General features: G+C 40.1%; 1 protein-coding gene across 2 annotated transcripts; it reads right to left on the bottom strand.

The window, feature by feature from the left end:
* Positions 1-1027: 1027 nt before the first annotated feature.
* On the bottom strand, positions 1028-48949 carry IL15RA (interleukin 15 receptor subunit alpha). Of its 2 annotated transcripts, XM_037001488.2 has the most exons (7): positions 48425-48941; positions 15980-16174; positions 14121-14213; positions 11719-11913; positions 11081-11113; positions 4980-5055; positions 1028-1850 (listed from the first exon to the last, which is right to left on the bottom strand). In XM_037001488.2, the coding sequence occupies exons 1-7, from the start codon at positions 48507-48509 to the stop codon at positions 1778-1780; spliced, it is 750 nt and encodes a 249-aa protein (XP_036857383.1). In that variant the 5' UTR covers positions 48510-48941; the 3' UTR covers positions 1028-1777. The 2 variants fall into 2 exon arrangements, with proteins under 2 accessions (XP_036857383.1, XP_073085524.1); XM_073229423.1 differs by lacking the exons at positions 11081-11113; positions 11719-11913; positions 14121-14213; positions 15980-16174 and having other exon boundaries at positions 1795-1850; positions 48425-48949.
* Between the last annotated feature and the right edge of the window lie 11999 nt (positions 48950-60948).

Genomic DNA, 60948 nt, shown 5'->3' with positions numbered 1-60948 from the left:
AGTGTACTAGGAGAATGTTGGGGGCTCACAGAGTCACCGAAGTTGGAGGATTCGGTTTGGAAAGTGGAGAGGCACCCGAGCACTCTGGAGAGCCAGGAAGCGGGCAGCAGTGCAGCTCTTTCTACGCTTCTGGGCAATACCCTGTACGTTCTGTGTGCCCAGCACTCCATGTTGAACAGCTTCTGAGTGCTAGCTTGGCCAGGGCATCTGATGGGCCCAGGTCAGGGCCCAACCCTGGAGAGAGCAGGCAGAGGGGATCTCAGCCTGTCCGCATTAGTAGTAATGAGATGCTCTGATACAGTGGTGGTCCTCAAAACTGGACAAGAGGCAGTGTTATGTTCCAGATAGCCCAAAAAAACAAAAGTTGCATGGATGGATTTATAGACAAGCCCTTAAAATATGGCGCCATTGTATATTTATAAATTCTGGGAAAATAGTCACACGTTGCATTCTTGATATATTCTAGGCAATGTGAGGTACTGGGGATACTGTGCTTTGAATCAGGCTGGTCCTGCCTTCAAGGGACACTGGCTTGTGGGAAAACAAACAACTCAGGATTCTCAGCTACATTCTTGAAATTCTGAGGCCGGGACGTGGCAGTCCTAGCTAGTAGTGGAGGGTCCTCAATGAAGGAAGTGGATCAGGCAATTACAAATATGGAAAGACACTTACACTTGTTTTTCTGGTCCCTGTTTTCTTACTCCTACTGTCTAGGATTAGGCCCATGATTTTATAAATAAATATTGCAAATAGGAAAAAGACAGAAAGAGAAGAACAATGCTGGGGAAAAGCAGCATGTGTACCAGGCACACCTGGGCCATCACCTGCCACTTACTGTTTCACACATGGAAATCTGTTAGAAATTCTCAAAAAATGATCTGATCCAGCTCTAGCCAAGATTAATTGCTCCCTTTTAGAAAGAAAAGCTGAGCTCAACCATTGGGACTCTGCATTCCTGCTCTTTGTCCTCATTTTTTCTTTGTGGTACATTTCTCTTCAGTGATTGTTTTAGTATATAGTATATATATTTTTTGTACTGAAAATAGACATTTTATTTTGTTTACACAAGGCACCAGTTTCAAAATACAAATCATATATATATAATATATAGATATGATAGACCAGAAAGCATAAATATACAAATACAAATATATAGAAAATGTCACTGAGTTCACCTTTCGTCTTTCTGAATCTTTATGTCAAAAGAATCCATTGTATGTAATATCTGTTTGCTCCCTTTCAGTGCATGCAGAGCCCCTAACTGGAGAGAGTTGTTAGGAGTCCAAATGCTGTTGTCACCCTTGTAGACATCTCCCAAGCCAGGAGTAGCCTCAGAACTCTCTTAGAGCCTCAGGTATATTTCTTTTCTTTGTAAACTGTAAGTCTGTATGAGGGACAGAGGAGAGAGTCAAGCTGAAAAGCTATTTTGAATGACTGTCATCATGAAATGAAAGTCCTGATAGGAAGATCTGAGTTCTTCGCCATCTTCTGGGAAGGCCTCAATTGCTGGAAGTTTAGGAACTCAGCCCTACGCCTAGGCAGGGCAGGGCAGACAGCCCTAAGCCAGAGAATCTGCTCATACAGGAGGCACGAGGCTGGCACTGTTGATAAAATGAGGCCAGCATGTTTTCTCATTCTGGCAGGATTTTTTCCCTGGCACCTGGAATCTTTTCTGGGTCCTTTTTGGCTAGAGTAGAGTTGGTGCTTTTGCTCCATCCTTCACTGGCCTCGGGTTTCCCCTGGAGGTTCCTAGGTCGTGTGGGTAGTTTTCCGTGTCCTATTCCTTGCCGTGGTTTCCACCAGTCATTGGCATATCTTCCATTTCAGTGTTGGGTGTCTGGGAAGTTTGCCTGTAAGGCAAATAATTCACAAGTTTTAAAAAGAGGAGAGAGTCGTCTTCAAATTGAGTGAACAGTTGCTATTGAACACTCAGATGGCAAAAACTTAGGTTGCCTCCACTCGCAGGTAGTATTTAAATCTTATGTTGGTATTTTAACTCCCCGTTCACCAAAGATTTACCAGCACTGTTGGAGCAACTTACCCTTGCTTTGCCAACCCTCTGCTAAAAAGCAGTAGTTCAGATAGTGGGAACAAGAGTAACTGGGAGCCCAGCAAAGCCGGACATGATAATATTTTTATTATTAAAGTATTATTATATACAATCTTATGATGGTTTCACATAAACAGCACTGTGGTTTCAGCATTCACCCATATTATCAAGTCCTCACCCCCACCCATTGCAGTCACTGTCTATCAGCATAGTAAGATTCTATAGAGTCATTCATTACTTGTCTTCTCCATGCTGTACTGCCTTCCCTGTGACCCACCTATATTGTGATTGCCAATTATAGTGCCCCCTAATCCCTTTCTCCCTCCACACCCACCAACCTCCCCAACCCCTTCCCTTTGGTAACCAATGTCCCTTCTTAGTGTCTGTGAGTCTACTGCTATTTTGTTCCTTCAATTTTGCTTTGTTTTTAAATTCCACAAATGAGTGAAGTCTTTTGGTATTTGCCTTTCTCCACCTGGTTTATTTCACTGACCATAATACCTTCTAGATCCATCCATGTTGTTACAAATGGTAGGATTTCTTTTCTTTTTATGGCTGAATAATAATCTACTGTGTATATGTACTACATTTTCTTTATCCATTCATCTATTGATGGATACTTATTTAGGTTGCTTCCGTATCTTGTTTGTTGTAAATAGGGCAGCAATAAACATAGGAGTGCATACAGACATGATAATACTTATAAAGTTTTTAAAACAGTTCTTGGCAGTTAATAAGTTAAATAAATAAACAAAAAAGTACATTAATCAGTTCCTGTTTAACCAAGAGTAAGGGAGGCAGGACGGTCTTAATTCCATGTTTCCCTGTTGTTGAATAACATCGTTTTTTTTCTCTTTGTTCATTTCTAAGCCTAAGTATCTGAGTCGGCAATTTCTTCCATGAATTATATAATCTACCTCCTAAAGCTAGGCAACTTTTCAGGGCATTTTAAAGTAACCACTTTAAATCCAAAGAAAACAAACACCAATTTGAAAAGATACATGCACCCCTATGTTCACTACAGTATTATTTACAATACACAGGATGTGGAAGCAACCTAAGTGTCCTCCAAAGGATGAATGGATAAAGAAGATGTGGTATATACATACATACATACATACAATGAAACGCTAGCCATAAAAAAGAATGAATTCTTACCATTTGCAACAACATGGATGGACCCATAGGGTATTATGCCAAGTGAAATAAGTCAAAGACAAATACCATATGATTGCACTTATATGTGGCATCTAAAAAACAAAATAAACAAGCAAAACAGAAACAGATTCATAGATGTAGGAGGTAAAGTGTTGGTTACCAGATGTGGGGGGAATAGGTAAAGGGGATAAAGTTATACAGACTTCCAGTTATAAAATAAGTTAAGGGGGCGTAATGTACAGCATAGGGAATATATCATTAATATTGTAATAATTTTGGTGACAGATGGTACCTGAACTTAGGGAGCATTTCATAATTTATAGAAATACCAAGTCACTGTGGTTATACCTGAAACTAATAGGATATTGCATACTAATTATAATTCAGTAAAAAACAAAGCACTTAGACCTCCTTGGACTGAGAGCTTAACTATAAATCAGGACTGTAGACCAATTTACTGAAAATAGTTTTCTCAGAGCCAATTTGATGAATGACAAATCTACCTAATAACCCATTTGCAAAAGATCAGGTTGATGGCAAGAATGAAATCACCAAATGACCAAGTAGACATACTTACCAGGTTTACTAGTTCTTCAAAAAAGTATGTGTATGAATAAATCTTAATACAGTCAGTAAATATTGATATTTTCCTCTTAGAATATTGATTGCCAATATATACCAAATTTACAAATTCTTTTTAAGAATATATTTTTAATGTATTATTTTAAAATATTGCATAATATTCTCCTTTAACATAGCAATGAATGTAGTCAGTCATTATCTCTTAAGAATGTAACTCTAAAATACAATGTTTTATGTGGAAATTAGTTATGATATTTCAAAAATTCTTTTAAAAGTCATTTTCTATTTTGCCAACATTTTAGCATTTTTCAGATTGTTTTCACAAGTTTTTGAGTAATATACCAACCTTTGTTCATTTCTAAGATATCTGTGAGGGTTATGGTATTTCTTTTTGTTTGGGCAGGTATTAGCAGGTTTTGAAGATTTATATGAACTTTTATTTTCATTTTGCCTTTATAGTAGCATATCATGGAATGTTCGTTTTGTCAAAGATAAGTCTCAAAGGGTGGTATAATCTTTATATGATATACATGGCAAGTATGTCAATATACGTACTGATATAAATATTTAGAAAAGAATTATGACTAATAACAAACTATAGTTTCAACAAATATATATCTGCTCATTGTTTAATGCTAGGAAGGATCCAGAAAAACCGTGTCAATGTGGAATGCTGAAATACTTACTACTAATTAATAGAAGTACAAAATTAATGCTCATATGCCATTTGAGGCTTAAAGCCTCAAAAAGAGTTTTAAAAATGCCTAAAGGTTAGAAAAATAATAAAAACTGAAATTTCAGCAAGTGGCAGAAACAATCTTATAAATGCCGAACTATAGATTTTAAATTATTAGAAATGTGAAAGTAAGGCCAATATGAACATATTGATATGTCCATATTTAATGAGTACATTCAAGAAGAACATATTCATGAATATAGCATAAAAACTACACATCCAACACATTGATTAATTGGTACATTTTTTTATTCTGTATTGGATTTTTGTAAATTGGCCATGAGCTTGAACTTTCCTCGTGGCCAACATAGAAGGGCTAAGCGTCAAAGCCTACCTCTCTAGCCAAGAAAAGGACTCTTCCTTTGAGAGTACAGGCCCAAAATCATTATGATGCAGCTCTTTCTCTGAAAGAGGCAAGAATCTTGTCCAGTGTGATTTCCCTGTGTTACTCACCTTGATTTTTTGTAACATACCAGAAGAAATGCAACACATACTCCACAAAGCACACCAGTAGGTATAGAGATTGCCACTGTAAAAGAACAGAACTAAGCTGGTAAATGCAAAAAGTCCTGGTAGCAATTAATTTCTAAGAATCTGAAGATTCTTTACAACTTAGATTCCTACAGAGAGATTCAAATGCCTTCCCAGCCTGCTTACTCTTGTGAACTTTTCTTGAGGTCCATGAAATACAAGTCTATTCTATATTTGGGCAAAAATGTACTCCTTTTCCACTAACACTGAAGTTCAAACATCCCCATTCATGTCATCACACATCTCCTGCTCCTAATCCTCGTCCTTCCTGATCAAAGTGACACAAGTGTTGGGGCAGGAACAGAAGTAGTTAAGAGGGGCAAGTAAGACCTCAGAGATCAGAAGCTGGTGTGGAAGTATGAGGACAAGGAGGGTAGCACTTCAGGAGAAGAAATTCCTGCCATTAAATCCAAAATCAAAGAAATAGACAGGGTAGGGGTCCTCAGTTGTCCCTTGGCACAATGTTCTCATTTCTTAGACTTCACAGAATCCTGATTTAGAAACAATGGCACTGTGTGCCATTTTCCTTCCAATTTCCTTGTCATCATATTTTTGTTTTGCACTTATTATGGCAGAGGAAGAGTGGTAAGGAGGAAGAGGATATGTTAAAAGAGAGGGGTTACAGATAAGAGGAAAATAAGGTAATGGCTTAGGAAAAGGAAAAACAGATGCTTTGACCGAGTTGAAAGGGACAACATGGAGTGGTGGGTAGATTTCTGGGTGTAAGGCCAGCAGCCACAACAGAATTTGAGGTTTGTTAGATAGAATAGGCTGTTCATGTGGAAGCAAGAGGGCTTGCCTTGAGTGCAGGGTGAACACAACAGGTTTTATAACACTTACATTAATAATAGGATCCAAGAAGATTTGGCCAGTTTATCTTAATATTGTGAAATCTCCCTTCAGAAATCACCTGTGCAAGATGACAGCCCTGAATATCTAGGGAGCCAGTAGTCTCACTATGGACCATGGGCCACTAATTTTCCAAGACTGTTGAACCTTCCAGACCTGCACCTATACAAACAGTACACATCTTCCATGGCTTGACCTTTAAAATACAGCTCTATTGAAAAATAGCTAAATATAAGGATATGGGGAAACACCCAGATTCTCTGCTATGTAAGAGTGTAAGTGGTGCAGTTTTTTAAGGGCAGTGTGTTAGAGTAACATAACAAAAGCTCTGGAGAAGACCATACTCTTTGACTCTCTAATTCCACCTCTAGGAATTTATTCTAAGAAAATGAAAAAACATGTACAGTAGTTTTTAATTGAAGTATCGTTTAAAATAATTTAAAACCCAAGTTCATTCTGTGAGGCCAACATCACCTAGACAAGGACACTACAAAAAAAAATTACAGAGCAATATCCCTGATGAACATAGATGTAAAACTCCACAACAAAATTACTAGCAAACTGAATTCAAAATAAAACTAAAAAGATCATTCACCAGGATCAAGGAGGATTTATCCCAAGTATACAAGGATGGTTCTATATTCATAAATTGATCAGTGTGATACACCACATTAACAAAAGGATAAAAACCATATCATCTCAATAGATGCTGAAAAAGCATTTGAAAAAATTCAACAGCCATTCATGATAAAAACAACAAAATAGGTATAGAAGGCACATATCTTAATATAATAAAGGCCGTATCTGATAAACCCACAGCTAACATCATACTCAAAGCTTTTCCTCTAATATTGGAACAAGACAAAGATACCTACTCTTACCATTTTTATTCAACATAATTCTAGAAGTCCTAGCTATAGCAGTCAGACAAGAAAAAGAAATAAAAGGTATCCAGTTGGTAAGAAAGAAGTAAAATTCTCACTATTTGCCAATGACATGATACTATATATAGAAGACTGTGAAGTTTCCACCAAAAAACTATTAGAATTAATAAGTGAACTCAGTAAAATTGAAGGATACACAACATACAGGAATCAGTTACATTTCTGTATACAAATATGAACTAGCAGAAAGAGAAATTAAGAAAGCAATCTCATTTATGATTGTATCAAAAAGAATAAAATACCTAAGAGTAAGTTCAACCAAGGAGGTGAAAGACTTGTACTCTGAAAAACTAAAAAAAACCAAAACTGATGAAACTGAAGACAACATAAATAAATAGAAAGCTATTCCATGCTAATGGATAGGAAGAATTAATATTGTTAAAATTGCTTTACTTCCCAAAGCAATCTATAGATTCAGTGCAATCCCTATCAAAATACCAATGGCATTTTTTACTGAACTAGAGCAAATAATCCTAAAATTTGTATGGAATCACAAAAGACCCCAAATAACCAAAGAGATCTTGAGAAAAAGAACAAAGCTTGAGGTAACATTCTCCCTGATATTAAACTGCTACAAAGCTACAATAATCAAAACAGTGTGGTAATGGCACAAGAACAGATTCATAGGCAAATGGAACAGAATAGCCCAGCAAATAAACCCATGCCTAAATGGTCTATTAATAATATATGGCAAAGGAAGCAAGAATTTACAGTGGGGAAAAGATAGTCTCTTCAATAAATGGTGTTGGGAAAATTGGACAGCTACCTACAAAAGAATGAAACTGGATCATTGCTTTCACTAGTCACACAAATAAATTCAAGTGGATTAAAGACCTAAATATAAGACCTGAAACCATAAAACTACTAAAAGAAAATGCAGGCAATAAACTCTTGAATATCAACATTAGAAAGTTTTTTCTGAGTATGTCTCCCCAGGAAAAAGTAATAAAGGCAAAAATAAACAAGTGGCACTACATCAAAATAAAAAGCTGTAGTGAAGGAAGCCATCAATAAAACAAAAAAGGCAACCTACTGAATAGGAGAATATATTTGCAAATGATATATCCAATAAGGGGTTGATATCCATAGCATATAAAGAACTTATATAATTGAACACCAAAAAAAACCCATAATCCAATTAAAAACAGGTAGGGGAACTGAATAGACATTTTTCCAGAGAAGACATAAAAAAGGCCAATAGGCATATTAAAAGATGCTTAACATCACTAGTCACCACCTCACACCAGTCAAGAATGGCTGGTATCAAAAAGACAAGTGTTGGTGAGGATGTGGAGTAAAGAGTACCCTTGTACACTGCTGATGGGATTGCAAATTGGTACAGCCAGTATGGGAGTATGGAGGTTTCTTAAAAATCTAAAAATAGAAATACCATACGACCCAGCAATTCCACTTTTGTGAATCTACCCCAAAAAAAGCAAAATCGGTAACTTGAAAAGATATATGCACCCCTATGTTTATTGCTGCATTATTCACAATAGCCAAGATAAGGAAGCAGCCAAAGTGTCCATCAATAAATGAATGGATAAACAGATGGTACATATACACAATGGAATATTATTCAGCCATAAAAAAGACCATCTTGCCATTTGTGACAACATAGATGGACCTAGAAAGTATTATGCTAAGTCAGAGAAAGATGAAATATGATACGATTTCACTTATTTGTAGAATGTGAAAAACTAAATGAACAAAAAAGTAGACTCAATTGCAGAAAACCAACAATTAGTTACCATGGGAAGGGCGGACTCATGAAATTGGTAAAGGAAATGAAGAGTTATAAACCTCAAATTATAATTTAGTCACAGGAATGGAAGTTCAGCATAGGGAATATAGCTCATAATACTGTAATATCTTTGGTGACTGATGGTAACTACATTTATGGGGAGCATTTAGTAATATATATCTAATTGATAAATCACTTAAGTTCACCTGCAACCAATATAATGTATTGAACCTTAAAAACATTTTTAATGTTAATCTTTTATAAATAGAAAATTAATTAAATAAAATGTAGTATACCTATACAATGAAATGTTATTCGGCTTTTAAAAGTAATGAAATGAATCTGTATTTATTAACATGGGAAGGTGTCTATAGTAGTATGTTAAGTGAAGAAACCTGGCTGAGATAAAAACGAACCAAAACTAAAAAAAAAAAAAAAAAAAAAAAAGAACCAAAACTAATCTCCAGTCAGCCATGTGTATGTCTATATGCACACAAGTCTCAGAATAATACCAAAGTATTAAGTAATGGTGGGATTGTAGATAATCTTTTTAATCTTCTCTCTTTTTAACTTTTTTCCTGATATTTTATCAATGATACATAATAAGAAACAATAAAGTTATAAAAACAAAACTAACTACCTGCATCTTGGCAAATAAAAATAAGCATAGGAAAGTTCCAAAAGAAATAACAGAAAATCTGGGGAAATGAGTGAAAGATGTTTTAAGTTTTATGACTTCAGATTAATCATCACTATGACTAAAAAGTATTTACTTTAGAGGAGATGTTGTAGCCTGTGGTAAACTGTTTCTTCACACTGACTAATCAGCTTGGCATAGATTTTCCTTTCATGGGGAGATTTATGGGAAAAGGCAAGTTGATGTAAACTATAGTTCTACTTTCACAATTCTTCCTCATGTTTCTTTTTAATGAAGAGTAAAAACCCCAGACTCCAACTCAAGTGAGAAGGGGGCTCCCCAAGCCAGTGATGCAGCAAAATAATTTGAATGCAGTGACTTCAGTGCAGCCCCTTGGCCTCTCCCTCAGTTATATCCAGGCAGAAAAGAAATTGAAAGCACATTCGTTAAAGCAATGGATGAGCTATCACCTGCAAGTCCCCCACCCTTTTTTGTTTCCTAGGGGCTGGATGAATTAGAGGACAAGGAAGAGAAAGACATTTGGTGAGATAGAAGATGAGAGGGGAGGGGAGGAGAGGGGAGGGGAGGGGAGGGGAGGAGAAGAGAATAAGTGGATCATTGCACAGAAGGCCAGGAGCACCCACCTCTACTTGACCCACAGTGCCTGTTGGGTTCTAGGGCGGAGAAGGTGGCTGAGACCACTAGTCAATGGATAAGATGTCTTCTATAAATATACAGGGAATGCCCCTGCTCAGCAGTACCAGCAAGCTGGGCCAGCCAGGGCCTTGTGTTTCTAATGTTACCATGACCAGAGTGCCGTGTGCCTGCTTCTGACGAAGGCAGATTTAAAAATGATCAATTCTTTGTTCCCGGGCACTGGTTTCTTTCTTTTACTGTTCTAAGCACACAGGAAGGGTCATGTTTATAGTAGGCACTCAATCAATTAATTGGATTAAAACCTCAGCATTCCATAAGGTGAAGTACAATTAAAATGCCATTTGCTTTTTAATGAGAAATCTGCATTCTATTACAGCTTAGGACCATACCTGGCCCACAGTAAGGACTCACTTAATATTGAATGGATAGGTGAATGATAAGATACAGAGGCAGCTCCTGTCAAAAGCTGAGTATAGACTGAAGCAAATTATTTCAAGTATGAAAGAGAGTGGTGTAATACAGTCGGAAAAATGAGCTCTTCACTCCTAGTATACTAGTATGGATTTGGCAGTGTAAACACTTGTAGATAACGTTTAGAGCCTTTCATTTGATAATCAGGAGTCTTCAAGAAGAGCCTAGTCAAGGATAAGACCAGATACTGGATTAATTGAATAAAGTTATTGATTAAAAGAACTGCCAAGTGAGCCCATAGATATTTAAGACAATTAAATGATGGATCACACTTCCTAAACAAAAATGTTGAAGCCCTGCAGTCTCTGTGAACAGTGCAGGGCTAACACCCTGTGGAACACAGATGCAACTCGTGGCATAGCAGCAGCATTTTAATGACAATAGCACTCACTGTGGTGTAGTAAGTCCTGGACAAAAGTCCAGCCCTACCTAGTAATTGAAGAGCTGGGCAAGGAGGTCCTTTCTGTGATGCATCAACTCTCTGGTTTTGCCATCAGTAGCCTGACAGTGAGCAACTACCAATATTAAGATAGTTATGTTAGAATTCCCTAAGTAGGGTGGTCATGAACTCATTATCTACACGGAGACAGTTTGAGACTGAAAGGGGTCGCTGTTAATGACCATGCTGGGACAGCAGGCATAAGTCAGAACTGTGTCATATCCTGGGACTTATGAGGGTCCCCTTAGCATAAACACCACTGGGACAAAGAAAAGTACTTACCAGTCACAGCTCTGGAATTGAATGCATATGTACCTGCCAAGAAGAGATTGCAGCTCAGTTATTGCTGTAGTCCTAAAGGCACCTGTTTCTCATTGAGCGGAGAAATTCTGGGCATTTCGGCTCCCATGTTAAAGCCTTGAGATATTCACTGGCAAAACCAAACTCCCTTTAGCAAAGAACCAGGTAATTCATTTCAATGCTGGGCCATGCTTAAGAATCAGATACGCACTTACAGAAGATGCAGAATACTGAGAGCTTCTCTAGATTGCAGAAAGCTTCCTCCATCCTCCCATATTGGGAGGAGACAGATAATCCGATTTATGGCAAAACCTCTGCCATGCAGGTTACTGTGGTGAGCCTTGTCACATCTGGGAGGAGGATTTTCTCTCCCAGTTGGACTGAGCCAAGGCAGAGCACAGAGAATAAGAAACAGAGCAAGGAGGCTGTGGCAGAGAGCAGAAGGCAGAAGGTGGCTGAGTTGCCTTGCCTTTGGATTGGATGGTATAATACTAGGCAGTTGCCTTGCTGGAGATCTCCAGCCACATCTCAGAAACAGCATGTGGAAGCTGACCTCCCCTAAAGTATGCAAAGCTGGTGTTAACCTGACCTCCCCTAATGTATGCAAAGCCAGTGCTAACCTGGCATCTCCTGCGAGGTGGAGGGAGTGTGTTCCAAGATCTTTGCTGTTGTCTGAGGTGGTACTTGGGAGGGCTCATTACTGACTACCTCCATGGTTCCTGCAGAAGGAGGTTTTGATGGCATCAGCCTGGAGCCTGGTACAATAGCTGGCTTTGTGGCCATTGTGGTGTCTGACTTGGAGGTAAAATCTGGCTCTGTAGGGAAGTGCAAGACATAGAGAACATAAATGTTTAGAATCGTGTCTTTGCTCAGCTCCAGGGGAATGGACTGGCTCCCTGCTCTAGTGAGCCCTGCTGGGGCGAGCCCTCCCCAAGGCGAGCCCCTCCCCCAATCACACTGCTCCATGGTTCTTTGGGAAGATCCCTTCAGTGGGCAACATTTATTCATCCATCTGGAATGTCCATGGGACCTTTGGAAAAACTAGAGGATTTATAGTTAGTCATTATGGTGTACATAAGTTAAAGACCCCAAACATTTGAGTAGATCCAGGCTTATTTACTAAAGAAGGCACTTAGGACACTGTGAAGACTCATCTCAAAAAAAAGAAGTGGAACTATATTTGCCAAAGACATCTGGGGTGTGGATTTTAATTTATTTCTTAAATGTTTGCACAAAACTTTTGAAATAGGGGGAAGCCTGAGATTCAGCATGCCTGAACTTTAGAGAACATATTTGAGGAATGTATCCTGGTTTTGCCCTAGCCTCAGCCAGGGTGGCCTGCCTGTGTTTAGGTCAGTATTGTCCCTGTTCTAACTGGCAAATGGCTGCCCTCAAACTGTAAGCTGTGGGGGTGTAACTTCACTATTCTCTCCATGAAAAATAGGTCCCCATTGTGATAAAGTACTTGGGTACTTGGGAGCTGCTGCCCTGGAGCAAAGGGGTAAGCAAAACAGCGCTGTGCTCCCAGCAGCTTTGGCGGCCGGGCCACTGTGTTTGGAGCTGCTTTCCCTCTCTTCCAGCCAGTTGCTGTGAGAAGTCCCTGTGCTCTCTAATCTTTGTCAGTACCTCCCACAAACCTCATACTTCCCAGGCTGCCAGCTCCAGGTGCTCTGCAGATAGAGCATCCATGAGCCCATGGCCACTTCACCCCACATCAGAGATATGCTCTCTCATCTGAGACTTCGACTGCACAGTTTCATCTGGCCACGTGTGTAGCACACGAAGGCAAGGCCAGGAGAGAGGCCATTTGATTATCTCAACCATTGGTGAATGAGGTGTGACTCAGATCAAAAGAGCTATGGAATTACCCCAAACTTAACTAGCCAGCACCTCAACATCTTCCTCAACAAACTGGGGAGAAACTTCTCTCTGGCCTCTCCACCCTCCCTTCAGCAGTGATTCTCAGCCTCAGCTACCTAAGAGTCATCTAGGGAGCTTCTAGAGCCCTAATTCCCAGACTGCTCCCCACACCAAGCAGCGTTCCAAGGTGATCTGTGTGCACCCAAGGTTAAGAACCAGCACTCCCGGGAAGGACCTGGGCAGTGCAGTCAGCAACAGGCCTGCAAGGAAGACCGTGTCTTTTGAGGGTCAGGAAAATCCACAAAAAATCATGAGCTAAGTGTAAAGTAAGGGTATGATAGGGTACAGGGCACACTGACCCTAGATATTTAGCATCTTAGATTTCAAATTTTCTTAACATCAGGACAGTGCTGTGGAAATTGGAATAGATTACCAAAGACTCAGTAGAATACAGAACACTGGCAGCTTTGTGCAGTGCCTCTGTCCTGCAGCAATTGGTTAGGATTGTTGGGAGAAGTTCTGCATGTCTTGCCCGCAGAGGCACTGACAGCCCTTTCTCGGGACTTTCTCTTCAAGGATGTGTACACAGCCCTGGAAGATGGAGATTGTGCCTCCCACTGGAGCTAAGGGCAGAGACACATTCAGCCACTTACAAAAGACTGGAGTGCCATGGTGCAGTCTGCTCCATGTCCAGGCCTCTGTTTAGGCCTACCCATGGGACCTGGGCATGAGGGACTTGATGCCAACATGCCAATGCCCCAGCTGCCTGCTGTGCTATGTAAGACAGTCTTTTGTCTCTGAGCCAGGAGGGTCATGTTTTCTGCAGGCACCTGTGAAACCAAGGTGGCTGACATGGAAGGCAGGCAAGACCTCGCACCGTCCAGAGTTCTTGAGGAGAATGTGTCTACACCTAAATTTGATCTGGCATTTCAAGTGTGGATTTTGGACCATTATTAATTATGCACAAATGAAACGTGGATATCAAGCAACTCTGATTTAAAAGAGAGAATTAAGCTAATACAAATTGCTATTCTTCAACAAAAAGTGCGTTGTTATTAAGTTTGTAGTAACACTCCAGCAATGGCCCACGAATCTGAGGGATTTGGGGGGCCCTGAGAACTAGCAGGAATGGGAGCCCTCACAGAGTTTCCCACATGCCTACCTTTTCCAGGAGGGGAAGGGCTCTCTGGCTCTGGGGTCACCCTTGCCGGCGCTACTGTGGAGGGTGGCCTTTGGTGAGTCAGGGAGGGGTCTCCTAGAGAGAGGATAACCACATGGCATTTATGATCCTGAGGGTGGAACCTGGCTTCAGAACTGGATATAAATAAAGAGTAAATGTTTGAATTTAAGTGGACGTATCTGACTTCCTAGGATAGATCATAAGAAATCCGTAACAGTGTTTCCCACTCTGCTGTTCCATGCAAATGCAAACAGACTGCAAACTACTTCTAACCTTTCAAAAAGACTGCACAGGTTAAGTGTCAAATGTCTTTAGTTTTTGGCTGTAATGATAGCAATGATATCAACTCAGTTTAAAGTGCTGGCTTTGCATGGGAAAATAAACAATGAGTAGATTCAGATTTTTTTGGCAGAGAAATAATCATTCCAAGCACAAAAAGTTGGGAAAAATGAGGAAGGGAGTTGTTAGTGGTAAAAGGTGGGGAGCCTTTGGGTTAGATGCAAACTAAAGATTCCTCCTGGCTTTCACTTCTGAAAGTATGAAGGTGTACTTTCCCTTCTCCCCACACCCCACTACCCTGTTCAGAACCCACACCTCTTCTCCATCCAGGATTCATTCACCCAAAGAAATCAGAACTTTCTCTACTAACCCCCCAGCCCCCAAAAGCCCTTATTTTTGCCCCTGAATCTTGGGTTCCATGGTTCCCTGGACTGGGCAGAGCTGGCATTGTCACCATAATGTTATTGTCATGCTCATTCTCACCCTGCTCATCACTTCAGTGATGCCTGATGCCATGGGGCCTGTTCACCAGCCAAGCAATTCCTGTGCAACAAATAAAAGGCTTCCTTGCCCTGCCTGTGTTGTCTCTGTGGACGGTCCCACAGGGAGAGAGAAGGGCCCAGGGTGATCTGAATACTACATGTTCAATGGGCAGGTCTGGTTCCTCAAGGAATCCTACAGCAGAATGAGTTTACTGTAGAACAATCCCTTTTGTCCGCTTCCCCAAGAGAGAAGTTGAGAATTTTCACAAATTTATGTGAGAAAGTATCTAGTTTACAGTTGGACATGTACCAAATATGCAAGAAATGTTTCTAAAATCAGAATTCTCTTGGAAGACCTTGGATTAATCTTTATTTTTCTGAAGTAAGGGGCTTAAAAGGACACTGTTGGCCTTCACTCCAAGATTGGCTACTTCTGGCATGGTTATACAGTTATGGGTGGTTAACAAAAATTTGATTCTGGCAACCTTCCCTCACACTTGCTCTGGGGCACTGGCTGGACACCAGACATGGGTGACCAAGCTAACAGAATGTCTGCTCCATGGGTCTCCCTGTTCTGGGTGGGACTGATGGAGAAGAACAGCAATTTCCCTGCAGGCTGTCTTCTAGGGGATAAATCAGGAAAGCACTCTGGGAAGCAGCATGCTGTGAGCACATCCCCTCGTCTAGCCAAATTCTTGCTACCATAATCTTAAAGCATTGATGGCAGTAATTGTTAATATCTAACAGGGTTCACATAATCCTCTTACAAACCACAGTGTTGACATCAGGTCCATTCCGTAGATGAGGAATTTAGGGTTTCAAAATATTAAGGCTCTTGCTCAAGGTCTCACAGATGGTAAGTCGTAAAGCCAATTGAACCCAGAATTGTGTGACCCCCCAAGTCCCATGTATTTCTACCTCCCTAAGGTGTTTAGAGGCTCACTGATTTATTTAGCCTCTGACCTCAACACAAATCTCTTGGGCCCTAAGATGGGCCCATTCAGCTTCCCACACTGCAGTTCTGCTCTCTGAATTGGCTTTGCAAAGGGGCTGGAGAGACAGAGCAGGATGGCTACTTACTTATGCACTTGAGATTGGGAATTGTCCAGTGGGCAACGTTCGTGGTCTCGTTAAATACACACTCGATCAGGCTGGACGTCCCGGCTTTACGCTTGAAACCTGAGTTACAAATGTACCGCTCCCTGGAGCTCAGGTTGTAACTCTTAATCCGGATGTTTGCGTGTTCTACAGACGTGGGAGTAGGGCACATGATGCCTGCAGAAGTGCAGATAAGGGGGAGATGCACAAGTTTCAGCTTGTTCAGGGGCATTTTCCAGGAAATGCTTGAGTCGTAGTCAATAACTCTAAAGCCAGGGTCTGACTTATTCTAAGGGACCTGTTAGGATACACTCCAGATGCCATGCACAGGGACAATGTTCAGTAATGGTTCCTGTTGTCCAGAAAACTTCTGACCCTCAGTAGAGCTGGAACCTGGGGAGTCATCTGCTTCCCTCACACTTCCCATTGGTCTCAAACATCAGTATGTTGCAGAACTATCCATCTCTCTCCCCCCATTCTGTACCCACCCCTAGACCAAGCCTCTGAGCTCTCTTGCCTGAACATCAGCAATAGCCTCCAAATTGGTCTTCCTGCAAGCCTTTAGCCCATTACCACAGATAGCCACAGTCATCTTTAAAAATGCACCTTTGATGACTTCACTCTTTCCTGGCTACCTGCTGCTCTCAGCGTAAAAATAAAAGCCCATAAGAAGTCTTCAAGACTTGGCCAGACCTGGCCCTGCCTGCCTCTCTAGATACTCTTCCTGCTGGCCATGCTGGCCTTTGCTTGCCCCCACACCCATGCCATTCACCATGCCTACCCCCTGCCCCACTTTGGCTGGCCATCACCTGCCCTTCTTCCTAGATTACTACAACATCACTTCCTCTGGAAGCCTTCACCCTCCAGCCAGCAGGTCCCATAGTTGTGTATTTCTCTCCCCACATGGGCACTTTCATGGTTGTATCAAGATACTGACATGATGGAAGGACAGTACATCTCACCATCTGCACTATGAGTGATAGGGGTAGGGGCCAGGTCTGTGTGCCCAGCACCATATTCCCCAAGCCGGTACAAAACCTGGCAAGAGTACGTGCTCAAGAAATGCTTGTTCAAGGAGTGATAGGTGAAATTTTCCTTAACAATAGGCTAAGTCAGATCTTTTTACCTAAGTGAGTTCCATATATTTCATTTCTACATGTGTAACCATCTTGTCTGGTTAATCTCACTTTTTTGGAAGAAGCCAGAGGATTGCCCCAGATGGCTGTATACTTTTGTGATAGCTGCAATTGGACTCAGATTCTAAAACTTCAGCTAAAATCCTTGGCAATGGGGTTCTAGCTCTGTTCTGTCGAAATGACAAGTGTTGCAAGTTTGTACCTAAGTGTATTGGCCATTTTAGGGACGCCATATTTATCAATGACTTTTTGTTGTTAATTGTTTATTGCCTCTTGATAACTCTGCATCCTTGGAAAAGCATATATATAGACATGTAACATAAATGTTAAAGACAAGTTGACTTTAATGAGTCACAGGAATACTTCAGACTTCTTTTACACATTATGTAACAACAAAACTAGCAAAAAAAGAAAAATCAATTATTTTTTTCCACTAAGCAAAATGAATGAAATTGGTGTGTACTTAATGTTGTGGATCCCAGGAAAGAATCTATTTATAAGGTCTTGATAATAGTTAAAATAATGTCCTCCTTGGCACCAGTTTTGTAGGTTGGGGCTCCATGAAAAAAACGCAGAAAGGGTCCTTAGTTCTTAAAAGGTGAGGACCCAGCCAGTATATTGCTCTCCTGCTTTTCCTCCAAACCAGTATTCTTGATCTAGATGAGGTCCCGTTCAATTCCAGGGTCCGTTACAGCTAAAGTTAAAAAGCAAGATTTTCTTCAGCCACTTGAAACAACTGTATGATTTTTATACCCATTTTCATATAATTTAGTACATTATGAGGGTTTCTTGTGTGCAGAGAAGAGCAAGAACTGGCTTCTGAGGCAGAGCCCTGCCTGGGGCAGTGGAGGCAGCTGAGAGTGGGCAGCATCATAGGGAAAGTCCCAGGGAGGGAAATTCCTCTGCTGCATTTTCCATTGCCCTGTAGCTTGCAAGGACGTGTTGAGAAAGTATTGCCCTCCCACCATTAGTTAAGTGTATGTATGTGCTGAGTGGTTCATTGGCTGAGGTGCTGGCAATGGGCAGCCACCAAGGTTACTGAGTCAGCTGTAAAGCAGAGAAGTCTGTGGGCTGCTTACAGCTGCCTGTGGGGCTGACTTTTTAGTTCCAGGCCAGGAAACCTGAATAAGTCTCTGCTGAGCATCTGGGACACCAGCAGATGAGATTTGGATTTGAAAGAAATGAAGTAATCTTTCTGCCATGGAGGGTAGACTGTGGGAGAGCCTGAATATGGTGGCAGTCAGAATCACAGACCAGAATAGGAGGGTCCCCTAATAGTGTCTGTGCCAGGGGTCAGCAAGCTATAGCCCATGGGCCAAATCCAGCCTGCCATCTACTTTCATCAAGGTTTTACTGGAAAACAGCCTTACTTGGTTCATTTACACACTGCTGATAGCTGCTTTCACACTACAGTGGCAGTGTTGAGTTGCGGCAACAGAGACCAGATGGCCCACAGAGTCTAAATTATTTACGCATTGGCCCTTTTCCAGAAAACGTGTGCAACCCCTGCTTTATGCAGCCTTTATACAAACCATCTCCTTGTTACTAAGACCAGTTGCCCGTGAGTCAGCTCAGAATTGGTGCAGTCCTCAGTAAGTGAGGGTGACAAAGGTAATACAGCCCATATAAAAATAAACACATTTTCACATGGCAAAACCCAGTGTAAGTCAAAAGGTAAATAACAAAATGGGGGAAAAAATTGCATCTCTTATCACATAGGGCTAATTTCTCTCATATGCTAAGTGCCCCTGAAAATCAATAAAAAAGACCACCAATCCCATGAAAATCAGGAAAAATACATAAATAGGCATTTAACAGGAAAGAAAATACAAATGGTTTTCAAATATATAAAAAGATACTCAGCCTTATTCATAATGAAGGAAATAAACTACATAGGATGGCACTTTCAGTGTCCAAACTGGAAAAGAGTCCAAAGTTGATTAATATGCAATTGCTTTCATATTGCTCATACAGACCCTAGTGAGGGCATATTTGCAATCTAAACACACATGCTTTTCCACTGGGCAATTCTGCTTTTAGGAATTATCCTACAGATACACCTGCATACCTGTGAAACATTACAACCCTTATGCACATACCCTTTAACCCAGCAATTTTCCTTCTAAGAATGTACCTTAGAGACAGATATACTGGTGTATTTATGAAGTGAGGATGTACAAAGTTATTGATTGCAGTAGTGAGTACCTGTAAATTATCTTGTATGTTTCCAGCTGGAAACTCAATAAATTACAGTACAGCTGCTCAGTGAAGAAGTACCACCCAGCCCTTTTCAACAGACAACAAAAGCTCTTAATTCTTTTTTTTTTTTTCTTATTCAAGAAACCTCCTTATTCACCCAGGTAGGAAGATCTCCAAGTTACACTGTTAGGTTAGGAAGAAAAGGAACAGAACACTGTGTGTTATGTGTTATGGTGAAAGAAAGAAGAAACAATGCCTATACATAATTTTTTGTCTGTACATAAAGTCGCTGAGAGGATATACAAGAAAGTCTTAATGCTGTAGGTGAGGCCGCTGAGAGAAATGATGGGAGAGACTTCTCACTGAATTTCTTTTTTTTTCTTTTCTTTTTTAAATTTCTTTTCAAACTTCCTAAATGTTTAGCGGTGCCAAAATTTTACCTGTTACAAATTTTTACTGTTAAATATGCTTTGAAAGACTTTGGAATGCTCTGTTTCATCAGCTCTATGTATCTGGGTGTTCATTATTCCTTTTCATATACATATATGCTAGGGTGAAAATATATTCAACAGCCAGTACCTCTCAGATGTTAACCAATCAAAATTGGTGCTGGTATTAGCCAGGACCAGGTGGAGTGACCACTGGCCACAGATGAAAGGCCACACTGATGAGGACTGGCAGAATATTGGGTATTCTTGTTTGTTTTAAATAGATGGAATACTTCATAACGGAAATTGGGGGTGAAAGATTTTAAAGTACCTATCACAGGGACTTAGAAAGCTGGGTTGAGCCTAGGGCAAGAGAGGGATAAATCATGCCAAGTGTGGGTGTTCAGTGCATTTACAGTAATAGTTCTTCCACTAAATGAATGTGAGAAATGCTGGGGATCTTAGAATTAGGAATTTTTGCCTTTCTCTGAGCAAGTCGTGGCTTGGGGTAAAACCAAAGCTGAGAAGGCTTGCAAGGCCATCTGGAAGGATTCTGGACATCCTTTTGGGGGCCAACCCACATGTCACTCACAGCAGATGTGGATGGGACAAAAGTGCATGTGGAGTGAAAACTAAGATGTGTCTTATCAAAAGAATGTTAACTAAAGAAGGTAAGAGCCAGAGCTGGAATGATTAGTTTTCTTTAACCTGTACTGTGTTAAAAATTACCCCCCTCCTAATTAGTTGAAATATTTGAGCAAGATTTAGATTTTCTTTGGTATGAAACTTATTGGCTAAAACCAACATACTGAAACAGGGCAGCAAGAACGGTGAGCGGGTACTGGAGGCCGGCGCCAGAGGACAAAAGAAAAGCGAGCAGCCATCTTTTTGTTGTTGTTGTTGTTGTTGTTTTGTTGTGGTGAGTGCTTTTTGGAAGTCTTAAAGGGACAGGGGCCCCAATACTAGGGAAACAGGGCAGCAAGACCAGCGAGTGGGTATCGGAGACCGGTGCTGGAGAACAAAAGAAACGCAAGCGGCCACGTTTTTTTCTTTCTTTCTTTCTTTTTTTTTGTTGTTGTTTTGTTGTGGCGAGTGCTTTCTGGAAGTCTTAAAGGGACAGAGACCCCAATACTAGGGAAACAGGGCAGCAAGTCCGGTGAGCGAGTGCCTGAGGCTGGCGCCGGAGAATAAAGAAAAACGAGCGGCTTTTTTTTTTTCTTTTTTTTTTCTTTTGTGGTTGTTGTTTTGTTTTGGCAGGTGCTTTTTGGAAGTTTTAAAGGGGCAGGGCAGGACACTTAGTCCAGAGGTAGGGAATCCAGGGATCTCTGGGCATTCTAATCCCCTGGACTGCAGGGAGCACAGAGGCCCCTTACTGAGAGAAATAGCCTCCCGGCCGCTCCCCATCCAATGCAACTCCACCACTTTGGAGCAGCAGCCCAAGCCAGGCCACGCCCACAGCAACAGCGGAGATAAACTCCATAGCAGCCGGGCAGGAAGCAGAGGCCCTGTCTGTGTGCAGCTACTTAGCACAAGCCACTAGAGATCGCTATTCTCCCAGGAGAGGAAGGCCACAAACCAACAAGAAGGGAAATTCTTCCAGCCGTCACTAGTCCCAGCTCTGCAAACTATTCCTATCACCATGAAAAGACAAAATTACAGGCAAACCAAGATCACAGAGACACCAGAGAAGGAGACACACCTAACCAGTCTTCCTCACAAAGAATTCAAAATAAAAATCATAAACATGCTGACAGAGATGCAGAGAAATACGCAAGAGAAATGGGATGAAGTCCGGAGGGAGATCACAGATGCCAGAAAGGAGATCACAGAAATGAAACAAACTCTGGAAGGATTTATAAGCAGAATGGATAAGATGCAAGAGGCCATTGATGGAATTGAAACCAGAGAACAGGAACGCATAGAAGCTGACATAGAGAGAGATAAAAGGATCTCCAGGAATGAAACAATATTAAGAAAACTGTGTGACCAATCCAAAAGGAACAATATCTGCATTATAGGGGTACCAGAAGAAGAAGAGAGAGAAACAGGGATAGAAAGTGTCTTTGGAGAAATAATTGCTGAAAACTTCCCCAAACTGGGGGAGGAAATAATCGAACAGACCACGGAAATACACAGAACCCCCAACAGAAAGGATCCAAGGAGGACAAAACCAAGACACATAATAATTAAAATGGCAAAGATCAAGGACAAGGAAAGAGTTTTAAAGGCAGCTAGAGAGAAAAAGGTCACCTATAAAGGAAAACCCATTAGGAGAACATCAGACTTCTTGATGGAAACCCTACAGGCCAGAAGAGAATGGCATGATATATTTAATGCAATGAAACAGAAGGGCCTTGAACCAAGGATACTGTATCCAGCATGACTATCATTTAAATATGATGGCGGAATTAAACAATTCCCAGACAAGCAAAAGCTGAGGGAATTTGCTTCCCACAAACCACCTCTACAGGGCATCTTACAGGGACTGCTCTAGATGGGAGCACCCCTAGAAAGAGCACAGAACAAAACACCCAAAATATGAAGAATGGAGGAGGAGGAATAAGAAGGGAGAGAAGAAAAGAATCTCCAGACAGTGTATATAACAGCTCAATAAGTGAGCTAAGTTAGGTGGTAAGATACTAAAGAGGCTAACCTTGAACCTTTGGTAACCACGAATTTAAAGCCTGCAATGGCAATAAGTACATATCTTTCACTAATCACCCTAAATGTAAATGGACTGAATGCACCAATCAAAAGACACGGAGTAATAGAATGGATAAAAAAGCAAGATCCATCTATATGCTGCTTACAAGAAACTCACCTCAAACCCAAAGACATGCAAAGACTACAAGTCAAGGGATGGAAAAAGATATTTCATGCAAACAACAGAGAGAAAAAAGCAGGTGTTGCAGTACTAGTATCAGACAAAATAGACTTCAAAACAAAGAGAGTAACAAGAGATAAAGAAGGACATTACATAATGATAAAGGGCTCAGTCCAACAGAAGATATAACCATTCTAAATATATATGCACCCAATACAGGAGCACCAGCATATGTGAAACAAATACTAACAGAACTAAAGGAGGAAATAGAATGCAATGCATTCGTTTTAGGAAACTTCAACACACCACTCACTCCAAAGGATAGATCCACCGGACAGAAAATAAGTAAGGACATGGAGACACTGAACAACACACTAGAACAGATGGACCTAATAGACATCTATAGAACTCTACATCCAAAAGCAACAGGATACACATTCTTCTCAAGTGCACATGGAACATTCTCCAGAAGAGACCACATTCTAGCCCACAAAAAGAGACTCAGTAAATTCCAAAAGATTGAAATCCTACCAACCAACTTTTCAGACCACAAAGGTATAAAACTAGAAATAAACTGTACAAAGAAAACAAAAAGGCTCACAAACACATGGAGGCTTAACAACATGCTCCTAAATAATCAATGGATCAACGACCAAATTAAAATGGAGATCCAGCAATTTATGGAAACAAATGACAACAACAACACAAAGCCCCAACTTCGGTGGGATGCAGTGAAAGCAGTCTTAAGAGGAAAGTATATAGCAATCCAGGCATACTTAAAGAAGGAAGAACAATCCCAAATGAATAGTCTAATGTCACAATTATCAAAATTGGCAAAAGAAGAACAAATGAGGCCTAAGGTCAGCAGAAGGAGGGTCATAATAAAGATCAGAGAAGAAATAAACAAAATAGAGAAGAATAAAACAATAGCAAAAATCAATGAAACCAAGAGCTGGTTCTTTGAGAAGATAAACAAAATAGATAAGCCTCTAGCCAAACTTATTAAGAGAAAAAGAGAATCAACACAAATCAACAGAATCAGAAATGAGAATGGAAAAATCATGACAGACTCCACAGAAATACAAAGAATTATTAAAGACTACTATGAAAACCTATATGGCAACAAGCTGGAAAACTTAGAAGAAATGGACAACTTCCTAGAAAAATACAACCTTCCAAGACAGACCGAGGAAGAAACACAAAAGTTAAACAAACCAATTATGAGCAAAGAAATTGAAACGGTAATCCAAAAACTACCCAAGAACAAAGCACCCAGGCAGGACGGATTTACCTCGGAATTTTATCAGACACACAGAGAAGACATAATACCCATTCTCCTTAAAGTTTTCCAAAAAATAGAAGAGGAAGGAATACTCCCAAACTCATTCTATAATGCCAACATCACCCTAATACCAAAACCAGGCAAAGACCCCACCAAAAAGAAAATTACAGACCAATATCCCTGATGAAGTAGATGCAAAAATACTTAATAAAATATTAGCAAACCGAATTCAAAAGTATATCAAGAGGATCATACACCATGACCAAGTGGGATTCATCCCAGGGATGCAAGGATGGTACAACATTCGAAAATCCATCAACATCATCCACCACTTCAACAACAAAAAAAAGACAAAAACCACATGATCATCTCCATAGATGCTGAAAAAGCAATGGACAAAATTCAACATCCATTCATGATAAAAACTCTCAGCAAAATGGGAATAGAGGGCAAATACCTCAACATAATAAAGGCCATATATGATAAACCCACAGCCAACATTATACTGAACAGCGAGAAGCTGAAAGCTTTTCCTCTGAGATCAGGAACTAGACAGGGATGCCCACTCTCCCCACTGCTATTTAACATAGTACTGGAGGTCCTAGCCACGGCAATCAGACAAAACAAAGAAATATAAGGAATCCAGACTGGTAAAGAAGAAGTTAAACTCTCACTATTTGCAGATAACATGATATTGTACATAAAAAACCCTAAAGACACCACCCCAAAACTACTAGAACTGATATCAGAATACAGCAAAGTTGCAGGATACAAAATTAACACACAGAAATCTGTAGCTTTCCTATACACTAACAAAGAACCAATAGAAACAAATCAGGAAAACAATTCCATTCACAATTGCATCAGAAAGAATAAAATACCTAGGAATAAATCTAACCAAAGAAGTGAATGACCTATACTCTGAAAACTACAAGTCACTCTTAAGAGAAATTAAAGGGGACACTAACAAATGGAAACTCATCCCATGCTCATGGCTAGGAAGAATCAATATCGTCAAAATGGCCATCCTGCCCAAAGCAATATACAGATTTGATGCAATCCTTATCAAATTACCAGCAACATTCTTCAATGAACTGGAACAAATAATTCAAAAATTCATATGGAAACACCAAAGACCCCGAATAGCCAAAGCAATCCTGAGAAAGAAGAATAAAGTAGGGGGGATCTCACTCCCCAACTTCAAGCTCTACTACAAAGCCATAGTAATCAAGACAATTTGGTACTGGCACAAGAACAGAGCCACAGACCAGTGGAACAGACTAGAGACTCCAGACGTTAACCCAAACATATACGGTCAATTAATATTTGATAAAGGAGCCATGGACATACAATGGCGAAATGACAGTCTCTTCAACAGATGGTGCTGGCAAAACTGGACAGCTACATGTAGGAGAATGAAACTGGACCATTGTCTAACCCCATATACAAAAGTAAATTCAAAATGGATCAAAGACCTGAATGTAAGTCATGAAACCATTAAACTCATGGAAAAAAACATAGGTAAAAACCTTTTAGACATAAACATGAGTGACTTCTTCTTGAACATATCTCCCTGGGCAAGGAAAACAACAGCAAAAATGAACAAGTGGGACTATATTAAGCTGAAAAGCTTCTGTACAGCAAAAGACACCATCAATAGAACAAAAAGGAGCCCTACAGTATGGGAGAATATATTTGTAAATGACAGATCCGATAAAGGCTTGACATCCAAAATATATAAAGAGCTCACATGCCTCAACAAACAAAAATCAAATAATCCAATTAAAAAATGGGCAGAGGAACTGAACAGACAGTTCTCCAAAAAAGAAATACAGATGGCCAACAGACACATGAAAAGATGCTCCACATCGCTAATTATCAGAGAAATGCAAATTAAAACTACAATGAGGTATCACCTCACACCAGTAAGGATTGCTGCCATCTAACAAACAAACAACAACAAATGTTGGCGAGGCTGTGGAGAAAGGGGAACCCTCCTATACTGCTGGTGGGAGTGTAAGTTAGTTCAGTCATTGTGGAAAGCAGTATGGAGGTTCATCAAAATGCTCAAAACAGACTTACCATTTGACCCAGGAATTCCACTCCTAGGAATTTACCCTAGAATGCAGCAATCAAGTTTGAGAAAGACAGATGCACCCCTATGTTTATCACAGCACTATTTACAATAGCCAAGAATTGGAAGCAACCTAAATGTCCATGAGTAGATGAATGGATAAAGAAGATGTGGTACATATACACAATGGAATACTACTCAGGCATAAGAAGAGGGCAAATCCTACCATTTGCAGCAACATGGATAGACCTGGAGCGTATTATGCTCAGTGAAATAAGCCAAGTGGAGAAAGAGAAATACCAAATGATTTCACTCATCTGTGGAGTATAAGAACAAAGGAAAAACTGAAGGAACTGAAGGAACAAAGGAAAAACAGCAGCGGAATCACAGAACCCAAGAATGGACTAACAGGTACCAAAGGGAAAGGGACTGGGGAGGATGGGTGGGTAGCGCGGGATAAGGGGAGGGGAAGAAAAAGGGGGGTATTAAGATTAGCATGCATAATGCGGGGGTGGGAGAAAGGGGAGGGCTGTACAACACAGAGAAGACAAGTAGTGATTCTACAACATTTTGCTATGCTGATGGACAGTGACTGTAAAGGGGTTTATAGGGGGGACCTGGTATAGGGGAGAGCCTAGTAAACATAATATTCTTCATGCAAGTGTAGATTAAAGATAACAAAAAAAAGAGAAGGGGGATTAGTCCCTGATAGGATTAAACTAACTGTAAATCAACGATTAATGCATGCTTTAAATATCCTTAATTTTGATCACTTAAAGGGTGTCAGATGATCAGCTTTGGATGTATACTTTTCTGATAATATTCCTTTCCCTTAAAAAAAAAAAGCAGTTCCTGTGTGGTGACCTCCAACGAGTTCTACACAAGGGTATAATGGTCATATCAAAGTGTGGGCAAAGGGTCTGTTCGTGTTTATATAGAAGACAAAGCCTAATTGGGCTACCCAGAAAATGAACTAAGATACGATATGAAGAAGAACTTCCAACATCAGCACTCTCTGGAAGAGACATACCAGAAGATGATCATCAAAAAACCTCAACAAAGATCCAGGTGATGCTGCAGTTGTAGCTGCATTCATCCCACCGGTTTCTGGACTTGCCATTTGGAATGAAGAAGGAGATATCTAAGCTGGCCGGTGCATACAGTAAAACAACAAATTTGACTGGATCTATACTGTTGGAACTCAACAAGAATTAGGAGAAGTGCAAGTTGTAGTGCTCCAAAATCTTACAACTACAGACTATCTACTGTTAAAAAGAACATATGGGATGTGAACAGTTCCCAGGAATGGGTTGTTTTAATTTGTCTGATTTCTCTCAGACTGTTCAAGTACAGTTGGACAATATCCATCATATCATAGACAAATTTTCACAAATGCCTAGGGTGCCTAACTGGTTTTCTTGGCTTCACTGGAGATGGCTGGTAATTATAGATCTGCTTTGGTTATGTAACTGTATTTCTATTATGTTAATGTGTGTGCCCAATTTAGTTAGTAGTTTAAAACCTATCCATGCTTAAGTTACTCTACAAGAAGATATGTCAAAGAAATAATCAATCTTCCCATGTTTTCTTCCATCTGCTACCTCTATAGCTTTTCTTCTTCCTTCCTTATTACAAACCTTAAATAGAATTTGTGCCTCATATCGAATTCACCGAGTATCATAACTCCTCCAAGTGGTAAAGATATCTCAAAACAAATGCTGGGCATAGAAGCCACAGGGCATAAATCTGCAAAGAAGTAAAAAGCTAACCTTTTCAAACAATATGGCTTCTCTCTCACTTACCAACTTTACATTTCCCTGTATGGCCCCGGAAGATGACTGGTTAGCCAGAGACGGGTAAGATTCCTCAAGGGAGGAACAACCTAAGACAGGCACAGTCGCAGGGGGGCCATCAGGTGAGAAATTGGGGATCAACAGAGGTGAGGCTTAGAACCTCACTCCCCCCGTTTTGAGAGAAATCTTCTGCATCCGTGGATGTTTTATTGCCCTTGTCTAGCTTGGATTAACACTTAGTCTACAGGCACACACCTGATCATCTACATTTGCCCTCTTACAACACTAAACTATGTTTTCTACCTTTATCTTGCATCTACCTACCACTTCAGCATTTTATTAAAAAAAAGAATAATAATTATAATAAAGGGAGAAATGTGGGATTCACATATAAATCAAGTATAAAAATCAAACAAATATTCATATTTGACCTGATTGTTTATAGTTCATAATGAGTGATCAAAACCGAAAGTTTTTGTGATGACTGCCCTTGTACTGTTCACCATGTAAGAACTTATTCACTATGTAAGAATTTGTTCACCATGTAAGAACTTGTTCGTTATGCTTCAGAAGATTGGAGACTGATGAGAATTAGGCTGGGGGGGTGGTTAATGATTGCACATTGAGCATTGAGTCCCCTATACAGAATTTTATTGTTGTTAATGACCATTTGATAAATAAATATGAGAGATGCCCTCTCAAAAAAAAAAAAAAAACACCAACATACTGGGGCTTGCTGAATCATGTACATTCATCTCATTTCTGTGTCTCCTTTCTGTAAAGAGCTGTTCAGTAGATCTGCAGAAGCCCCATCACCAGTCAAATGCTGTCAGCATAGCACCTAGTGAAGTCATCCATTCTGAGTGTAGCAATGTGCCAGGATTAGGTAGTTCTAGTCTGAATGTCTAATGATTTAGCCTTCTAATAGTACTGTGAATGGCCTAACTCTCAAATGGATGAGGTGATCTTGGTCACTGACCCACATTAGACTTGGCGCCAGGCCTGGACAGGCACACACTCTGGAAAATGTGAATCTTCTGCATCTTCTATAGCTCTGTACATTGTGGTGAGGATTCTGTATTCTGGAAAATGTCTTTGATCTTTAGTTACCTGGGTCTTCTGGGGGTGCTGATTTCCTTCTGTTTTCCTTCAAACAAGCTAATCTTGTTTGATTTACCCAAATAGTATCTGTGCCTGCTTTCCAGTGGTCTGAAACTTCTTTTTGCTGAGCAAGATCTCGGTCAGCTCTGACTAGATGTGGACCTCCAATGGCAGCTTTCTCCTTCCTTCTTGTCTCCTTCCCTCCTTCCCTATGGGTTGGCCTGCCTCTGCCTATAAACCCTAGCTTTCTGGATGAGAGCTGGATCCTGCCCAGGTCTTGCCCATCTTTTCCTCCCGAGAGCAGTCCCTGGATTTCCATACTCCCCAGCTGCTGGGTTAGGTTCACCAGAACACTTACTCACCACCCAAACCCCAAATGCCACAATACACTGGCCAGGTGGGCCTCTCTAGAGATCAGGATTGGAGGGAGCCATCTCTGAATTCAGAATATGGTCAGAACAACCTACTGGAAAGTGCCTGGCAGCCTGCAGACAGGCCAGGCCACCAGTGGGTCATCCATTAGCCTCTCCCCTCCTGCTTCAGGAAATCCCCCCTTCAGGCTCTGTTGAATCATACATGAGCCCACCTGAGCTGTGACAGCCTAAGGGGCAGTTCCTCCAGGCTTTGCCTTGGTCTTCCTAGTCTACAGAGAGAAAAAAAGATTATTTGATTTTTGTTCTTAATCCAACCACTAACTCTTAAAATTCCATTGGCATCTAATACTAGATTTTGTACAATGTCACATACACCTTTGTTGTCCTCTGTCACTTCATGCAGGTAGTCTCAATGTTCACTTTTCAATTATGTGGCATCTGTAGTGGATGTGAACATTTTCATTTCCTTTTCACTGTGATCATAAGATAATCGTTATTTAATTTAGCAGTTTTTAAAAAATAATTACTTTCATGCTAATTGCTATGGACAAAGTGAACAGAAGAGAGAAATCCACCTCCTTCTCCATCCCATCTGCTCTTTGGGTTGTACTTTATCTGAACCCCTTTCAAAACATTTTTATTTGCTGGGTAGTCCTCAAGCTCAGTTTTAATTCCAAAAGATGTTCTTAATCTATTGATCTTCTCTCTACTACTCTCTTTCACTGTTTGCTGTTTCTGTGGGGTTTTTTTTCAGGCTTGGGATTTTTGTCAGCAAATGGCTCTACATCTTCTAAGTCTTGAAATAGCTTTCATTTTTAACAAGAGTTTTCAACTTTTAGTGTTTGTGGCACAATCTGAAATAAATTTGTGATCTATCACTAGAGGGTATTTTAAAAAGCAAGGCAAAATGTCAGCAAGCGTTATAAGGAGTCACTGCTATAGCAGAAGGGAATCAGTGCAACCACGTGACTCATTGGTCATCCTTCAGAGCTGACTGCTATGTGGGTGGGACAGGTTATTGCGCATGTAAGTACCTACATTTATCACTTGCATAGGAACTCAAAGTTCTTGTAGGTTTCCATAAATAGGCAGTCTTCGTTGGTGGTGGCTTGACTTACACCCTTTACCCTAGATTCACAGCAGGCAGTACCCCAGCCAGTTTGGCATCCTTTCTGTCAAATATATTCAGTGAGAGTGACAGTGAATTATACATACCAAAGAGGAAAGGATCTACAGGAAATGTGCTATGTACATAGTTGAGAACCACTGTTTTAAAAGGAAAAGCAAAGTGGCTTGCTCATAGTTCTATAGATTTTCATCCAAAGCCCCATATCTGCTGTTAAATCTGAAGGCAAAGTCTAAAGACCCTGTCATTGCCCTTTTTCTTTTAGATAATTTGTAGGAACCAGTCATCATCAATGAGAAACCCAGTGAAGTTTTCTCACTGTTGGGGAAGCAGTTACAACTCTGGAAAGGGGGAGGAGATGACTAGAGAACCCTACAGTGTTCAGAGTCAGGGCTAGAGGTATTAGTACAGAATCATCGTGCATGTGTGTGCACATCTGTACATGTGAATGTGTGGGACAGATGACAGAATTTGAATATGTACTGAGTATTAGATAATACTGCATCAAGGTTAAGTTTTCTGATTTTGATCATTGTTTTATGCTTCTGTGTGAGTGTTATTTTTTAGGAAGGCATGTAAGAGAAGGTGTTCTTAGCAACTAAATAGTGAAATACTTAGGCATAAAGGGACATAGTATCTCCAACTTACTTTCAAATGCTTTAGAAGAAAATGCAAGTCTAATAAATTCTTATAAATGGGTGATAATAAACCAAATGGGGCAAATAAACAGTTGGTGAATCTGGGTAAATGGTATTTCAGGTCTTTGTACTGTTCTTGCAGCTTCACTGTGCCTTTGAGGTTCTATCCGATAAATATGTTTAAAACATAAGCTAAGTAAACCACATACAAACCACTTGACACATGGAACTTGGGGCCCTTAGAGGATTCCTCCTGAAGGGGGTGCGAAGGGCCCCACCCAGCTCAGGCCAAGATTACTGTTGGTCAGGAAATTTTCTTTATTTCCCTAATGGTGGTTTTGGAGTGCCAACTTTCTCTCTTTTGTTGTCCCCTAGTCATAAGTTTTAGAGTTCCTTCTTCCATTTCCAGGGTCCCTTCTTCCTACATTTGGTTTTGATGGTAGCTTTGGTGTGCTGTGCACGTTCATCACGACCACCTAGGGGCCCCGGCTCCACTGCATCAGCTTTGCTTCTTACTGCCTTCATCTTTAGTGTGGACCCTCTGTGTCGTGGGTCTTCAGCTGGGGGCATGCGTCTGAACCACCAAAGGGCTGGGCCCTTCTCCTAGAGCTTCTGAGTCTGCAGGTCGGGGCAGAGCCAGAGAGCCTGCGTTTCTAACAAGTTTCAGGTGAAGCTGCTGGGGCAGGCACCATGCTTTACTGCATTTCCAGATGCAGAGAGTCTCTTGGTATCATAGCAAGTTACTTTCTAACATGCGTTTAAAAATTCCTCTTTAAGTTATTAGTAACTTCTGTGCATTCGTACTTTTCTCAGGTCACAGTGCTGACTCAGTCGAGGGTCTCTTTTACAGGTTCCTCCTAATGTGCTCTTCTGAATATCTATTCTAATACTTTTTAATTGGATCTAGCCCCCCTACTTCTGTCTCATTTAATGTGCCACCTCTCTGTCTCTTTCTCTCAATGTATGTGTTTACATGTTCAGCTTGGTAGTACCATGGGTTTAGCTCCAAGCTACCAAAATCTTAAACCTGTATCTGTGGTACTTTGCTGTATGTTAACACAGCTGAGGAAATACTTAGAGACAGAGAGGTCGGATGGAGTGGGCAGGAATGACCATAAAAAGTTCAACTCTAAGAACACAGACCAGAGTGGAGAGTCCCATAAAAATGCCAGACTCTGCTCCAAGATAAAATGTTCCTTCCTTCTGAGGAAGTCTGGATTGATCTTGGAACTTTGGATCTCTCAATAATACATTACATCATTGGTGACTGGACAGTCTCCATCCAGCCACAGGTCAGTGACTCCAGAGAACATGAGAGACATGAGGTCCACAGGGGGAAAGGCTAGACAAAGATTGGGTTTCATTGCTAGGAGTGCATTTAACTAGTTTTTCCTATATCTACCCCTTTCCTTCCTCATGCCAAGCTGACAGTGTTGTTTTCTTGGGCCTGGAGGAACTTGTGAGATCTCAGAGTCGAGCTTGCAGCCTCAGGGATGAATGGCCCCTGCCGTGGGTCATCCTCAAACCTCCTAAGGGAGAGAGTCTGAGAATATCCGCCTCACCTCAGATCTCCCACACACAGTTACTTGCAAGTCTAGTCCATTCCTTTGAGGTTGCAAAGGTACCTTGTCTTTTTGTGATTAGTTTATTGCACTTAGCATGATGGCCTTAGGATAATACATATTATAGCATACTGCAAAATCTCCTTCCTTTTTAATGCTGAATAATATCCCACTGTATGGATACACCACATTGTGATTATCTTTCCTCTGTTGATGGACACTTGGATTGCTAACACATTTTAGCTATTGCAAAAAATGATGCTGTGGACATGGATGTACAAATATCTCTTTGAGACCCTACTTTGAGATCTTTTGGATATATACCCAAAATAAAAATTGGTAGATCATATGGTAGTTCTATGTTAATTTTCTGAGGAACTGCCATTCAAAATGGCTGTACCATTTTACATTCCCAACAACAGTGCACAAGGACTCCAATTCTCTACTTCCTCTGGTTTTTGTTTTTGTTTTTGATAGTAGTCATCCTGATGAATATGAGGTGTATCTCAGTGAAGCTTTAATTTATACTCCTCTAATCATTAGTGATGTTAAATTTTTTTCATGTGCTTATTAGCCATTTTAATATCTTCTTAGGACAAATATATAGTCATGTTCATTGTCCATTTTTGAATCCGGTTGCTTGATATTGTGTTGACTTTTAGGAGTTCTTTATATATTCTAGATATTAATTCCTTATCAGATACATGATTTGCAAGCATGTTCTCCCATTCTCTGGACTAATTTTTACTCTCTTGAGAGCCTTTTGATGAACACAGTGTTTTAATTTTCATGAAGTCCAGTTTGTCTTTCTTTTGATACCTCTGCCTTTGATGTCATATCCAAGAAATCATTGCCAATCCAAGTCATGAAACCTTTGTTCTGTTTTCTTCTAAGAGTTTTATTTTTTAGGTCTTATGTTTAGATCTTTGATCCATTTTGAGTTAATTTTTGTATATAGGGTTAGATAAGGTTACAGCTTCATTCTTTTGATGTGAATATCCAGTTTTCCTAGCACCATTTGTTGAAAAGACTATCCTTTCCCTATTGAATGGTCTTTGCATCTTTGTCAAAAATCATTCAGCCACATATGGGATGGTTTATTTCTGGGTTCTCTATTCTATTCCATTGGTTTATGTGCCAGTCTTTATGTCAGTTCCACAGTTTTGATTACTGTAGATTTGTAGTAAGTTTTGAAATCAGGAGATGAGAATTCTCCAGTTTTTTTTTTCTTTTTCAAGATTATTTTGGCTATTTTGGGTCCCTTGAGATTCTTTTTTTCTTTTAATTTATTTTTTTTATTAAGGCATTATTGCTATACACTCTTATGGAGGTTTCACATGAAAAAAAAATATGGTTACTACACTCACCCCTGTTATCGTATCCCCCCATGCCCCATTGCAGTCATTGCCCATCAGTGTAGTAAGATGCCACAAAGTCACTATTTGCCTTCTCTGTGCTACACTGTCTTCCCCCTAATCCCCCCCACACCATGTGTGCCAATCATAATACCCCTCAATTACCTTCTCCCTCCCTCACCACCCACCATCCCCAACCCCTCCCCTTTGGTAACTGCCAGTCCCTTCTTGGAGTCTGTGAATCTGTTGCTGTTTTGTTCCTTCAGTTTTGCTTTGTTGTTATACTCCACAAATGGGGAAAATCATTTGGTACTTGTCTTTCTCCACCTGGCTTATTTCACTGAGCATAATTTCCTCCAGCTCCATCCATGTTGTTGCAAATTGTAGAATTTGTTTCTTTCTTATGGCTGAATAGTATTCCATTGTGTATACATACCATGTCTTCTTTATCCATTCATCTACTGATGTACACTTAGGTTGGTTCCATTTCTTGGCTATTGTAAATAGTGCTGCAATAGACATAGGGGTGCATATGTCTTTTTGAATCTGAGAAATTATATTCTTTGGGTAAATTCCTAGAAGTGGAATTCCTGGGTCAAATGGTATTTCTATTTTTAGTTTTTTGAGGAACCTCCGTGTTGCTTTCCACAGTGGTTGAATTAGCTTACATTCCCACCAGCAGTGTAGGAGGGTTCCCCTTTTTTCACATCTTTGCCAGCATTTGTTGATCTTAGTCTTTTTGATACTGGCCATCCTAACTGGTGTGAGGTGGTATCTCATTGTGGTTTTTATTTGCATTTCCCTGATAATTAGCAATGTGGAACATCTTTTAATGTGCCTGTTGGCAATCCAAATTTCTTCTTTGGAGAAGTGTCTGTTCAGATACTCCATTTTTTAATCAGGTTATTTGCTTTTTGGGTGTGGAGGCATGTGAGTTCTTTATAGATTTTAGATGTTAACCCCTTGTTGGATATGTCATTTACAAATATATTTTCCCATACTGTAGGATGGCTTTTGTTCTGTTGATCATGTCCTTTGCTGTACAGAAGCTTTAAAATTTGATGTAGTCCCATGTGTTCATTTTTGCTTTTGTTTCCCTTGCTCAAGGAGAAGCATTCAGAAAAAAGTTGCTCATGTTTATATTCAGGAGATTTTTGCCTATGTTATCTTCTAAGAGTTTTATGATTTCATGACTTACATTCAGGTCTTTGATCCATTTTGAGTTCACTTTTGTGTATTGGGATAGACAATAATCCAGTTTCATTATCTTGCATGTAGCTCTCCAGTTTTGCCAACACCGGTTGTTGAAGAGGCTGTCATTTCCCCATTGTATGTCCATGGCTCCTTTATCATATATTAATTGACCATATATACTTGGGTTTATATCAGGGCTCTCTTCTCTCCTCCATTGGTCTATGGGTCTATTCTTGTGCCAGTACCAAATTGTCTTGATTACTGTAACATCGTAGTAGAGGTTGAAGTTGGCAAGCGTAATTCCCCCAGCTTTATTCTTCCTTCTCCGGATTGCTTTGGCTATTTAGGGTCTTTTGTGGTTCTATATGAATTTTAGAATTATTTTCTCTAGTTCGTTGAAGAATGCTGTTGGTATTTTGATAGGGATTGCACTGAATCTGTAGATTGCTTTAAGGCAGAATGGCCATTTTGACAATATTAATTCTTCCTATCCATGAGCATGGAATATGTTTCCATTTATTGGTATCTTCTTTAATTTCACTCATGAGTGTCTTGTAGTTTTCAGAGTATAGGTCTTTCACTTCCTTCATTAGATTTATTCCTAGGTATTTTGTTCTTTTTGATGCAATTGTGAATGTAGTTGTTTTCCTTATTTCTCTTTCTGTTAGTTCATCATTAGTGTATAGGAGTGCAACAGATTTCTGTGTATTAAGTTTGTATTCTGCAATGTTGCTGAATTCAGATATTAGATCTAGTAGTTTTGGAGTGGATTCTTTAGGGTTTTTTATGTACAATATCATGTCATCTGCAAACAGGGACAGTTTAACTTTTTCTTTACCTATCTGGATGCCTTTTATTTCTTTGTGTTGTCTGATTGCCGTGGCTAGGACCTCCAGGATTATGTTGGATAAAAGTGGAGAGAGTGGGCATTTTTGTCTTGTTCCCGATCTTAAAGGAAGGGCTTTCAACTTCTTGCTATTGAGTACGATGTTGGCTGTGTGTTTGTCATATATGGCCTTTATTATGTTGAGGTACTAGCCCTCTGTACCTATTTTATTGAGAGTTTTTTTCATGAATGGATGTTGAATTTTGTCAAATGCTTTTTTGGCATCTACGGAGATGATCATGTGGTTTTTGTCCTTCTTTTTGTTGATGTTGATGGATTTTCTAATATTGTACCATCCTTGCATCCCTGGAATAAATCCTACTTGATCATGATGAATAAACTTTTTGATGTATTTTTGAATTTGGTTTGCTAATATTTTGTTGACTATTTTTGCATCCTTGTTCATGTGGGATATTGGTCTCTAATTTTCTTTATTTGTAAGGTCTTTGCCTGGTTTTGGTATTAGAGTGATGCTGGCCTTATAGAATGAGTCTGGAAGTATTCCTTCCTCTTCTACTTTTTGGAAAACTTTAAGAAGGATGGGTATTAGGTCTTTACTAAATGTTTGATAAAATTCAGTGGTGAAACCATCTGGTCCAGGGGTTTTGTTCTTAGGTAGGTTTTTGATTACCACTTCAATTTTGTTGCTGATAATTGGTCTTTTCAGATTTTCTGTTTCTTTCTGGGTCAGCCTTGGAAGGTTGTATTTTTCTAGGAAGTTGTCCATTTCTTCTAGGTTATCTAGTTTGTTAGCATATAATTTTTCATAGTATTCTCTAATAATTGTATTTCTGTGGTGTCCATAGTGATTCTTCCTCTCTCATTTCTGATTCTATTTATGTGTGTAGACTCTTGTGTTTTCTTGATAAGTCTGGTTAGGGGTTTATCTATTTTATTTTCTCAAAAAACCAGCTCCTGCTCTCATTGATTCTTTCTATTGTTTTATTCTTCTCAATTTTATTTATTTCTGCTCCAATCTTTATTATGTCCCTCCTTTTACTGACTTTGGGCCTCATTTGTTCTTCTTTTTCTAGTTTCTTTAATTTGAGTTTAGACTGTTCACATGGGATTGTTCTTTCCTGAGGTAGGCTTGTATTGCAATATACTTCCCTCTTACTATGGCCTTTGCTGCATCCCACAGATTTTGTGGTGTTGAATTATCATTTTCATTTGTCTCCATATATTGCTCTATCTCTGTTTTTATTTGGTCATTAATCCCTTGGTTATTTAGGAGCATGTTGTTAGACCTCCATGTGTTTGTAGGCTTTTTCATTTTCTTTGTGTAATTTATTTCTAGTTTCATACCCTTATGGTCTGAGAAGCTGGTTGGTACAATTTCAATATTTTTTAATTTACTGAGGCTCTTCTCACTCAGTCCTTTTTCTGGTGTTGAGATTTTGCTTTGAACCAGGTTCCTTTGACGTTTCATATTTGTATGTAGAGCCCTCTAGTGCCCATAAGCTGTACTCTCTGGAGCTGCTCAGCCCCTGGAGCAATGTCTGTGGTTGCAGGGGTGTGGTGCTGCTGCATGGGGGGAGGAAAAAGCTGTTTTCTGTTTTCCGGCTGTTATGCCTGTCTCCACTGCCAGAACCAGTGGGCTAAACACATAGGTTTAAGCCTCTATGCTTTGTATTTGTAGCTGCCATAGGCAAGGCTTCCCTCTGGCTAGCCTGATGCCAGGGCAGGGTTTGGTTTGCGAGCCAGGTGCAGGCTAGCCAGGAGGAAGACACAGCAGGCTGAGTATCATGGTGGGGGGCCTTGGAGCTGCGTAGCTAGCCAGGGGGATGGAGCACCTGAAGACTGTTTAAGTTCCCAACCTGCTAGGAAGAGTGCACCTGGACAATTTTCTTCTACCTGTCCTTTCTCAGCAGTTAGCTCTGTGCAATCCTTGTCCCTTTAGCAGCCCTCCTGCTGTGAGGAAGTCTCTCCGACTGCCTGCCCAGATCAGCCAGATATGAATTCCTGTTTTCCACAAGCAGCTGGAATCTCAGTCTCTCCAGGTATTCTGCCTGTCTTAGCTTTCCAACCCCACTAATCACCAGAGCACCATGCAATGTAGTTCGTGCTCCCAGAGCAGATCTCCAGGGCTAGGTGTTCAGCAGTCCCAGGCCCCCACTCCCTCCCTGCTCTGTTTCTCTTTCTCCTGCCAGTGAGCTGGGGTGGAGGAAGGGCTTGGGTCCTGCTGCATCACAGCTTTGGTATGTTACCCTGTTCGGTGAGGTCTGCTCTTTTCTCCAGGTGTATGCAGTCTGGTGCAGCCTTCTTTCCTGTTGCTCTTTTGGGATTAGTTGTATTAATTATATTTTCGTATGTGGTATTAGGAGGAAGTCTTTCACCTCTCACGCCACCATCTTTAATCCATTCGAATCTCTGGAGATTCTATATGATTTTGAGGATGTTTTTTCTGTTTCTGCAAAAAACATCAATGGGGTTTTGATATGAATTATGTTGAGTCTCTAGGTTGTTCTCTGTAGTATCAATGTTTTAATAGTTTTATGTCTTCCAATTCAAGAACATGAAATGTGTTTCCATTTATTTCTATTCTCTTTCATTTCTTTCAGCAATGTTTTGTAGTTTTCATTGTACAGGTCTTTCACCTCCTTAGTTAAATTTATTCCTAAGTATTTGATTCTTTTGGATGCTACTGAAAATGGAGGGTTTTTTTTATAATTTCCTTTTCAGATTGTTTATTGTTAGTGTATAGAAATTCAACTGATTTTTGTGTGTTGACTTTGTATCCTGCTACTTTGCTGAATTCACTTAGTTTTCTTAGTTTTTTTTGTGTGTGGAATCTTCAGAGATTTCTACATCTAAGATTACATAATCTGTAAACAGATAATTTTACTTCTTCCTTTCCAATCTGTATGCCTTTTTCTTTTTTTCCTTGCCTAATTGCTCTTTCAATTGTATTCAACAGAACTTCCAGTGCTGTGGAACAGAAGTGGTTAAAGCAGGCATCTGTGCCTTGTTCCTGATCTTAGAGGAAAAGCTGTCAGTATTTCGCCACTGAGTCTGATGTTTACCGTGGGCTTTCATATATGGCTTTTTTTGTGTGGATGTAGTTTCCTTCTAGTCCTAGTATTTTGAGTATTTTTTTCCTTCTAGTCCTAGTATTTTCAGTGTTGAATTATGTCAAATGATTTTTCTACTTCAGTTGAGATGATCATGTGTTTTTTTTCTTTCATTCTGTTAATGTGGTGTATTATGTTGATCAGTTTTCATGTTAAACTATCCTTATATTCCAGGAATAATTCCCACATGGTCATGGTATATGATCTTTTTCATATGAATTGTTTGCTAGTATTTTGTTAAGGATCTTTGTACCAATGTTAATGGATATTGGTCTGTAGTTTTTCTTATAGTGTCTTTGTCAGCACCCTTCTCCTCTTCTGTAAATTATTAAAATACTTTTTACTGTGAAATCACACATACAAATGTATATAAAATGTTTATGTGCAGGTTAAGGATAAATCATAGTAAGCTTTAGTTTAATTGATATTCCCTATTGTTTTTCTGCTTTCAGTTTCATTGATTTCTGCTCTTTATCATTTTGTTCCTTCCATTTACTTTAGCTTTAATTTGTTCTTTATTGTCTAGTTTTTTAAGGTCGAAGCTGAGATCATTGATTTGAGACCTTTCTACTTTTCTAATATAGGCACTTGATGTGATAAATTTCTTTCTAAGGTCTCTTTTAACTGATTTACATAAAATTTTAATTTATTTAAATGTATTTTTACTAACATTCGATTAAAAATATTCTGTTTCCCTTTATCATTTCTTCCATGACCCGTGGATTATTTATAGGGTTTGTTAAAGTATCGGAGGATTTTCCAGATATCTTTATGCATTCTCATTTAACTCCATGGTGGTTACAGAACATATTTTGTGTAATTTCAATGCTTTTAAATTTGTTGAGGTTTGCTTTATGGGCCAGAATATAGTTTCTCTTGGTGAATGTTCCATGTTCATTTGAAAAGAATGTGTATTCTGTTGTTGGAATGCTGTTTTCAGTAAATGTCAATCAGATTATAGTTTTGATCTATGTATTTATGTTTTTTTGTTCTATTCTGTTGATTACTGAGTTGTGTTAAAGTCTTTAACTATAATCATGGATTTGTATTTTACTTCTTTCAGTTCTGTCAGGTTTTGCTATAATGAGTTTTGAAGCTCCAGTGTGTATGCATAAATACAATTAGGATTTCTTTGTCTTCTTGGTGAATTGACCCCTTTATTATTATATAATACTCCTCTTTATCCCTGGTAATATTCTTGTTCTGATGTCTACTTTGTCTGCTATTAATACACTACTGCAGATTTCTAATGATTATTGTTTGCCTGGCATATTACTTTTAATCTATCTTTGCCTTTATAGTCAAAATGAGTATTTTTCAGTCAGCTTTTAGAATCTAACCATTTCTGTATTTTAATTGGTATGTTTAAATCACTTGCACTATGATTGATGTGACTATATTTACTTATTAAATTGAAATATAGGTGATATACAGTATTATGTTGGTTGCAGGTATACAACAGTGATCCAACATTTTACATGCATTATGAAATGCTGCTGTGGCTGGATTTAAAAATGTACCATTTTGTTAGTTTTCTATTTGTTCCATCTGAACAATGAAAACATGTTTATTTCCCCTCTTTTCTGCTTGCATTTGGATTATTAATTATTCCACATTGTATGCACTATTGCCTTATACCAGTTTAAATTATATTTAGTGGTTTCCTTAAGGTTTACAATATACATCTTCATTATTACCACAGGCTGCCTTCAAATAATATTGTAGCACCTCACATAGAGTTAACAATCTTACCAATACATATTGCAATTTCTCCCTGCCATCATTTTACTTTTGCATCCTCTATAAACCTGTAATACTTGGCTACTATTTTGCTTTGCCAGTGAAATATCTTCTAGAGTAATTAAAAGAGCAAATATCTTTTATTTATCTCCATGTCAACCATTTCCAGAACTTTTCTTTTTGTAGATCGAAGTTTCTGTTTAGGATTATATTCCTTTTGCCTGAAGAACTTCCTTTAATGTTTCATTTAGCACAGCTCTGCTGGTGATGGGTCCTCCAACCTTTTGTTTGCCAGAGAAAGTCTTTATTTTGCATTCATTTTTGAAAGATATTTTTCCTGGATTTGAATTCTGGCTTGACAGGTATTTTAGGTTTTATTTTAGCACTTTAAAGATGTTGCTTCATTTTCTCATTGCTTGCATAGTTTCTGATAAGAAGTCTGCTGTAATTCTTTGCTCCTCTGTGAGTAAAGTAGCTTTATTCTCTTTATCATGCTTTTTCTTTTCTGGCTTTGCAGTAGTTTGAATATGATGTACCTAGGCATGAGGGGCTTTTATTGGCTGGGGTGGGGGTACTTATCCTGCTTGGTTCTTTCTGATCCTCCTGGATCTGTGATATAGTATCTTTTACAAATTAGGGAGATTCTCAACTGTTATCTCTTCAAATATTTATTCTCCAGTCACACTTTTTCTGGATTTCTGATTACACATCTGTTAGACCATTTACTGTTGTTCCACAGCTCTTAGATACTCTGTTCATCGATTTTTTGGTTTTGTTTTGTTTTTGGTCTCACTTTCTCTCTTGTGTTTCTTTTAGTGTGTTGACCTCAATCTTCAAGTTTACTGATTGATTCCTTGGCTGTATCAAGAGTTCTGAGAAGCCTGTCAAAGGTTTTCTTCATCTCTATTGCTATTTTTGAAAAAAAAAATTTATTTCTAACATTTCCATTTGACACTTTTATATAGTTTCTACCTCTCAGCTGAATTCCCCATTTGTTCATAAATCCTGGTATTATTATTTTTATTTCAATTTCTAATTGTTTACTGCTAGCATTTTATATATTGGTATTTATAAATTAATTGTATATTCTGCAACCTTTCTAAACTCACTGATTTTAATAGTATTTTATAGATTCCATAGGATTTTCTATGGAGATTATTTGGATGTTCTTCATGATTTCAACTCCTTTGTTGGCTTACTAACCCTAACTCTTCATTGTATTATTCTAGTGATTACTTTACGGTTTATAGTAGATGGCTTTACCTCATCAATTTACCTTCAAGTGATAATTTACTACTTCATATACATAGTCTGAGAACCTTAAACAAACATACTTCCATCTTTCTCCTCCCAGCCTTTGTTCTATTGTTGTTATACACTGTGCTTACATATATTATAAACGCCACAATGCACTGTTATTATTTTTGTTACAAGTACTTGATTACATAGTTTATTGGCTATGGATTTTAATAAATGTTTTCTCTTTAGAACTAACATTTCTAGGTATTTTATAGCAGGAGGGCTTTTCAGAATATCTACTGTCATTGTGCTGAAAAAGGAAGTCATGATCTTTCCATTGTGAACAGTCCTCAAAGAAAGACAAATGCATGACTGACATATAATTGACATATGAATGCACAAGGGAATCAATATCAATGCAGCCAATCCAGTCAGCCTCAGAACTACCAATTACTCTACAAAGCTGAGCTCTCGTAACATCATTGGAGATAATACATTTGACTGTATAGATAACCTTTCATTTTCAGGGATCTTAATCGCATCTTTTGATATTTGCTATAATTTCTCTGTATGTTCTCTCATAACATTGTTCCCTGGATAGTCAATGTAAGCAAATCCCACCTCAACTACAGTATTGTGAGCTCCTTGGAGGTGGTGAACACATTTCCCAGCTGTTTTATATTCTCACAATGCTAAGCCTGATATTAAGTAGGTATTTTCTGAAGTTAGTGGCTTATGAATATGTAGAGTGGAATGGAGGAAGTAATGGAAATAGGAGTAAGCTTAAGGTTCAGAGATTTTCAAAACTCTTAAGGAGCCAAAAAATATATACAACAAGTCCTAATGATCAAATAGCATGTTCTACACCTCTTTCTACTTCCCAGAACTTGTGAATCAGACTTCTTTATCAAGTTGGTTTATGCAGTATAATATGAATAAATAGCCCTGGTCTACTCTCATATCCAGAGTAGGGAAGTTATCAGGTTAACATGCCCCTCCCATTCTCTAAGGAGAGTCAGAATCAATTCCAATATTTTCTTTCTCTTTTTCTACCATTTAAATTTAAATGCCTACAGTATACAGGATACAAAGATGTGTAAGATGTGATTTCTTCCCTCAGGAAGGTCACTGCGATGCTTGGCATATCAAAAGTGTAAAGCACTGTGTATACACATAGTCCATTTTCTTCATTATTATTCTAGCTAAACTGCCAGCCAAGCCAACATACTTCCTTTTGACACTCACTTGTACGTATGCTCTGTACCCAGGTCATTGTCCTTATTCATCAGTTCTGTTCTTTTTCTCTCAGGCTCTTAACTGAACTTCCCAACCCACCTTTTGTGTAGTAGGCAAATTCATCATAGTTCAAGTCCTAAATAATTTTTGAAGACTTGTTAGAGTTGACTGGCTATAGGCTGAAGAGCAAAGGGAAACAATGAAAAACATTCGATACTTGTAGGACACAAGAGGAAATCTGCTCCCTCCTCTCTCCCTCATTGACATGGCTCTGGTTCAGGATTGCATCACTACTTACTGGAACTATTACAAAAGCCTCTAACTTAGCTTCCTGCCTCCATATCCTTTTGACTATAGTTTATTTTCACATTCTTTATAAGAGTAACCCTTCTACCGATGCAGCTCTAATAATGTCCCTCTTCCTCACTAGAAGCCCTCAGTGGCTCCCTAGTGTTCAAAAGACAATCAAGTCTAAGTAGAAAATATTCAAGTAACATCAATATGTAATGAGTAAACATTTATGAATCCAAGAATATATCCTAGGGTATTTCATACACTTATTCATTTAGCTACATACTCTATGGTGACATCAATTTGGCAAAAGTGATTTAGCCCAAAACAAGTGAGTTGAAGTCATGATCTGGTTGAAAAAGAGCATCCCCAGAAATATTTCTGCCATTTTTTAGATTTTCAGGGGTTTCCTTTTGCCTTTCTTGCTCTATATACCTAGTTCTCATCTAATTATTCCTACTCTCGCTTTTTAGAACATCAACTCTTTTGAAACAGTCTAAATATCCAAACCCCAGGAGGCAACTGAAGCCTACACACAGCTCTAGGATTAAGGAATTGTTTAGACAAATTGTAAAGCATTATAAAATACATGTATGCTATGCACAAATGTTATATGCAGTGACTGTATAGAAATTTATTTTGAGCAGTTTGAAAAATACATAAGGTGATGAAAATACTGCCAAACAAAATCAGCTATAACTAATTAAAAATGAATTAGAAAAACTCCAAAATTCTAGATCTTTTATGGTTTTTTTTGTAGTTTACTAATTTACTTTTCTCATTACAAAATTAGTTCAAATTATGATAGAAAAATAAGAAAAGACTACCACACACACAGATGACCCATAAATCTCCCTAGTTTGTGACACTACTTCTAGATCTAGTAAAAACTTAGTCATACAATGCCTTTTGCATATTTGTAAGCAACTTCATTCTGTCTAGTCAGTCCTTCACTGTTGAACATCTAAGTTGATTTCCTTAGATCCAATAATATGTACATTTAAGGTTTTGTCACTTCTTTGCTATCGCCTGTACAAAGCAGTAATACCTAGGTAAAGTTGGTTTGAAATAAAAAGTAAAACGTTTGGACAAAATACCCCAGAATTCTGAAAAATTATTTAAAACATATTTAAAGACACTTAAGTTGAAGACACCCCATGTGCACTGATACCCAGTACCACCAAACCCAAACTGGTGAGCAGGGTATTCATTTTCAGGCAAATCACCATCTTCTCTAGCTCTTTTGGCAAATCATCTGCAGCCTTTCAGGTTGTGAAGATCATTAAGAAGTAAATTACCACTGGCCCAAGGTGATGGACTTTCCCCCAAAATCAAGCCTTTTGAATTAGAACAGATAACAACCTGCTGTGTCTATTAGCACTGTAACCTAGCAGGAACAGATCTGAGATTGTATTATTTACTCAGAGAGTGATAAAGAATGGACTGCTCTGTATACTTCCTGACCAAGATTCATATGACCAACTAGCAAATTTAATAATTTGTATACACTTCTCTTCCAAGCTCTTTACTCCAATACCACATTGTCTTGATTACTGTAGCTTTATAATAAGTCTCAAAATCAGAAGTGTTGTTATTCCAACTCAGTTCTTTTTCAAAGTTGTTTTGCCTATGACAGGTCTTTTGCGTTTCCATGTGAATTTTGGAGGCAGTTTGCCAATTTCTGTAAGAAAGCCTGCTAGAATTTTGATTTGGGAAGAATGACACTGTAACAATATTGATTTGTCCAATCCACAAACTTGTTATATCTCCATTTTTTAGGTCTTCTTTAATTTCTCTCAGCAATGGTTTCTGGTTTTCAGTGTCATATCTTTCTCATCTTTTGTCAGAGTTATCCCTAAGTAGTTTGTACTTTTCAGTGCTACTGCAAATTATACTGGTTTGTTTTATTTATTTCAGTTTCCAATTGCTCATTCTAATGTGTAGAAATATAATTGTCTTTCATGTATTGATGTTTTGTCTACAGCAACTAACACATATATGGACAGCTAATGTTCAAAGTAGATGTAAGAGCAATTCAGCAAAGAGAACCTTTTCAACAAATGGTGCTGGAACTATTGGATGTCTATATCCATAAAAACTCAAAACCAAACCAATACAAAACCTTCCATCCATACTTCACATTAGACACAAAATTAACTCAAAATGAATCACAGACATAAATGTAAAACATTAAGCTATAAAACTTCTAGAAGAAAACCTTTGTGACCTTGAGCTAGCTATGAAAGATTTCTTAGCTATGACACTGAAAGCATAATGCATAAAAAAATTAAATTGAACTTTATCAAAATAAAAATTTTCTGTTCTTCATTAGATAGTTAAGAGAATGAAAAGACAAGCCACAGACTCTGAGAAAATACTTGCAAATTATATGTCTGATAAAGAATTTTTGCATCCAGAACATATAAAAAACTCAGTAACACTTCAACAACTCAGTTTTTAAAAGGGCAAAAGGCTTAACCAGACACTGTACTAAAGAAGATAGATAAGATATATTCTTATACATAAAGAAGATATACTAATGGCAAATAAGCTCATGAAAAGATGCTCAACATCATTAGTTATTAGGAAAATACAATTAAAACTGTGAAAGACCACTACACAACTACTAGAATAGGTACAATTTAGAAGACCAGCCAGCCACCAACAAAAATTTAACTACATGAGGTGATGAGTGTGTTAACCTAATTGTATTAATCACTTCACAATATGTGCATTTATCAAATCATCACAGTGTATACCTTTAACTTACACAATGTTATAAGCCAGTTATATCTCAGTAAAGGTGGGGGAAAACAATTTAAGGGTTAAAAAAAAAGACTGACCACACCAAGTGCTTACAGGATGTGCAGGGATTGGAACTATCACGTGCTATTGTTAGAAATGTAAAATAGTACAATTACTCTGAAAAATGCTTTGGCAATTTCTTTAAAACTTAAACACACATGTCATATGATCTAGCCATTCCACTCCCATTTTCTCTATCCAGGAGAAATGAAAGCCTGTGTCTACACAAAAACCTACATATGAATGTTCGTAACAGCATTATATGTAATAGCCAAAAACCAGAAACAACCCAAAACTCCATTAACAAGTGAATGGATAAACAAACTGTGCGATATCCATTCCGTGGAATGCTACTCAGCAATAATGAGGAGGGAGCTACTGACAAAAGTTACAAGGTAAATAGAGAATTGGCACAGTTTCTATGAGGGAAAGAAGCCAGACAACAAAGGTTACATACTGTATGATTCCATTTGTATAAAATTTTAGAAAATGCAACAAAAACAAGTGACAGAAAGCAGATTGAGGGACAGAGCTGGGTAGGAGGTAAGGATTTTGCAGGACATGAGGAAAATTTGGTAGTGATGATTATGTTTACTTTCTTGATCATAGTGATGGCTTCAAGAATGTATACATTGACCTCTAAACAAATCGCACAATTTAAATATATGCACTTTATTATCTGTCACTTATACCTTAGTAAAGCTGCTTAAGAAAAACACTAAGAAATATCAGGAGCTACTGGATGGCAGCAAGGTGTTTGTGGGGTCAGAGCTATGCTGTAGTTGATGAGCTTTAGAGACCTTGCCTGCATTGTTCTCCGCACTTCCAGGAGGACAATTCATCTGTGCTGGCTTCTGACTAAAGCCGCATTTCACTTTCACATTGTGCAACAGGGCTGCCCCAGGGTGCTGGCTATCTCTGGCATCTCCTACAGGGTGGAGAGGGATACTGGCGAGCCAGCTGAGGGGAACTGACCAGGTCACCAACATAGCTCAGACTCTCAGGGGTGGGGAAATATCCATACATGGACTGAAGAAAACGAATCATAAATCCCCCAGACCTATGGTATCTACACCAAGCCAGCCAGCAGCAGCTGTGGATGGATGGCTCCAATCAAGAACTGGGTGGACTGGGCCAAATGGATGTAAACTACTGGAAGTCTAGCCGCACACGCACACACCATGGGGGTACTAACTCCCGGAGGGAGTCCATGGATGGTCTTCAGTGGGTCGCTGACTCCCAAATTATGTGCAAGTTTTCTAAGTATGTGCATTCGCGCGTTTTTCTGGGGAGAGGGTTGCAGCTGTCATCAGACCCTCACAGGGATCCCTGACACTAGGAAGATTAAGAAGGATACAGCCAGACCAGTCTATCCCTTCTCCTCTCTCCTCTTAGCTCCCGGGATGAAAGCCTACCAGCCACTCGTTGCGTTCTCCCCGCCGAGAGTACATCTAGGAGGCCTATGTCCCATCGCAAACGCCACGCCGCCCCCATCATTTCCTCCCGGTGGCTGGTGGCCCAGCGCGCGTGTCCAGGCTGCCCTGCCGCCTCGCGACCTCTCACAGCTTCCTGCTGCGTAAGAATGGACCGTTTCCAGGTCCCCCGGTGTGCAACCTGCCTACATGTGTCCTCTCCCCAGGTCCTCAGTCCCTACCCTTCCGCCCCCTTCACTTTCACTGCTGACCCGTCCTAATTACTTGGCTTCGTCTGCGGGGAGAGGCGGGGTGGTTGTCCTCGGACCCTGCAGGGAACGCCTGCCCTGCAGCGTCCGCACAGGTCTCCTCGCGGGTTCGGAGACCGAGTCCACGCACTTCTCGAAATGGCTGTGAAGCTCCGCGTCGGCCACCCCCCACCTCCCCCCACCCCGCTCCGCCCCGGCAAAGCCGGCCTCTTCCCTCTGCCTCGGCAGCTGGGAAGGCGGAACGCGCGCCCAGCTGCCCGTACCCTTCACCCGCCGGGCGGGCGCCCCGGGCGGCAGCTCCCGGTCCCTTCATGAGCGTCGGCGCGCCCGCCCCCCGCCCCACCGCCCCTCTGCGCCCTTCCCGTCGCCCGCGGGGGGCGCGCTCTCCCTACCCGGCGTCGCCGGCGGCCGGAGCAGCAGTAACAGCAGCGCGGGCAGGGCGCGCCCCGCGCAGCCCCCGAGCCGCTGCCCCGCCATGGCCGCGCCTCCGCCCTCCACCTGCGGGCTCGCACCGGCCCGGACGCCCGCCGGCCCGCGGTCATCCGCTCCCGGGGGGAGGTGGCAAGCGCAGGTCCCGGGACTGGCCTCCCCACGAGCCGCATTCGCTTTCGCTTTTGCTTTAGCCCCCGGAGGGCTGGGAGAGGTGAGGAGCAGTGACAGATCAGTGACTCAGCATCCCCACCCTCTCCAGAAAGCCCCGGCAGCCTTCGTGGCCCCCGTCGCCGACCAGTCCCCGGAGAGTGCCGAGCGGGGACGTGGACCGTCCGCTGCGGAAGCCCGGGGTCCTCCAGTTCCTTCCCTTGTCTCCTTGCCCCTGAGGACCCTAGAAGCCCATTCGGTCCCTTGTCCTCACGCAGAGGGAGTGAGCAGAGGCGGCGGCAAACAGACGCTTTTCGGTACACAGGGCTGGTGGACATTCACGCCTGACTTCTGCACTCGGTCACCTCCCCTCGTCTCAGCCTGCGGCTCCGACTTCAGCTTCCCGAGATTCCCGCACTAAACCTGGACGATGGGCTGGCGGCGAGCGGCCCTACGCCGCGCAGGGTGACAGAGGAGGTGTCCCTGACAGTGGGTGGCAGAGGAGGTGTCGTCGCGGTGCCGCCGTTCGGGTCACCTGCGCGCGGCGCTCAAGCCCACCCCGGAGCGTCACCCAGGCCACCTGCTCTGAATCCGGGCCATCCCTCTTATTCCAGCTGCTTCTCTCTTCTCCAGCCAGATTTCTGATATTTGAAGGAGGTGTGGGACTGAGAAGGTTGAGGGCCGGGGCAACCAACTCATCTGTTCCCTACTTCCTTTCATTAGAGGAGTGCTCCTAGTCTACCATCCTCTTCTTTTGCAGTTGCACTTGTTTCCTTCTGCGGGTCTCAGGCCTGATTGACGTTGTTGAGAACAGGGTCTGTTATAGGAAAGCTCCTGATGCACAGGCAGAAATTCCCAATTCTAGGAGTGAGATTAGGCAAAGGTGACATCTCAGGGCTTCTAGTCTGTTCCCCCCATGGTAACAGCTTGAATAGCCAGCTGTAGCACAGATATCACAACCAGTAAATTGACACTGATGCAACCACAGGCCTTATTCAAATCCCCTTCATGCATTCATTTGCATGTGTGTACTGAGTTATGTGCAGTGTGGTTCCGTTGGCAGACCTAGACATCTGTGACCACCATTGTCCAGACACTGCAGGCTTTCCTTCACAAGGACTCCCCTTTATAGCCCAGTGCAATCCAGGCAAGCTGCTGTAGGTATTGGCAGTTTGTCCCTTTTTGTGAGTAGTGCTGATGGTTTCCTTTTCAAATGTTGTCTTCTGTCACCCTGTATTCTTATCCATGCATCCACTTCCTAGGGCCACTGTAACAGAGTACCAGAGACTAGGAAGCCTAAAACCGCAGGAATTGATTCTCTCCCAGTTCTGTAGGCTGAGTTGGGATCAAGATGTCAGCAGGGTCATGCTCTCTCTGAAGCCTCTAGGGGAAGATCCTTTCTGGCATCTTCTAGCTTATAGTGTGTGCCAGCAAATCCTGGTGTTCCTAGGCTCGTAGATGCATCACTCTAGTTAGGAAGCTGTCTGCATGTCGCCCTCCCTCTGTATGTGTCTGTGTCCAAATTTCTCCTTTTTATAAAGGAACTAGTCATATTGGATTATGACCCACCCTAACCCTAAAGACTTCATTTTAACTTGATAACCTCTGTAAAGACTCTATTTTCAATAAGGTCACATTCTGGGATACTGGAGTTAGGACTTCATATATTTTTGGGGTGACACACTTCTACCCATTGCAATATGGTATTTTTACCTCTGAGAATGATGGGAAATGACCTGGCTGCAGAATGACTGGGTCCCTGAGTTACAGTGTCCACATTGCATGGGGGATTCAGGGAGGAGTTGGTTTGGAAGCTCCAAATCAGACTAGGCATCCAGGGATGGGGAACTTGGTCAGCAGTCATCACTCAGAGAAGAGCTGGAGTTGGTGACAGGGCCTTGGGGTCAGGAAAGACACCAGGTAGCAGTGTCTTCAGCCATAGGCTGCCCTCTGGAGGGGGATAGGCCGTGGACCCTTGAATCTGGGGGTAAAATGCCAGAATGGGCCACTAAGAAGGGAAGAGTGGTGGCTCAAGACTAATGGATTCTGTTTTGGCTTTAGAATCTTAAATTTTAAAATTTGGATAAAATGAAATTCACCATTTATAGTGTATAAGTCAGTGGTTTTTAGTATATTTGCAGTGTTGTGCAACCAACCACTACCTATTACAGAATATTTCCATCACCCCAAAAAGAAATCCAGTACACATTAGTCACTCCCAGTTTCCCCTCTCCCACCCCCTGATAATGTCTACTTTATGTCTCTATGGATTTGCTTTTTCTGAAGTAGAAGAGGGTGAGGGAGATGAGGAATGGTTTATGGGGAAGGTGCAACTTTAAATATGTCCCAAGAGGATGACATCTGAGTCAAAATGTGAAGGAGCCAAGGACATTTAGCCATGTGGATACCTGGGGAAAGAGGTCCCAGATGATGTGGACAGCCAGTGCAGGGGTTCTAAGGTACAGGTGGGTGCTTGGTGACTGTCAGAGACTAGCTGGAGTGCAGTGAGCAGGGAGAGCCCTAGGAGGTGAGGCCGGAGGGGTAAGGGGACAAGGTTACATAGGGCCATTGTAAGGACCTTGGCTTTTACTCTGAGTGAATGGGGAGCTAATGTGGTGTTTTGAGAAGAGGAGGGACACAATTGGACTTTTTTTTTAAAGGATCATTCTGGTTGTTGTGTTGAGAGTAGACTGGGGTGGGGGTGGGGGCAGGTGGCAGCAAGGAGACCAGTTAGCCGGCTGCCAGTCATCTACCTGATAAATGAACAAGCAAGCAAAGCAAATTAAATGTCACCTCCCTGTCCTCCATGGCTCTCCCGACTCAGCATCAGATCCATACTCCTCAGTGTGCTGAAGAGGGAAGCTCCCTGGTCTGCCCCCTCCTCTACTCATATGATAGATCTACTGCTGCTATACGTGTTCCTTTAACCACAAGGATTTAAAGCCTCTGTGTTACTTCCTTTGTTGGAAGTATTTTACTCCATATGGACTCCAATTTGCCTACCTTTTAAGATACAGCTCAAGAATCTCCTCCTGCAGAAAACATCCTTATCCCCTTTCCCCATGGGGTATGCCCTCTCTGGGCATAATATTTACCAGTCTGTATTGTAATTTCTGCTTGGCTCGTGTTTCCACTGGTGGCTTTCAAACCATATTGATCCAGACCTATATAGTAAAAAAATGCCATTAAAAAAAATCACAACCCCAGGACACACTGAAATAAATAAATAAATGTACATCTGTGTATATCTACACATTATAACATATTGAAGTGTACGTATACATACTTATATTACATAAATGTACATATATTTATATACATTCTTTGTATACTACCTAAGAGGGTTGTGGAGAAAGTTGTCAGCTAAAAATGGTAAGTACAAGTTAGGCGTTGAGAAAGTGTTCAGAGAAATATTATCTACAATGCAAAGCCAGTACCATCTGTTAAGGCAAGATGCCAGAGCCCCAAGAAGATGGATGGGGAGGCCCGTGAACAGATGGTGAAGATAGAAACTCCACCCTGTGTGGATGTCCCAACAGTTGGCACCAGTGTTCCCGCTCTTGCTGTCATGTCCTGCAGAGGACTGCCCCTGACTGAGATGATAAAGTTGTAAAGCGAACCACCCCAAGATAAAGCAGCTTCACTTTCACTGCTGACTACACCATTAGTGTCCCCTCCTGACCCTCATCTACCTTAGAACCCCAACTTGGCCTGTCACCCACAGGACACTTCATTCATCTTCACGAAAGATCGTCTGCTCTTTCTCTTCTAGCCCTGAACCCTTCTCTCCTTCCTTTTCTCATCTCCTGGGAGGAGACCTTGGAAGAAGATGAAAAGCTGAAAAGAATCCCTTGCTTTCTCCTTTGTTCTTTGGTTAATCCCTAAATAACTCAGAATAAAACCAAAGGAGCAAGTGACAAAATCTTAGGGTTTTAAAAACACAAGCCCAAGATTCATCTGGAATCCTAGACCCAAACGCTTATAAGGGCCAGACAACAGGGCTAGTGGGCATGAGTCAGGAGGCAGTGGGCTGAAAGCGCTTGCAGACAGGAAGAGAGCAGTGTGTGCCCATTGCCTCAAGATTTTCAAAATTTGGAGAAATTTTGAAAATGTAGGTCCTTGTATGAAATGTCCCACTTTACAAATAATTCTAATTGTTTTAGAAGAAAATAAAACACCATTCAGCCAAACAAAGCCCATCTCTAGGCTTTGCAATATCTAATATATACTAAATCTTTTTCTCACACAACTATTAAAAGTGCTTCTGTTCCTCCACAATGCTTGAAATCAAAAATATTAATTTACTGGAATGAGTTTGGTTCATGAATTTTAAAATCTAGGTTTGTGACCAATCCCAGTGGGTGGCCATGACCTCTTGGAACATTGCAAAAAGCTTTTGTGTGGGTACTTCTCTGTAGAAAGGATCCATAACTAGCATCGGGTTTTTCAAAAGGATCCTTGACCTAACATGCTAAGAATAAAATATCTACAAGGTGTAATATTTTATAGACACTGTAATTTTTTTAGATGTAAGAATTTACAGATTCTAAGTTGAAACATAAACTATTTATGAACTATTTCTGTGGGTTAGAGTTGTAGGGAGTCATTTCTCTCTCTTTTTTCCCCACGTGATTTCTCCAGTTATGTCATAAGCAATGTGTTAAAAAGCATCTTAATAATTGCAAATACTGGAAATAACCCAAATGTCCACCAATAGGGAATTGATTAGATATATTATGTAATATGCATACAAGAGAATACAATGTAGTTATAAAAAATATTAGCTCTCTTTGTACTAATGTGCAAAGGTCTGGAAGATACATTGTTAGCAAAACAATCAAACATGAGAATACATTTACATTTGCTTGTATTTGCACACACATTCAGTAATACTCCTGAAAAGAGCACAAGAAAGCAATAAATATGCTTCCCCACAGAGGTGGTAACTGAATAGATGGGAGATATGGATGAGGGGGATGCTTCAGTGTATACCTTTATTTTTACCTTTAATCTTTTTTATTGAAGCATAATTAACATACAGTATCCTGTTAGTTTCAGGCATACATAATAGTGTTTTTATATTTTTATGCATTATGAAATGACCCCCTGATAAGTCTGATTACCATTTCACCTCACAAAATTACCACAGTATTACTGACAACATTCCCTGTGATGTACATTACATCCCTGTGACTCAATTATTTTATAACTAGAAGTTTGTAGCTCTAAATCTCTACATATTTTGTGCACCCTCCTCCACCCCTCCCTTCCACTCTTATAACCAATAGTCTGTTCTCTGAATCTGTAAGTCTGTTTCTGTTTTGTTTATTTATTTGTTTTGTTTTTAATCTACATATAAGTGAAATCATACAATATTTCTCTTTCTCTTTCTGAGTTGTTTCACTTACCATAATAACCCTCAAGGTCCATCCATGTTGCTACAAATGGCAACATTTCATTCTTTTTTATGGCTGAGTAATATAGTATTGTGTGCAAAACTGGACAGCTACATGTAAGAGAATGAAGCTGGATTACTGTCTAACTCCATACACAAAAGTAAACTCAAAATGGATCAAAGACCTGAATGCAAGTAATGAAACCATAAAACTCTTAGAAGAAAACATAGGCAAAACTCTCTTGAATATAAACATGAGCAACTTCTTCATGAATGTATCTCCCCGGGCAAGGGGAACAAAAGCAAAAATGAACAAGTGGAACTATATGAAATTAAAAAGTTTCTGTACAGCAATGGACACCATCAGTAGAACAAAAGGCATCCTACAGTATGGGAGAATATATTCATAAATGACAGATCTGATAAGGGGTTGACATCCAAAATATATAAAGAGCTCACACACCTCAACAAACAAAAAGCAAAAATCAATTAAAAAATGGGCAGAGGAGCTGAACAGACACTTCTCCAAAGAAGAAATTCAGATGGCCAACAGGCATGTGAAAAGATGTTCCACATAGCTAATTATCAGAGAAATGCAAATTAAAACCACAATGAGATATCACTTCACACCAGTTAGGATGGCCAACATCCAAAAGACAAACAACAACACATGTTGGTGAGGTTGTGGAGAAAGGGGAACCCTCCTACACTGCTGGTGGGAGTGTAAATTAGTTCAACCATTGTGGAAAGCAGTATGGAGGTTCCTCAAAAAACTCAAAATAGAAGTACCATTTGACCCAGAAATTCCACTCCTAGGAATTTACCCCAAGAATGCAGCAGCCCAGTTTGAAAAAGACAGATACACCCCTATGTTTATCACAGCACTATCTACAATAGTCAAGAAATGGAAGCAACCTAAGTGTCTATCAGTAGATGAATGGATAAAGATGTGGTACATATACAGAATGGAATACTATTCAGCCATAAGAAGAAAACAAATCTTAACATTTGCAACAACATGGATGGAGCTAGTAAAATAAGCCAGGTGGAAGAAGAAAAGTATCATATGATTTCACTCATCTGTGGAGTCTAAGAACAAAGAAAAAAAGTGAAGGAGAAAAACGGCAGCCGACTCACAGAACCCAAGAATGGACTAACAGTTACCAAAGGGAAAGGACTGGGGAAGATGCATGGGAAGGGAGGGACAAGGAGGGAAAAGGGGCATTACTATTAGCAGACATAATATAGGGGGTGGGGGACACGGGGAGGGCTGTGCAGCACAGAGAAGACAAGTAGTGACTCTATAGCATCTTACTACACTGATGGACAGTGACTGTAATGGGGTATGTGGTGGGGACTTGATAATGGGGGGAGTCTAGTAACCATAATGTTCCTCATGTAATTGTACATTAATGATACCAAAAACAAAAAATTTGCCTGCTAAAAGGCCCAGCTATAAACAGAATAATAAAGACAGGAAGATTCCACCTAAAGCTGAAATTGCATTTTAAAAAATCTAGGAAGTTAAGAAGTAAGATTCTTAACATACTGTCTAGCAAAGAAACAATAACCTGCCCACCCTGGGGGCAGGGCAAGTGGTCTTAATTGATATGCCCCCAGACCAGGAAGCTGCTATTCTGGGAAGGAATGAGCAGTAAATTTCTTATGCTAATTTTGCAGAATTACCTGAAGGACTAATAAGAAAAGAAACTTAATGACTCATGAAAGATGACCACTGTGGGACCACTTAACAAGTCCACACCCCTAGCCCATTAGAAATCCTTATCCGCCTATAAAACTCCAGACCCTAAACCCTTAGGGGTGCCTCTTCTCTGAGGTAGCCATACTCCCCTCTCTGAGTGGGCACATTTTTGCTTTAAATAAATCTCTCACTGCTCAACTTAAGAAAAACAATTTATGATTAGTATGTTTAAAGGGTATAGTGGAAAAGGTATACAACATGCATAAAGGAATTTGATCAAATAGTTGGAAACTCTAAGAGTTAAGTTAAAATGTGAGAAATGAACACCATTTTTATGACCTAAATAGTGATGTCCCCTCCTTCCCCAACAAATTCATATGTTAAAGTCCTCATGTGACTGTGTTTGGTGATAGGGCCATCATATCAGATATGGAGAATTCCTTCAACAGGTTTATTGGCAGAATGGACACAGCAGAGAAAAGAATCAATGAACTTGAAGACTGACCATTATTTATTATCCAAACTGAAACATAAGTAGTAAAAAGGAAGGACAAAACAAAAACAAACAAAAAAACAAAAAACCCACTATCCAAGAATAGTCTAACACACATGTGATTCAGTCCTAGAAAGATAAGAGAGGCAGGAATACAGAAGAGATAACAGCTGAGATCTCCTCGGAATTAATGAAAACAACAAGCTCCAGATCCAGGAAGGTCAGAATACCTAAGAATCATAAATACAAATGAAAACACAGCTAGCACATCACAGTCAAACTGCTTAAAGTCAATGATCAGTGATCTTGAAGACAGCCAGAGAATAATGAAATAATCCATAAGGAAGACATTACATACAGCAGACTTCACATCAAATGTTAAGCAAGCCAGAAGATAATGGAGTGACTTCTTTAAAATACTGAAAGAAAAAAAGTCAACCTAAAATTCTATATTCAGTGGAAATGTCTCTCACAAATTAAAGAATAATGAAGATTAAAACACACACACACAATTAGATGGTACAGAATATGTCACCTGTAAACCTGCACTGCAAGAAATATTGAATTCTTTAGGCAGAGAGTATATGAGAGTAGAAAGAAATTTAGTTCTACACAAAGAAATGAAAAATGTTAGAAATGGTAAAAAATGTGGGCAAATATGAAAAAGTTTTATTTTTAATTTCTTTAAAGAATAATTGACTCTCTAAAGCAAAATAGTAACAATGTATTACAGGTGTTATAGCATATGTAGAAATAATAAATTTCAATGATAGCTCAAAGAATGGGAGAAAGGAAAAAGCAATCTACTACTGAAAGATTATTACACTTAAGGTGAGTATATTGTAACAGGATTCATGCCATACAAACTATGTTATCTGACCAAAACATAATTAAAATGGAAATCATCAACAGAAAGATATCTGGAAATTCTCAAGTATTTGGAAATTTGACAAAACATTTATGAATAATCCATGGGTCAAATAAGAAATGACAAGATGAGATAAAAATTTGTATCTTAATGATAAGAAAATGCAACATTTCAAAATCTGTGGGATGCAGCTAATGCAGAGCTTAGAGGGAAATTTATCTTATTGAATGCATATATTAAAGAAAGAGATCTCAAATCAATGATCTCAACTTTCACCTAAGGAATTAAAAAAATAGAACAAATAAAACAAAAAATAATCAGAATGAAGGAAGTAATAAAGTAATTAGAAGGCCATTGAAATTGAAGCAGAAAATCAATAGAGAAAATCAAGGACACTAATAGGTAGTGTTTTGAAAGAAGTAACACATTTGACAAACCTATAGCCAGACTGTTTTTATTAAGTGAGTAAAGACACAAATTAAAGATAATATGAATTAAAGAATACATGTCACTACAGATGCTATAGATATTAAAAGGATAATTTGGAAATATTATGAACAATAATTTGGTAACTTAGATGAAATGGATACATTAAATGAAAGACAGAAAGCACCAAAACTCACCCCAAGAAGAAATAGATAACTGGAATATACCTACCTTTATTAAAGGAAAGTAGTAAAGAACCTTCCTACAAAGATAATTTCAGGTACTGATGGCCTGATTCATTACGGATCAATACAGAGGCTACAATTTCTGCACATCCCTGAATAGTAGTGTCTCAGTCAGAATCAGGCAGGTTAGCTTCAGTGACAAACAGCCTCCAAATCTTAGTGCTTGTGAGAACACAGGTTTATTTCTTATTCAAGCTACAGTTTGTTGCAGTATGGCTCAGCTGCTGCTCCAGGTTACTTTTGTAATACAGTCCAGGCTGACAGAGAAACTTCTATCTGGAAACTTGCTATGGACATGCATGTACTGTCTCTTAAAGCTTCAGTCCAGAGGTGGCACACAACTCTTCTCACATTTATTGGCCAAAGCAAGTCAAACAGCCATGCCTGGGTTTAAGAGGGTGGTTAGTAGAACTCTCCTGCATGGTGGGGCACTGAATATTTGTCAACAGTTGTACCCACTAGAGGTAAAATGTGACCCATGATACTTGCAGCTTATTTATTTTATAATATAATTGTCTCATAGGATCACTTTGAGCTTCAGCAAATGGCTTGTCAGTTTAAAATGACTGAGGCATCTCAGGGAGGGGAACTATTGAAGAAGAGGAAAGGAAAAGATCGTGAATCCCTAAGGTGTACTTCAGGGAGCAAAGATGCCATCTGATTCTTCCCGATCGAGTGAGCAGGCAGTTACCCTTAGAGACAGAAACATTTTAGAGTCATGACATTCAATTTTGAATTCTAAATCTCTGATTTTCCAGGGACCTTCAATCAAATCTTACCTACTCCATGTTTTTCCTCTACCATCTCCAGTAATTTCTCAGGTTACTTATTCAGTCAGAGTTTAGTTTAAAAGTCTACCTCAGGATTCCATTGTCTTCTTCATCAGGTACTGCTGGCGAGTCTTGGCAGCTGGCCTTCCTGGAGGGAGGGAATAGTGGTGGTTGCAGTGTCCAAACTGGAGGGGGAAGGTCTCTCCTCCATTTCTGCCCCCCATTTCTCAGGTGCTAAGGGTTTCCTGATCCAGGCCTGGGCACATGGCGACCTTCAGAGCTGTGGGCACCATTCAGTTCCCAGCTAGGAGATCCACTCAAGTTCTTGGCCTCAACACCCTTTGGGTCTGCAGTAGATACCCAGGCTCCTCCCTCGATGACCCTCTGGAAAGTGTGCCTATCCAGGCCTTCAGTTAACCTCTGCTCCCCATGGAGACACATGGGGACATTTGGATCTTCTTCTGGCCACATTTGCCTTGAGGGAAGCACAGAGAACCTGCTGGGGCCTCTTTCTTTCTTTTCCCACTTACAGGGGTGTAGGCTTTGCATTCCTGCCTGCTGCTCTCAGGACAGCCAGAGTCCCCTAGTCTCTTTCTTTCTAAACAACTTTAGTGAGATATCTCTGACATGTAAAAATTATATATACTTAAGGTGTACAATTTGATGTTTTGATACATATATATGTTGGAAAGAGATCACCACAATCAAGCTGTTTAACATCTCCATTTCTGTACACAGTTGCCACTAGGCTCTTGGTTGTCTCAATTTGATGGGGTACTGTGCATCAGCACCCACCCTTCCTCCACACATCAGCAAGCAGGGGAAGGTGGAGGCGTTGAGTGGAGACATCACTATCTCGCTTCTCCATTTCTCTAACTCCACAGCTAGAACAGTGATGGTGGCCCTAGGGAAAGAGACTTTCTGGTGATCCCACATGCCCCCACCCTGAGTGGAATTTCTTTGAAGCCAGCAGATTAGCATCTGGTAACTTGTTCTCATGAATCCAAGCAGAGGTAGCTGCAGGGACACAGGCCACAGTTTGATGCCTTATTTCTGGCTTTACGCCAGTGTAATCCTCTTCTTTTCACCCTATAACACCAGCTATGGAGCCTTCTGTTTGCATATTCATAAAACGAGAGCTTAGAATCCAGAGGCCCTAACAAATGGTGTTTCAACACTGTCATCCTTGTGTGTATGGATTGGGAGTCCGGCTCACTTGAGTTCCCTGCTGGAATTCAGACTTCTCTGGGCACACCTGATGAACCTGTGGGTCAGGATGTCAGAGCCTATTTGAGTTTTGGAGGCTTGAGCGGGGGAGAGGAATAGGCAGGAGTTGGGAGGATATCTGGTGTCTCTCCAAGATTGTCCAATCGGTCTGGCCTCTTGGCCTCTGTCAGAACCAGATGGAAAGACAAGCTATCAGGACAAGTAAAGGATGCAGGTTTTATGGAAGACTTCCTGAGACTCTAGGACAGGAGTCACTGGTTTTAGTGCAAAGGCAGTCCTACCAACCAGGTCCTGGGGACTCCCAAAACTGTCTGGGTAAGACTGTGTGGGTGTGGGTGTGAGTGAGTAAGAGTGGGCATGTGCTTGTGTGTGAGTATGGATGTGTGAGTGTGTGTGTGTGCATGTGCATGTGGGACTGACATTCCACATTAGCAGGTAGAGCAAGATCCAAGGAATTGTGGGTTATTACCAATAGTGTGTCCTCATCTGAACCTACCAGCTGGCGAGGCCAGGGACATTACAGTCAGAGACCAGTCCAAAAAAAAACAAAAACAAAAACAAATACAAAATAGGACCTGGCCAGGAATTTCAAACAGAGGTGATTTGTTTAGAGTTTTATTGGGGGGTTAATTGGCATTCAGAAACCACACATATTTGAAGTATACAATTTGATACATACATCTGCACACCTAAAATTATAATCAAGATAATACCTCTTTGTAATCCTCACTCCTGCCTCCTCCCCTGACCCTCTGCTTTCTGCTTTCTGTCAAGGTAGCTTTTTGCATTTTCTAAAAATGTATGTAAAATAAATGGAATCAAACAATAAATACTTTTTTTTCATGTGCTAAGAAAATATAATGAAATTGACCATTTTAGCCATTTTTAAGTGGCATTAAATGCATTCACAGTGTTGGGCCACCATCACCACCATCCACCTTCAGAACTCTTCTCACCCTGCAAGACTAAAATTCCTTCCATTCATCTAACTAACTCCCCATTCAACTTTCTGTCTCTGTAAACATGGCCCAGCAACCTCCACCTGAAACCAGCCCTGCAGGTGACAGGAGGCACCACATATGTTGGGTATGTTTTAAGTATTTGGGAAGTGGTTGGTTTCTGAAACATGAATCACATACAAAACTAACATTCTGCTGAGCAGAACTGAACTGATGAGTCTACTGGAACTGGTTGGGGAGAAAGAGCTTTGG

Source organism: Manis javanica, chromosome 2 (genome assembly GCF_040802235.1).
Source record: "Manis javanica isolate MJ-LG chromosome 2, MJ_LKY, whole genome shotgun sequence".
Taxonomy (NCBI): domain Eukaryota; kingdom Metazoa; phylum Chordata; class Mammalia; order Pholidota; family Manidae; genus Manis; species Manis javanica.
The sequence above is the reverse complement of the archived record's forward strand: the minus strand, read 5'-3'. Positions and strand labels throughout refer to the sequence as shown.

What these genes read in the sequence shown, in the direction of transcription:
- IL15RA (XM_037001488.2), bottom strand. Translation starts at nt 48,509, where the DNA reads ATGGCGGGGCAGCGGCTCGGGGGCTGCGCGGGGCGCGCCCTGCCCGCG. An exon ending in TCCCAATCTCAAGTGCATAA is followed by an intron (nt 14,214 to 15,979) that starts GTAAGTAGCCAT and finishes TCCTCTCTCTAG; the next exon opens with GAGACCCCTCCCTGACTCAC. An exon ending in GTATGTTACAAAAAATCAAG is followed by an intron (nt 1,851 to 4,979) that starts GTGAGTAACACA and finishes TTTGCCTTACAG; the next exon opens with GCAAACTTCCCAGACACCCA.